The following is a 72,089-nucleotide window of genomic DNA, read 5'->3' as shown; positions in this document are numbered from 1 at the left end:
AAAACCTTGCGGAAAATGATTAGTTTGGAAGTATTGCCTAAGTTTGAATGCAATCAATCAAAATGTCAAATCTGTGTTGAATCTAAGTATGTTAAACATCCTAATAAGTCAGTTGAAAGGAATTCAAGTCCTTTAGACTTAATCCATACAGATATTTGTGACATGAAATCAATCCCACCTCGCAGTGGAAAGAAGTACTTCATAACTTTTATTGACGATAGTACGCGGTATTGCTACGTTTATTTACTTAATAGTAAAGATGAAGCAATTGAAGCATTCAGGCAGTACAAAACTGAAGTTGAGACCCAACTTAACAAAAAGATTAAAATGATAAGGAGTGATAGGGGCGGTGAATATGAATCTCCTTTTGAACAAATATATTTGGAATATGGCATCATTCATCAAACGACTGCCCCTTACTCGCCACAATCAAACGGAATTGCGGAAAGGAAAAATAGAACACTGAAAGAAATGATGAATGCCCTGTTAATAAGTTCTGATTTACCCCAGAACTTGTGGGGGGAAGCTATTCTAACAGCTAGCCGAATACTCAATCGAGTGCCCCATAGCAAAACCAAGTCTATTCCATACGAAAAGTGGAAAGGAAGGAAGCCCAATTTGAAATACTTCAAAATGTGGGGGTGTTTAGCCAAGGTGCAAGTTCCTAAACCCAAAAGGGTAAAAATAGGACCTAAAACCGTTGATTGTGTTTTCATAGGATATGCCACAAATAGTAAGGCATATCGGTTTCTGGTTCACAAATCTGAAAATCCCGACATTCAGGTGAATACGGTAATTGAATCAGATAATGCTTACTTCTTTGAAACCATATATCCGTATAAAAAGGAATGTGAGTTGTCTAGCAAAGAATCTAAACGACCTCGGGAAGAAACAAAGAAAAATATTCCTGATGAGGAAAACCCAAGACGCAGCAAGCGTCAAAGGACGTCTACTTCCTTTGGACCAGAATTTCTAACATTTTTGTTGGAAAATGAGCCTCGAACTTTCAACGAAGCCATGTCTTCATCGGAAGCTCAATTTTGGAAAGAGGCAATCAATAGTGAGATAGAATCCATATTGAACAACCATACTTGGGAATTGGTTGATCTTCCTCTAGGGAATAAACCTTTAGGTTCCAAATGGATTTTCAAGCGGAAAATGAGAGCTGATGGTAGTATTGATAAATATAAGGCAATACTAGTTGTTAAAGGGTTTAGACAACGAGAAGATCTTGATTACTTTGATACATACTCGCCGGTAACGAGGATTACATCTATTCGGGTGTTAGTAGCGTTAGCCGCCGTGTACGGTCTTGAAATCCATCAAATGGATGTGAAAACAGCCTTCCTAAATGGAGAGTTAGAGGAAGAAATTTACATGGAACAACCTGAAGGGTTTGTAGTTCCAGGGAAAGAGAAGAAGGTGTGTCGACTTGTTAAGTCTCTTTACGGACTAAAACAAGCACTCAAACAGTGGCATGCAAATTTGACCATACGATGCTGTCAAATGGATTCAAGATAAATGAGTGTGATAAATGTGTCTACATTAAGAACACTCCGAACCACGTCGTCATTGTTTGTTTGTACGTGGATGATATGTTGATAATGAGTAACGACATTGCTAACATAAATGCTACTAAGCGCATGCTTGCTAGCAAGTTTGATATGAAAGACTTAGGAGTTGCCGATTTAATTTTGGGAATTAAAATCCATAAGAATCCTCAAGGTCTAGCATTATCTCAATCTCATTATATTGAAAAGGTACTTGAAAAGTTCAAATTTGGACTTTAAAGTTGCAAAGACGCCAATTGATATGAACCTTGCTTTTGCAAAGAATAAAGGTGATAGTCACTCTCAATTGGATTATGCCAGAGTGTTGGGAAGTTTGATGTATATCATGAACTGTACGCGACTTGATATTGCGTGTGCTATAAGTAAACTAAGTCGCTACACTAGTAATCCCGACCAAAATCATTGGCTGGCAGTGAAACGAGTTTTGGGGTATTTGAAACATACTCAAAACTTTGCTTTGCATTATAATAGGTATCCTGCAGTTATTGAAGGATACAGTGATGCAAATTGGATCACCGGTTCAACTGAAACTAAATCCACAAGTGGATACGTTTTTACCATAGGTGGAGGAACAGTGTCTTGGAAGTCATCCAAACAGACATGTATCGCCCGCTCTACAATGGAATCTAAGCTCATAGCTTTAGACAAAGCCGGTGAAGAAGCTGAATGGCTCCGGAATTTCTTAGAAGATATTCCATTTTGTCCCAAACCGTTGGCTCCTATATGCATACATTGCGATAGCCAAGCGGCAATAGGAAGAGCCGGGAGCGTTATGTACAACGGAAAGTCTCGTCACATACTACCGTTAGACAACTACTCTCTAGTGGAATTATCACAATTGACTATGTTAAGTCAAGAGATAATGTGTCGGATCCAGTAACTAAAGGCCTAACTAGAGAGGTGGTTGAAAGATCATCGAGGGGAATGTGACTATGGCCGAGAACAAGTCATCGTGGCGGTAACTCTACCTAGAAGACTGGAGATCCCAAGATCTAGGTTCAAAGAGATCAAACAAAGTCATTGATGACGGTTCAACATTGTCGCAATAACTTTTTGGTCCATTCTCGTGATGAGACAATGTTCAGTACCAGGATAAAGCATTACGGCTTTTTAATGGTTTCTAAGTTTGATACGGGGTATATCAAATAGTGTATCTACGGGATGACACATTTAGAAATCACCTATGTAAGTGTGAAGTGTAAGCCGCTTCAAGGAGAATTCTGTAAGGCCAATTCTCTACGCACTTATGAACCAGGCAGTGTTCATGGCTGAAACGAACAAAACAATGAGAACCAAAGATGGTTAAAGGGTTAATTGTGTGACATGTGGTTGTCTAGGTATACACCAATGCTCGACGGTTCAAAGATATCAAATCTACCGATTGATCGAGTATATCCGACATATGTTCACTACGGAAAGTTCAAAGAGAAATCTACTTATCCAGATGCGATTAATCCTTGCTTACGAATCACACAGTTTTTTGTCATGCATGGTTTTCATCATATAGCCATTCCCCATTCATGTGGGGGATTGTTAAAGCTAGTTAATGATTGAAGCTAGCTAAGTTGGTGTGAATGAGAAATGGAGGGAAAAAGACAATGGAAGTAAAATGAAGTTCAAAGCAAAGTTCCTTTGAAAAAGAGCTTTGTATCACATTGGTGGTAGAAAGGGAAAGTTATGTGCTTATATTAGAAAGCACTTCCTCTAGCTCTTAAAGGGTTGAGAAGAGGGACTCCCCTCGCGTCGTCGTCGTCGCTCGGCTCGGCTTCGGATTTGGTCAAATGATTGATTGATAATCTTTTTGGACCAAATTTATTTAAATTCAATCTTCATTTAAAGCAAAGTTCCTTTGAAAAGGAGCTTTGTACCACATTGGTGGTAGAAAGGGAAAGTTACGTGCTTATATTAGAAAGCACTTCCTCTAGCTCTTAAAGGGTTGAGAAGAGGGACTCCCCTCGCGCCGTCGTCGTCGCTCGGCTCGGCTTCGGTCAAATGATTTGATTGATAATTTTTTTGGACCAAATTTATTTAAATTCAATCTTCATTTTCTGAAATTATTTTGTTTATGGATTTGGTCAAATGATCTGATTGATTGATAATCTTTTTGGACCAAATTTATTTAAATTCAATCTTCATTTTCTGAAATTATTTTGTTTATTTCCGCTGTAAAATATTAATTAGTAATTAATTAAATTTTGGCGGAATAAAATTAAAACTTCCACAACGTTCTTATTTTTTTCGGAAAAGGCATGGCCTCTCCGAACAGCCACCAAGCCTATTCTGAACAGGCATGTTCGAGGCTATATAAACAGAGGCAATGCCTCAATTTTCGACTACTGAAAATTTTTCCTTGCATTGCAAATTCTGCATTCTTTTTCCAGAAATAAAACTATCGAGTCTTAGTGTGTTTCGTTGCCAAATTTGAGTTCACCGAAGTCGTAGGCGTTTGAGGTACCGCCACTCCTGCGACAGGTATATCCGTTTTATCCTGGGAGGAAATAATCCGTAACCTCGGGTACAGTGAGGGGATTAAATTCCTTAAGGACACACAGTGAATTCTGTGATCTCGGATATTTCTTAATTTTTGCACACAGTTTCTGTTTTCGTTTTCTACTTACTGATTTTTTTTTTCCAGTTTCTGATTCTGGTTTCCTACAGTTCTGAACACGGGCGTATAACAATAATGACTCAAAGCAAAGCAGTCCACATGGAGCTATCATTCTAATAGTCCAAATTAATTTCCATGTGCAACTGGTTGGACTTGACCAAGTCATAACCGAACTTGAAATATCAACTTTGTTAATAAGGCAATTTCTTTTATCAAAAATCTCTCTCCAGAAAATTGTGTGTTTTCAGACTTAATCATCCACAAGTGCCTAATTTCAACTTAACAGTTTCCACCCGTGAGAAGCAGTAACAGTCTATTTGGACAAGTTCTTAAAAAGTCAGAAGTGCTTCTTTTTTGTTTAATAGTGTTTATTTTAAAAAAAATTGAGTGTTTGGTCGAGCTTTAAGAAAATAAAACTTCAATATCATAGATTTGCCAGATCATTGGGTCAATTTTTAAAGGCCAAATCAATCGGCGGCCCCTTGTGATCGTCAAGATTTTTCACCTAGATACCTCAAATACGTCTTGTTTCATTTAGCTACCTGAACTCGAGTTAAAATGTGTTATTGAACACTTTTTGCTGATATGACATTGTGCGTGTATTTCACCTTTTTGTGGAGCGTGAAACCGAATATTTTTTTAGTGTAAAGAAACCCAGTTAAGAAAACATATAATGTCACCTTTCTAGAAATCAAAATCAACTTAAGGAAACATCAAAAACACTGTTTCGCACTTTGGATTGAAGAAATTGAGATGAAAATCTAAAGACTCCATTAAAGCTCATTTGAAGATTTCTCTAGCTTAGATTTCATAAAATGGAATAGATTGGAAGCTGTGTAAGTAGCAATTATGGTGGATGATTGGAGATTGAAGAAAATGGGAGGTAGGTGGGGACAATGGCCGGCGTTAATGGTGGTTCTGCTAGTCAAGGAGTGGGTGAGGACGGGGCTTAGAAAATAGGTTTTTTTTTTGGTTCTTAATCAACTAAATAGTTTAAAAATAATTTTTCTACTCATGTTTTATTTTTTAATAATTATTTTGGATATATACGCCACATGTACTAAATTAATTTGTCAATTTGCCACGTCATTACCGAGTGTGTTACACACACATTACTATTTGGCTGAATGTTCAAAAAATGTCTAAATGGAACAGTCGGAATCCACCTCAGATGTCTAATTGGAACAAGACGTATTTAAAGTGTCTAAGTGAAAAATCTTGACGATCACTAGCGTCGCCGATGGGTTTGGCCATTTTTAAATACCCAACAAATAAAGGGTTAACTCTTATCCGTATCAAGATTCACTTCGACAATGGCATACAAAATGAACCTAATTGGAGAAAAAAGATATAATAGGCTATAATATAACATACATAATAGACACACACATATAGGATACCTATTGAACACTGACTCCAATAAATGAGGGATGCAGCTCCCCTCCAGTGGACTTTGTGTCCAGTTTGTTCAGTGGAGTTCTAATCTGATTACACATGTACACTACTAAATCTAAGGGTCATAATCTGCTTACCTAAAACACCTGCTAAACCATGGTTAAACTTTGAATCTATGACTACAGTATGACAAGATATAGAAACATCCGAAAATATTGATGTGGGGATTTGTATCCGGAAAAAGATTGTAAAATATTATTCTACCCTTAGTTTTTTTCCTTCAGTAATGTTAGTTTAACAATTGGATTGGATTAATTTTAAATTTTAAAATTAAAATTTATATATTCTTACTATACGAAACTATTATAAGTTGTAATTTTTCTCATATTAATACGATGAAAATATATAAAATTACTTGTTAAAGTTCATATAACTTGACTCTAAAATATAACGTAACAAGTATTTTTGAGACGGAAAGTATTTAATTTGAACGAGCTTGGGATTTGGAGGTGAAAGTTTATCAATTTTCTGGATAATTGACTTGAACAATGACTATAATTGAACAAAAAACTCATGAAAATAATAAAAAGAAAAAAAAAAGGAGAATTGGTCGCAGGGAAAAAGGAAAGAGCTAACTGATGGCTGCAAGATTTTAGCCTTCAAATATGCTGCCAATAAAATTTTAAAATTAAAATACTTTCCGTAATGTTAGTTTAACAATTGGATTGGATTAATTTTAAATTTTAAAATTAAAATTTATATATTCTTACTATACGAAACTATTATAAGTTGTAATTTTTCTCATATTAATACGATGAAAAATTAATTGAACAAAAAACTCATGAAAATAATAAAAAGAAAAAAAAGGAGAATTGGTCGCAGGGAAAAAGGAAAGAGCTAACTGATGGCGGCAAGATTTTAGCCTTCAAATATGCTGCCAATAAAAAAGAAGAAGAATAAAATACAGAATTCTTAGTGTAACCATGGTTTAGGAGGTGTTTTAATTTTAAAATTTAAATACTTTCCGTCTCAAAAATACTTGTTACGTTATGTTTTAGAGTCAAGTTATATGAACTTTAACAAGTAGTTTTATATATTTTCATCGTATTAATATGAGAAAAATTACAACTTATAATAGTTTCGTATAGTAAGAATATATAAATTTTAATTTTAAAATTTAAAATTAATCCAATCCAATTGTTAAACTAACATTACTGAAGGAAAAAAACTAAGGGTAGAATAATATTTTACAATCTTTTTCCGGATACAAATCCCCACATCAATATTTTCGGATGTTTCTATATCTTGTCATAATATAGTCATAGATTCAAAGTTTAACCATGGTTTAGCAGGTGTTTTAGGTAAGCAGATTATGACCCTTAGATTTAGTAGTGTACATGTGTAATCAGATTAGAACTCCACTGAACAAACTGGACACAAAGTCCACTGGAGGGGAGCTGCATCCAATAAATGAGTGCTTACTGAACACAAAAATGACATGGCATATTGTGTGAATTACATCTCTCTTGAGCACGTGATGAAAATTAAAAAATAGATATTTCTTCTTCCTCTCTTCTTCGTCGCCTGAAGTCAACTTCATCGATGGCCGTGTTTTTTCCCCTTCCATTCTTTGTCAAATAATATATTGATAGTACCATCATTTACCATTTAGCTCAACTTCGGTACTACCTAAATATTATGTCTAAATGAGATCAATGATATGTCTAAATATTCGAATTGCTCTTGATTATTTGGTAAAACAAATGAGTCATAAATTGAGTGTCATTTATGATTATTTATTTAACCAATTTGTATCTGAAGTATATCAGCCCGACTAATTTAGATTTGCGTCGCGTAGGATGCATTAAAGAAATAAAACTCTCCTTACCATAATTTTCTCTATTTTAAAAGCTCAAATTTGAAACTCTAGCTAATTAAGAATGAAGTGATCTCATTCATCTCATCACACCTTTCAATAGTAATGTTTGATAATAAAACGATAACACCTAGTTAAAAGGTATATAATCCTTTGTACATCTTGTTACTGCAAGATTCAGAAAAAGTCACATATTTCTATCTCATCAAACATAAAATAACATGAACATCTATGCTATTAATTTATCTTATTCTAACATTATTCCATGCAATCGAACATGACCTTTAGTTATATCGGTAGTAGGAAAGTGAGTGCATACAAAATTCTTACTTCCACATTGCCGATTACTTTGCTTGGTCAATATTCATCAACATCAAAGACTTTGTAAGGTATTGTTTGGGGCTTAGTCAAGATGTCGACATTCAGAAAAATTCAGAGAACACGACGTTTGGCTATACTTAGTCAAGATTTCGACATTGAAAGATTACAGCGAGAAGACAAATTATATCCTTATCCTCTCACCCACCCACCCACCAACCACCCAATAACCAAAAGACAACCACCGCCCAAAAAAAATTAGAATTGAAAAAATATTTATCGATGTTCGTATGTAACTAGACAAGTTAACCTTAAGGGACAACTTGGTTTGGGTTAGAGGCGATTAAATCTCTGCATAAATTCCAGCATTACTCTATACTCCCTCTGTCCCCATTTTACTTGTCCTGTGTTGATCTGGTATACCCCTTAAGAGGCCATAAATTAAATGACAATTTTACTATATCATCCTAATTATCACAAATCAATAAAACATACTTTAAAAGTTGTGCAACCATTAAGAATTCCTTAAACTTTTCAACTCAATACACACATATAAAAGCAGTACAAGGGTCCGCTGACGTGGCACTCTCCTAAGCCATGATTTCCATTTATCTTTATTCTCAATTTTTTACCCTTTTTCCCTATTACTCTGCCTCTTTCCCCTTAGTTTTCAAATCTGAAAAGTGTGCTTTTTCGGTTATAGAATCAAAAGATACGCCCCTTCAGTGCTTCCGTTAAAATTTCAAAAATTACACCGATTCATTACTCCTTTTACCGGCAAGACCCCATTCTTTGTACTAATTATCTTATTCATTACTCCTCTTTTATTCTTCTTCCTTGCTTTCTTTTTAAAACAAAACTTTACCATGAAAGATCCTATGCAAAGCCAGGGATTTATTTCTTTTACTTACAAAGTATCCTCTGTGAACAATCTGCTTAGGCATCAAGATAAGCATGTTTAAATCTTAAAATTATGTTTAGATATTTTAGTTTCTTTGTTTACTGCACCTAGAAGATGAGGGGAATTTCTTGATTTATTTATTTCTTTTTATTAAGAATAAGATTCTCTCTTCGAAGTTCTAATACATGTTTAATTCTATTTTTATCTGCTGCACATGGACCAAATGAATGACACTCATGCGAGACTTGCCCATACCCGAGTATGGAGTAATGACACCGTCTTGGGCTATATTGTGCAAAGAGAAAAAAAAAAGTGAAACTCGCTTGGGCTCGCCTATGATTGACTTTTTTCTTTTATGTAGCATTCGTTCGGTTTGTCTTTCTTTTCTCTTAAGATTGTTCCTACTTTTGTGACTTTGGTTTTCAACTCGATCGGTTTGGACCTATGTTTAAACATGAGATTGTTAACTAGGTCTTAACTTAATCACTTAGAATGACTACTCTTGTAAAGAAATAGATCATGAGCCTAACTCAACCCCAAAAGTTAGCTTATGAGGGGAGGATTATCCAGGTCCATATAAGGAGACCATCCATCTCCTCCAATACCCCACCTCACGTCCAGGACTGGACATCTGGTGCGTGGACAATTTAATTTGGGGGCCCACATCGGGTGAAATGTGTCCTGCTCTGATACCATGTAAAGAAATGGATCATGGGCGTAACTCAACCCCAAAAGCTAGCTTATGAGGGGAGGATTGTCCAGGTCCATATAAGGAGATCATCCATCTCATTAACCACCGATGAGGGACTTTTTTTCATTCTCCAATAACTCTAATTTTGTCGTAAAAACGTTTCATCACATAGTTATGTGTTGATTGAGGACTTTAAAAATAATAGATCCAACTTTTTAACGTACAATATTTGTTCGAGAATCAAAGAAGAATTGTTATTCTCTTATAATATGCGACTCTTGAATCGCAACTTGGCAGATTCTACGTTACTATTAAAAAAAATTAAGACGCCACTCTCTTCCTTAATCTAATTTTCATTTGCCAAATATAAGACTTCTTTTGGGATTAATGATTGTGTTAATGTATTCTTCGTAGTTATATTTCTTCTTAAGATAGTATAGTATGTTATTATTGTTTAATCATTTCTTGATAATTTGTTGCCGTTTGTAAATGAAAATATTGAGATTAGAGTATTTTTCTTTCACTCTTTCCTCTTGAGCCATTTTTATTGCATTTCTGTGTCCTTATTATATCAACTAATTAATAAAAGAAATTAATTAAATTGTGTCATTCATAACCGCGCTTTGTATGTTATTATTGTTTAATCTTTTCTTTTCTTTTCTTGATTTGTTGCCGTTTGTAAATGGAAATATTGAGATTAGAATATTTTTCTTTCACTCTTTCCTCTTGAGTCATTTTTATTGCATTTCTGTGTCCTTATTATATCAACTAATTAATAAAAGAAATTAATTTAATTGTGTCATTTATAACCGCTCGAAGCACGGGTGAATTTACTAGTTAACGATAAGGGTAAAATAGTATGAAATGGTAAATTATCTTTTAATTTTCCAAACTGAACAAGTAAAAACGGACAAATATTTTTAGTATACAAGACAAGTAAATATGGACGGATCATATTTGATTTGAGTTTGAGGAAATTTAGTCGCCAAAATAAGCAGAATTTGAATGTTTGGCCAAACAGACTATTAGTATGGTATAAGCATGTACTAGTATTTTTTCATTTAGATACTTTAACTAAACCTTATACCTATTAAACCCTTAAACTTAGTTAAAGAAGTGTCAATTAGAAACAAAGTGCTGACATGATTGTAATTCACCTCCCTTGAGAGCGTGAAGTGCCATTACTTTTCTACTCTTTCCATCATCTCTTCACTGTCACTGTAGAAACTATACAATCTTGACTTGTCCATTTATTCACCAAGAGAGAATATATATATATATATATAGGATACAATCTTGAACCTAGTGAAACAAGGAAACTAAGATCCTAGTGAAACAAGGAAACTTACCAATATATGGTAATTAGTGAAACAAGGAAACTAACCAATATATGATAATTAGTGAAACAAGAAAACTAATTAATATATGGTAATTATCTCCCTACAAATATGCTACCAAATAATATCAAATAATATCAAGATATTATACCGCAATACCCCCCTCAAGTTGGAGCATGGGAATCAAAAATGCCCAACTTGGAAAGCAAGAAGTCAAACTGAGTTTTGCCGAGAGCTTTGGTAAAAATGTTGCCAATTGTGAAGATGTTGAAACGTGTGACGGAGCAACAAGTACAAGAAATCAGGGGCTCATGATGATCCAATTCTTGCCATAGAGCATGTAATTTTCCGTAATATACGGACACTGACATGGTTTTGGTCTGTTCACATTTAGCCAGGGAAGACCGAAGCTGTTGAACTCGTGGTCCATTAGTCTGCGCGAACCTCCTTTTAAGGTGATCCCAAAAGGGTTTTACCTCCCTAAATTTTGACAAGGAAGATTTGACATCAGCATCAATGGTATTTGTGATCCAAGAGATTAACATTGCGTTAATTGCAGTCCAATCGGACTTTGTACAAGGAGGCTGCGGTTCAGTGATAGTGTCGTCCAAGAACTCAAATTTACGTCGTGCCTCCAACGCCGTTTGTATGTCGGCTGCCCATTCATCAAAATTGTCGCCCTTGAAACGAGTAGGCGTGATATAGTCCCCGGGTCGGTCTTGAGGACCGAGAAAATAGGGAGAATTAGACTCAATTTTGGGTGGTGGTGGAGGAGGTACGGCGTCACCGGCCATGGAAATTTACGATGAAGAGAAGAAAAAAAACGTGTGGCCTGATACCATGTAGAAACTATACAATCTTGACTTGTCCATTTATTCAGCAAGAGAGAATATATATATAGGATACAATCTTGAACCTAGTGAAACAAGGAAACTAAGATCCTAGTGAAACAAGGAAACTAACCAATATATGATAAGTAGTGAAACAAGAAAACTAACCAATATATGATAAGTAGTGAAACAAGAAAACTAACCAATATATGGTCATTAGTGAAACAAGAAAACTAAGTGAAATAAGGAAACTAACCAATATATGATAATTATCTCCCTACAAATATATTACCAAATAATATCAAGATATTATACCGCAATAGTCACACACCATCTCCTTGCCTACAGCCACTGTCTCCATTATTTTCCATAAACAATGTATTCATTTTCTACAATACAAGGTAACCAAATAATGGAAAATTGTTTTCGTTGATGAAACGATTTTCCAGCAAAACATATTTTGCTATAAAAAACACACCACGACGCTAAAGCCGCATGAACAAAGACAATGTCCGGCTCATATTTATTTTCCTACAAATGAAAAATTCAGACAAAGAAACAGCAGCCTTGAAAAGCTAAGGATTTTGCCTTTGGCGTCTACTAAGAACAGAACTATCCCTCAACAAAAATAATGACCGCCCAACTCCACCATCACCATTTTTTATTGAGCATGTATCAGAAAGATAAAAATAGAAACAAAAGTTATGAGCCAAAAGTAGTGAAATTTAATTCGCAAATGCATACGACTGGGAAATCCATAATATGGGTCCTGTTTCAACATATGTTTGCACTCCAACCGAATTAAAACTTGAACGGAACCCAAGTTAAATACACTAAAAGTTTAATTTTATAGGAAGATCAAACACTCAATTGGAGAACTAAAAAAAAACTTATTTTGATAATTGGGTCTTCTGAATGGAAAAAATAGGACGAGTTTAAGGGGCTACACATGTATTCAGCCTAAATAATCTAAATAATAGTAATATCTATCCAGACATCATTAAAATCAAACTCCTGTTAATGTAATTTCCATCTTTCTCCGACTCGATGAGTGAAAGTGTGAAACTAGATAATTTGGATTCTAGCAACACTATGCAATTTAGGGGTGGGCATGGTACGGTACGGTAATTTCGGTTTTCGGTTTCTAAAAATACTATACCATTATCGTACCAAATTAGTTCGGTTTTCGATTTCTAAAAATACTATACCATTACCGTACCAAATTAGTTCGGTATGGTTCAGTATTTTAAAGTTCGGTTTCGGTATTTTACGGTACGGTAAATCGGTACCATAGTTTGTCCGACTTCGACTTATATATACTCATATCGTGGAGAATTATGACTTCCGCTACTTAAGACAAATCTCAATTATTATGTACTAAATGTTAGGATTGGAAAAGTCTTCTATTCATAACCGGAACAGAATTACAATAGGAGGAGGGACTCTCACACTCAACTATTACAAAAAACCAATCCTAAACTTAATACTTATATCTCACTCAAGTGTTTTCCTTACTGTTTTTCTCTCTTGCTCTTGGTGATGCTACAAATGATAGAAGGCTTCCCTATTTATAGGGATGAAATGAACCTATTGATGTCATTTGTGACTCAAGCAAGCACTTGACAATTTGCCAAATACAAGGAAGATGTTTTCTTCCTTAAAACAAGGAATATGTTTTCTTCCTCAAAACAAGGGAAATGTTTTCTTCCTTGTTTTCTTCCTTAAAATGAGGGAGATGTTTCCTTCCTCAAATTATGAGATGGACCCAACAAATCTCCCCCTCCAGTCCCATACACCTGAAGGAGGGTACACTGGCTTTTAGCTTGAGTGTATACCGACAAGTTCTTTGCACAATTCGAACTTGTCTCTCGGTACCACCTTGGTCAGCATGTCTGCAGGATTGTCGTTTGTGTTGATCTTGGAGAGCTTCAGTTCATGTTGCTCGACTGCTTCTCTGAGCCAGTGATATCGAATGTCAATATGTTTTGTGCGTGAGTGGTACCTCGAGTTTTTGCTGAGATCCATAGCGCTTTTACTATCACAATGAACTGTGTATTCTTCTTGTCGGAAACCCAGTTCTTGAAGGAAACGTTTCAGCCACATAAGCTCTTTCCCAGCTTCAACTGCGGCAATGTATTCGGCTTCTGTGGTTGATAGTGCGACACACTTGTGTAACTTGGATTTCCATGACACAACTCCCCCTGCAAATGTGAATATATAACTTGAAGTTGATTTCCTGCTATCATAATCTCCTGCCATGTCAGCATCAGTGTAACCTTCCAAAATCGGCTTAGCTCCCCCATAGCACAAACATAGTCTGGATGTACCCTTCAGGTACCGTAGTATCCACTTGACAGCTTCCCAATGTATTCTTCCTGGATTTGATAAGTATCTGTTCACAACACCGACAGCATGAGCAATGTCTGGCCTTGTGCACACCATTGCATACATCAAACTTCCAACTGCTGAAGAGTAGGGCACTGCTTTTATCTTCTTCTTTTCTTCTTCGGAAGAAGGACAACTTTCCTTGCTCAACTTGAAGTGATTTGCTAGTGGAGTACCAACAGGCTTGGTATTTTTCATGTTGAACCTTTTGATCACGCGTTCAACGTATTCCTCTTGTGACAAGAACAACTTCTTTGCCTTTCGATCACGAATGATTTTCATGCCCAAGATATGTTGTGCAGGGCCTAAGTCTTTCATATCAAAGAACATAGACAAATATTTCTTCAAGTTGTTGATCATAGTTGCATCCTGGCCTACTATCAGCATATCATCCACATAGAGCAGAAGGATGATAAATTTTCCATCGGGGAACTTCTTCAAGTACACACAATGATCTGCAGTTGTTCTTTTGTATTGATGTTTCAGCATGAGTGAGTCGAACTTTTTGTACCATTGCCTTGGGGCTTGTTTGAGACCGTAGAGACTCTTCCTTAACTTGCAAACGAAATGCTCTTTCTTTGGGATTCGGAAACCATCGGGCTGCTCCATGTATATTTCTTCCTCCAAATCACCATGCAGAAAAGTTGTTTTCACGTCCATCTGCTCAAGTTCAAGATCCATACTTGCCACCAACCCGAGAACCACTCGGATAGACATCATCTTCACAACCGGCGAAAAAATCTCATTAAAGTCGATTCCTTCCTTCTGTTGGAAACCTTTGACTACAAGCCTTGCCTTGTACTTCACGATATTTTCGCTAGCATCTTTCTTGAGCTTGAAAACCCATTTGTTCTTCAAGGCCTTCTTTCCCGGAGGAAGTTTCACCAACTCATATGTTTGATTCTTTTGTAAAGAATTCATTTCTTCCTCCATGGCCTGTCGCCAATTAGATTTTTCACGATGAGATTGAGCTTCTTGAAAACTCTCTGGCTCCCCCTCGCTGGTAAGAAGGATCCATTCTGTTGGCGAGTATGACCTTTGAGGGATTAACCCTCGTGCAGAACGTCGAACTTGATTATTTCCAGCTGCGTCTTGGGGTGAAGGCTCCCCCTACTCAAGAATTTCTTCGTTTTGATCATCATCAATATCTGCCGGATCAATGTTTTCTTATTCATCATGGACATTATCATGAAGTTTCTCGTTGTTGAGAGGAATGTGTGGTGATTCAGAGACATCATCTGGAGCATGATAACTTCGTTTCTTGTTGACTGTTGGAGCACACTCATGAAACTGGTTTTCATGGAACACGACATCTCTACTTCGAATCACTTTCTTCATTTCGGGATCCCACAGCCTGTATCCGAACTCTTGATCTCCATAGCCGATAAAGATACACGGAGTTGATCTGAGATCAAGCTTCTGCCTCAACTCCTTGGATACATGCACAAATGCCTTGCACCCGAACACTTTCAAGTGAGAATATGAAATATCTTTCCCAGACCATATCTTTTCTGGAACTTCAAAGTTCAATGGGACTGAAGGTGACCTGTTTATAAGATAACAAGCTGTCAGAACAACTTCGCCCCAGAATGGCTTTGGCAGTTTAGCCATACTGAGCATGCATCGGACTTTCTCAACAATAATGCGGTTCATTCTTTCAGCTACACTGTTATGTTGTGGTGGTCGTGGCACCGTTTTCTCATGTCTGATCCCATGTTTAGCACAATATGCCAAAAACTCCCGGGAAGTGTACTCGCCTCCATTGTCGGATCGGAGGCATTTCAGCTTCTTTCCAGTCTCCCTTTCTACCATAGCATGGAATGTCTTGAAACGATCGAATACTTGATCCTTCGATTTGAGACAATAAGCCCAAACCTTCTGTGATGCGTCGTCGATGAATGTCACGAAGTATTTGCTACCACCAAGAGATTCTTCTTCAATGGGTCGACACACGTCAGAGTGGACAAGGCTCAGCAACTCGGAACGATTCTTTCTGGTGGAACTGAAAGAAACTCTATGTTGTTTCCCGAATAAACAGTGATCACACGGATCCAAAGTTACATCTTTATCTATTGAGATGGCTTCTTTCTTTGCAAGAGTTGTCAATCCTTTCAGACTCATGTGGCCCAATCGTCTATGCCACAAGTTTGGCGATGTCTCTTCTTCAACTGCATTGAGACTCGGTCGATACAACTTTACATTGGTTTTGTAAAGAGTACCACAAATATGTCCTCTAGCAATAACCATAGAGCCTTTGGACAGCTTCCACGTACCATCCTTGAATAGATTTCCATACCCCTGTCGATCCAGAGCTACTCCTGAGATCAGATTCAATCTCAGATCCGAAACATGACGAACCTCTTTCAACACAAGTGAGCTTCCATTGCTGGTTTTTATGTGCACATCACCAATGCCAACAATGCTCGAGAAATTGGTGTTGCCCATCTTCACAACGTCGTGGTCTCCAGATTTATAAGTACTGAACAAATCCCAGTGTGGAGTGGCATGGAATGATGCAGCAGTATCAATCACCCACTCAATATAATTTGTGCCCACGTGTAGGCATGCTTCCTCTCCGCATGTAACAAGTGCAATGTCTGGTGACACGGTGACCATGGTCTCACCATCTTCTTTGCTCGAACTCTGGTTAGTTTGAGGCTGCTCCCGTTTAAGCTTTCGACACTCCACCTTCTTGTGGCCATAGTTGCCACAATAGTTACAATAGCCCTCGAACCAAGTGTTGGTATCGACGGACTTTCCCCGCTCTCGTGATCTCCCTCGAACTTGAGATCTTCCTCTACTTTGACCTCGACCTCTACCTTTGCCTCGGCCTCTTCCTCTACCTCCGTTTCTACCTCCGTTGCGTTCACTATTTTCAGAAACAAGGGCATATGATTGATCTACCCCGGCTTCTTTTCTTCGCGATTCCTCGTTTATTAAGGCGTCCGTGACCATCTGCATGGTCACCTTACCATTGGGGGCGGAATTACTGAGAGTGACGACAAGAGTCTCCCAGCTATCAGGTAGAGAACTTAGGAGCAAGATTGCTTGCTCCTCATCTTTGAGAACCCATTCAGCTGCACTTAGCTGGTTCACGAGATCTTAGAACTGACTTGTGTGTTCTGTGACAGAGGTACCGCTACGTAGCTTGTGATTTACCAATCGCCTCATCAACAATGTTTTATTTCAAGCCGTTTTTGCTTGGTACATGCTCCCAAGCTTTTCCCAAAGTTTGTAAGCACTCGTTTCCTGCGCGACATGATGGAATACACTATGGTCAATCCACTGTCGAATTTGTGCGACCGTTTTCCTATTCATTCTTGCCCATTCTTCGTCTGTCTTCTTGTCGGGTTTGGCACCTTTATTTTCGAGCGGCTCGGCTAAATCCTTCAAATTTAACTAGTCCTCCATACGAGGTTTCCACATGTTATAATTTGAGGATGTTAGCGGAATCATGGTATCCGATGATGATTTCTCCATGATAAAGTGCACCTAATCTGCTTGTGCTGGACTGTGGAAGCAGAATCAGGCAAAACGGGACTCACGGTTGAATCCGGAATGGTCGAAAACCTAAGGAACCGGTCTGACCAATCTGAAAACCGGACAAAAACAGAGTGAACCGGGCTGCACTAATTCAAACCGAATCGGGCCGATTTAACCACTGGCTGGTTGAAAGAGTCAACAAAAGGATGATGTGGCAATTGGACTTTGACCAGATCTGGTTCTAGTCAAACGGGTTGGTCGGATTGGGTTTCTCCGGTCGTCTTCTCCGGCGAGCTGGTGGCCGGAAGGTGGCGGAGCGGCGGCGGCGATGGTGGATAGAGAAACTTTGACTGGACTTTTGGAGGTCTTCCGGTGGTCGAAAAATTCCGAAAAATATATATTCGGAATCCTCGGAATGAGATCTTTTTAATGGTATACTCAGAGCACAATTTTGGGACAAAAAAATTTTGACTGAAAATTTTACGAAACTTTAAAAGATTGGTCTGGAAGATTAACCAAGCTCTGATATCACTTGTTAGGATTGGAAAAGTCTTCTATTCATAACCGGAACAGAATTACAATAGGAGGAGCAACTCTCACACTCAACTATTACAAAAAATCAATCCTAAACTTAATACCTATATCTCACTCAAGTGTTTTCCTTACTGTTTTTTTCTCTTGCTCTTGGTGATGCTACAAATGATAGAAGGCTTCCCTATTTATAGCGATGAAATGAACCTATTGATGTCATTTGTGACTCAAGCAAGCACTTGACAATTTGCCAAATACAAGGAAGATGTTTTCTTCCTTAAAACAAGGAATATGTTTTCTTCCTCAAAACAAGGGAAATGTTTTCTTCCTTAAAATGAGGGAGATATTTCCTTTCTCAAATTATGGGATGGACCCAACACTAAACACCTTACACATGTAAAAATATTCAAAAGAAAGTACAACCAATCCCCTTCGTAAATCAATTACACAAAAAAAAAACATTTAAATCAAGATAGAGTAGTCAAAGTTCCAACGTTTAAACAATTAGTTTTCTAATGATACAGGTTTATATATTTGTTAGTATTATAATACTAAGATATATGAATTGTATATGTAATTATATACTTCGGTATGATATTCGGTATTTCGGTATTTTCTTTATGAATACTGAATACTGGACTTTTTTAAAATGCATACCAAATATCGTACCAAATATCATAATACCGGAACTGCGATATAAAAAATTTCGATTTCGATATGGTAATCGGTATCTACCATACCATGCCCACCTCTACTGTGCAAAATCAAGTTGGTAGGTTCCCACCGTCCAAATCAACTTAATACAGTGTCAGCAAGCCTCGTTGTCAAGTTCTACCAACGCTGCAAGCCTGCAACTAACAAATTAATTTAAAGAAAATGACATCATATCTAGAAAAATGGACAGAAATTTCAACAATGAACTGCTTTAAATGTTGAAATTAAAATTAAAGCTAAGGTTGATGATGACGTGAACTCTAAAATCCTAACCAGAAATTTTCGTCGGTTGTTCTCTTATGGAATAATTATTTAATAAATGATTATTTTTTATTTTTCCTGTAATTTATATATTTTAGATTATGATCTGAAGATTTCTTTCGAGCAAACTTAAAATCATATGAGAAAACGTTAGACTACAAACGGTCTAAAATCTTGTATACATTAGACTAGGGGTGTATAAAGTAAATCGACAAACCGCACCAAACTGATAAGCCGAGTCAAACAGAGAAAACAACCAGACTAGTGGTTTGGTTTGACTTAGTTTGGTGTTGAGAAAAAAACCAGATCATAATTGGTTTGGTTTGGTTTTAACTAAAAAAAGTCAAACCGTACCAAACCAACCCGATATTACATGTATTCAATTTTTAAAATATTTATACATAAAAATATTTATTTGTAATGGAATTTATAAATATTTCTTTTATTTTTTCGTAGTTTTTTTTATCTATTATCATATTATTCAAGCTTGAACTTAGAATCTTGAATGTCAATAAGTTTTATATCCTATGGATATTTGTAACTCAAATAAAGTTCAAACCAAAACCAGCTCAACACTAACGCTAACAAAAGAAATTCAATTTACCACTAGGAATGACAATAATGTTGGATATTTATTCTTTAGTTTTGCATAATTAGTTTAGAGAGTGAAAATACATAACTTAATTTTTTTTTCTTTGTCATGTAATTAATACTTATTAGTCGTGCTTATTTTAGCATGACTTAGTGTTTTTAGATTATGGTCATTTTCTTTATGGCTTGTTAATTAGTAATATTTATTTTAACCGATTTTATTAGTTTTTGTTGAATATTTTAATATAATGTCATCACTCTTCTCACATTTTGTGTTATTTTCTTAAGAAACACCTTAATTATATAGTTGTATCTTACTCGGACAGAAATATTTGAAGTAAAAGTTATATGTATTGTATCAAGACTATTCCGAAAAAAAAAACCCGAGAAAACCCAAGGTTGAAAAACCCGAATTTTATTGGTTTGGTTTGGTGTATAAATTTAAAAACCCGACGCAATTGATTTGGTTTGGTGTTTAAAAAATCCGAGTCAACCCGGTCCATGTACACCCCTACATTAGACTAGTATAATTTTTGTCTGTCGTCCAAAGGGTTGTATTTACACAAACTTTAAGACATAGACAAAATTCAAATCATATAACCTACAAAGGAGACATTTGTGTAAGTTATAGTCATATCTCACTCCATTTTATCCCTATAAATACCATCCATAGCTTCTATTATATCTCACACCTCAAAGCATTGTATTCATCTTAATATCCTCTTTTTTATTGCTTCTTTCTTCAAGGGAAATTAATTTGACATTATGGGTGTCAATACCTATACTCATGAGGCCACAGCCGCAATTGCCCCTATTAGGCTATTCAAAGCTTTGGTTGTTGATGCTGATAATATTATCCCTAAATTGATGTCAGATGTTAAGAACGTTGAGACTGTTGAGGGAGATGGTGGTGTAGGAAGCATCAAGAAGATGAACTTTGTTGAAGGTAATTATTATTTTTACGGTTTTGACATAGTTTTCGTTTTCGCATTTGTCTTAGTTAAATTATATATAAGTTGAAAATTAGAATAAGTTGACTTGTTACTATAATTAGACAGAAAAGTAAAGTCTTAACTACACAAAAAAATAAATGTTAGAAAGTTTAAAATTTATGGAAAATGCGGATCTACATTTTTTGAATGAGGAAAGATAGGATATTCACGCTACATTGGCTTGTTTGGTTAAGTTCATTTAAATTATTTTTCTAATTTGAGAAAAAAATCTGGAATATCTATTTTTTTTTAAAAAGGTACACAGTCAAGTTACTAAAAAGTAATTGCACGTAACTCTTTTGAAAAAACATTACAATTATTAACGAGAGCGGAGCTAGAGGGGTTTTGCCGGAAAATCACGCTCTATTTAAGTAAACAAATATTTGGTATGAATAAATAATAGATGTTGAATCCTCATGATTTTTAAAAATCATGTCTTCGCCAGTGATTAGTAATCTCGTAAAAAAGGTAAAGTAACTTTTTAGATATTTAAATTGCACTGATAATATAAATTTATTTACCCTATCTAGCTTTAATGCTTTCTTAAAAACACTTGGAATTTTTCAAGAACCGTAACTACTAACTGGCCAAACATTTTTAAAAAAACTTTCCTTAATTTTGAAAATGGCAGGTGGACCGATAAAGTATTTGAAGCACAAGATTCATGTGACTGATGACAAGAACTTGGTAAGTAAATATTCACTTATCGAAGGTGATGTTCTTGGAGACAAATTGGAATCAGTTACCTATGAGAACAAATTTGAGGCTTCTGGAAATGGAGGCTGTGTTTGCAAGACCACAACTGAATATCACACAAAAGGTGATTATGTTTTAACAGAAGAAGAACACAATGCAGGCAAAGAGAAAGCTATGGACCTTTTTAAGGCTGTTGAAGCATACCTTCTTGCCAATCCTACAGTTTATGCCTAAATGGTTATGGAGTTTTAACTTATCAAACTCTTTTGAGAGTTTAATTCTAAGGTGTTCTCTCATATTGGCTTGAAGTACCTGAGTTTTCACTATATATATATATATATATATCATACTGTTTTGAGTGTGTGTTCTTTCCACTTGTATGTCATGGAAAGAACTTTCAATAAAGAATATTGCAAGCTTTACTTTTCAAATGCTTGTACTAAACCTCAAATGTCTTGTTCAATATATGTACTCCGTGATACTCGACAATTCCTCAGTTTTCATAACTATGGTGTTCAAGCCAACTTTTAAGCACCTCGACTAATTTTACATGATATACATGCTATCTCCCACCGGCACATGTATCAAGTAATTCTATCCATCACGTCCTGGATAGATGGGAAAGAAATTACTTGGAGTTTATCCTTTTGCTTAAACTCACTTCATTAACAACTAGTCCACACTCTTGATGAGTGTGCATATATATATATATATAACGTAGTTTATTTGAATTGGTATAGCTAATTTTACATGGTCTACTAATCTACCGCAATTGGGGATGCACTAAAATTTCAATATGCAATTGCAAAAGAGTTAAGTTTATACACTAATTAATTAAAGAATTTTACCCCGTCAGGTTACTTAAGAGCCAGCCATATGTTTTCTCCGTTGTTGTTCCCATTTGACGTTCGGTGTTCGTATTAAGATTTGATTAAATCTAGTTCGCAATTGAAAATTTTAGATTAAGGATAAAATGTGAGAACAAAGACGATTTCATATTCAAGGCTCTAATCTAATTGCTTTTTAAATTTATATCAAGGATGAAAAAGTACTATGCTCCTCCACAATCCTCGTCGGCGAGCCAATTATACGTGCGTAGCCATGGATTTGTGTTTTCTAGGAGTCGTTTGATACGCGGACTAAATTATTTTGAGATTATAATTTCGAGACTAATTTATCTCATCTGGGAGATGGGATAAAATAATCCCAAGGTTAATAGGATAGGTGGATATCTCATCCTTAAGATTGTGCTTCATTTTATACTCTGTTTGGTAGAAGGTACAAATATTTATACCTTCTACCAAACATGATATAAAATTAAGTGAAACTTACATAAATAACTATCTTTTATTTGTTTCTAACTAGATATAACTATAAAATGCAAAATTACCAAGCATAGCTACTTTTCTTTAAAAACGCGTGTATTTCTATTTTTTTGAAATATAGAGAAATACAGTGAACAGTAAACACGCTCTAGTGAAATTAGGAGCTATTTATGGAACAGATTTTTTGAAATACAATGAAATACACGGAAATACGAAATCGGGTTGAGTAAAAATAGGCTATATTTTTGGAACAGAATCTTCTTTTTCTTTTTAAATGGTAAGTTAAATTAAATCAACCATATTTCACGCATTTCATAACAACTCACAAATCTCTCTAAACTTTTATCACAATCAAAACTCTTTGAATTCAAAAACCACTAAAGATCTGAAAACTTCCAAATATAGAAAAACATACGCTGAAATACAATGAAATATGGTTGATTGTTTAAGAAAATATAAAGTTGTAGTATGCGTATATACAATGGAATACAATGAAATATATCAGAAACTATTTCATAAATTAGAAATACAAAATACAGAAATATATTGAAATATAGCGAAATACAAAAATCGTGAAAATAAAATGGAGTAAAAATAGGCTCTACACCAAAAAAAAAAAAAAGATAAATACACTTAAATACAGCGAAATAATACACTGAAATATACTAAAAAATTAGATATATTTTTTGTTGATAACAAAAGTATATTGAAACATTTTATCAAACACTTAGTGGGCATGAAGCTCCACAACTCTTATCAATGGTGTTTTTATAACAACAACCTATTCTCTTGCTCCTAGATGATGCTATAATATCATATTGCTATAATCAATACTATTCTTCATCACTCATAAGATAAACAACACCACATGATTAGCAAACATAAGAAGGATTTTTCTCTTATTTCGGCCTATCCATGGAGATTTAGCAAACGAATTGTTATGGCTGAGCTTCGGCCATTGGCTGGAGATCCTCACTGCTTTTTTTGTTGCCACTGGTGTATTTTTGCTTGGAGTATCAATATCCGCCATTAAAATGGAGAGTTAGAGCTCGTTGAAGATACTCTACCAATGGCTGAAAATATTTTTTTTTAAAATTGAATCAAAAGTGAAGATAAAGACGATGAAATTTATGAACAATTGAAGAGAAATACAACAAATAACATAACGAAAATTAGCTACTTGTAGAGATTGGATAATTGATAAGGAAGAATAAGAAGAAGAAATCGTGCTAATTATGGTGAAGAATAATGGGAGTAAAATACGGTTGTGAAGTGAAAATGTGAGAGAAAAATATTTGAAGGGAAAAAAAGAGATTGTGGGTAAGTGCGAGAGATGTACCTTATTTTTAGGGAAATACACTGCAGTTACAAAAACAAGTTATAGATGGTAATTTGATAAATAATTAAGCTACCAAAAATAATTTAAAAAAAGGTAATTAATACTAATAAATAAGTCTTAGAGATGGTTATGGTCTGTAAATTTTTTTAAAATTAATACTGGAATATCTCAGCTTATACCATGTACCAAACGACCCATTAGTTGATACTAGCAGTGTTTTAAAAGGCGTTTTCAGGGCGAGCCTCGAGGCGAGGCGTAACAAAAATGCCCCGGGGCGATGGTTCGAGGCGAAAGTCTCAAAAGGCGTATGCCTAGCAATTCGGGGAGTACGTCTGGGCGTTTGGGGCGAGTTTTTTTTTGTTGGGGCGTGTTGGGGCGTAAGCCCAGAAAACTTCTTCAAATTAAAACAAAATTTGTTAAATAAGTCCTCAATATAATGCCCAAATTCTCAAAAGTCAACTAATAATTACTCAAATATTTTAAAAAGGAACCAAAACATTAAATTTAAAAGTCACAACCTTTTTTATTGCTAGAATGCCTAATATATGTTCTTTCCAATTATTTATCTTGTCTTCTACTATCTCAAAAAAGTAATGAGCAGTCACTTGTGCTTGTAAGTAGCGTATAATAGATTGTTCTGATTAGTTTTTTTGTGGGGATGGAGCATATATTTATAGTTTTCTTTAATTTTTTACGCTATTTTATCTATTTAAAAGTATTTATTATAATTATATCCTTTTATGAAATACTAAAAATGAAAGTCCCATGAGACTTATGCTTCGCTGAGACAGACGTAAAACACCTTGCCTTACGCCCCCGTCTTTTAAAACACTGGTTGATAGGATAAGTTCCATCGGTTGACATGTAAAAACTATTGACGTTGCAATTGCATACTTTGACGTTGTCAAAGCTCAATATTAATTTAAAATAGGTCTCGAGTTTGGAGAAAAAAATACTGGACGTAATCACAAGAAGAGTTAGTAAAGATAGAATAGACCAGAGAGCAACTTGAGAGTGGGGTCGTTTGGTTGTTATTATAGTGGCGGAGCCAGGATTTCATTTAGGGATTCAAAAATTTTAAAAGGTAACTACACGATGAAGTCAGGGGGTTCAACATCTATTATATATACATAACAAAATAATTTTAACTTTAAAAATACACTGTAATTTTTCGCCGAGATGAACCCCCTGAAGCCAATGTGGCTCCGCCCTTGGTTTATTATACTGAGGAGATTTTACCTCCACATAAAATTTTGTATTAGAATCATGCCTGGTTCCTACTTTCCTTTTTTTTTTTTTTTCAGAAATAATACTGATATAAATTATGAAAAACCCATATATTATTTCATGTGAGATAAATCATGTGCAATAAGAACGAACAAATTAGCAATTTACATAGAACAAAATAATTAAATGACAGAACTAATTAACTCTCGTAACTCATATAGAGCCTGTTTGGATGGGCTTATGCCTATAAGCTGTTTGCAGCTTATAAGCTACAAAAAATAAGTTGGGGTAGTCTAACTTATTTTTTTTGGCTTATAAGTAACTTACAGCTTATAAGCTGCTTTAGATAAGCTAAGTCAAATGGGCCCAATTATTTTTTTGTGCTTATTTTAAGCACAAAATGACTTTAAGCTGGTCAGCCAAACACTCAAAAAAATTGAAAATAACTTATAAGTAACTTATAAGCAACTTATAAGCCAATCCAAACCGGCTCATAGTCGACAAACATTTATTTGTTTAAAAGTTAAACAAATATTTTCAGATGATACACTATATATATGCTACGTCAAACCAAACATATACTATTAAAGCTGATTCTATCCGCATTACCAAAATCTAAAGCAGTCAAATGTTCTTACGTAGTTCAGTACTAATGGTTCAAACAGTATATTGCAAGATTACAAAGAGTTGTAGCCAAAATGACTTAACATTTCATCAAAGTAGGTAGCCTTATTTTTCATTTAATTCTTCTTAATTTGACCGGCCAAGTTTGTCTATTTACGATGATGACACCTCTTTGAACTCCATCTTCTTACGTCATTTTGCAAGGGATGTTTGGCTTAACTTCGATCAACAATTCAACATAAATAAAAGATTTCAGACATATAAAAAATAAAAATAAAAACAAAGAGAAAACTTATCCTGGGGCAAACCATTTAGACTCCCTTTTTTATAAATCAGTTAATCTTAGCATCCACATTTTATCATTAATAACATGATTTATTGGGACTCATTAATTATACAAACTCATTATTTATAAGAATAACTAAAAATAAAACATATGTGGAACTCTCACTATCACAAAGGATAGTTTAATACTTTGTATACATTTGGCTTACATGTAAAAAAAAATCTTAAATTTTATAAATTATGTACTCGGCTAAACAGATGCACATAAAACTAGATGACGGGAGTGATATAAGGAGAAAAATAGAATGCCCCCTTAAACTCTTGTCTATGGGAAACTACTAAGAGTTGAGTAAAATAAGTCTTCAAATAATAAAATCGACCCTTTCGTGTTTGAGACAAAAATCTTTGAGAAGAAGCCAATAAACTACCTAAAATTAATCATTAAACCACACAAACAATCAATGGATACTTACCGTCCCACCACAACCTTTGGCGATTTCTGTCATCATTTTCTTTTGACTCGTTATTTGCATTTGTAGGATTTCATCTTGAATTGATTTTGGAATAACTTGTGATCCTTCAGGCCTGAAGGTAGATAAAGCATGACTCACAGAAGTCAATAAAGGAAAACCTCAGTGTGTCCTAAATTCTCATTTCACATTACAGATTTTTGTCTTAACTTAGTCACGAATTCAACATTCAGTTAAAAAAAAAAAAAAAAGTTATAGAAGAAAAACATGTGCAGGGTCAAATCTATACAGCAGAAGTGACATGTGGATAGTAGTTTTAATTAAACCATATGCATATCCTTCATCTCTAAGAGAAAACACCTAAGGAGCTCAGCAAGAAAAAAGTTTCATTACATTTGGTAAAAAGTCCACAAAAAAATAAAATCCCTACGTGTTTGAGACTCAAATCTTTTTGAAGAAACCAATGACCTTAAATCATTAAGATAAAGCAAACCTTAATTAATGAACTAAGTTAACATGTTAGAAGGAAAATTACTTTGTAGGTTTGAAACAAAGAACATAAGCAAGCCTCATTGTTAGACCATTTACCATAAAGTTATCCAAAAAACTAAATTAAAGAGAAGTTACAGAAGAACATCTTGAAAAATTCTAAAATGGAGTACTTTGAATGTTGAAATTGAGAGAGGCATTGCTGATTTAACTCTGAGATCGTCACTTGTTTTTTCCTATAAACAACATCTAAGATTTCGTTATCACATAGCTCAAAACATTCTCAAACTAAACATTCTTACACATTGATTTTATAAATCCTTTTTGGTTCAATATCTCAAAAAAACAAACATTAATATGGGTGTCACTACTTATACACATGAGACAACAACACCAGTTGCCCCTACTAGGCTAATCAAAGCTTTGGTTCTTGATTCTGACAACCCACGTTGATGCCACAAGTTGTTAAAAATATTGAGATTGTTGAGGGTGATGATGGTGCTGGAACCATCAAGAAGATGAACTTTGTTGAAGGTTGGTTTTATGAAATTATTTTATATGCACCGTCAGTGTAACGAAGTTTATACATACTATTAGAGTTGTCAATATGGGCTTGGCCGGCGAGGCCAGCCCAACCCAACCCTTTATTTTAGTAGAGTTGGGCTAAGATTTCTTTAGCCCATATAGAAGTGAGGCTCAAAAGCCCAGCCTCTTTTGGCCCGCCGGCCTCAAGGGTTGGGCTGAGACCAGCCCTTGAGGCCAGAAAAGAATAATAAATTAATTAATTTTAAAAAAAATATAAGTAAATTAAATGAAAAGATAAAAAGTAATGAGAAAAAAGAATGTACTTACTACTAAGTAGTAATTAGAAACTGGAGTAATACTTTTTAGTCTTAGAATTTATATTATGTTTAATTTTTTTTAACGTGATCCGAATTAGTGATTTAAAATAATAATTTATATTTGTTCTCTTGAATTTTTTCTTCTATGATATGGTTTGGCGAAGAATGGGTAGTAGAAGATTCCATTTTATATTGCAAAAGTTTCTTCTATTTTAAATTGCAAAAGTTTCATGTTCAAATTGTACCAAAAATCACTTAAAAAATGTTGTTTCGGAAGACGAAAAAACTTAAAGGGCTGGCCCGTCCTAGCCCGCGGCCCGCTTAGGACTGGGTTGGGCTGCCATTTTGCAGGCCCTTCAACTAAAAGGGTCAGTCCGTCCTAGCCAATTTAATTCTTTGACCCTTTAGGGCTGGGTTGGGTTGGGGTGGGCCAGCCCATTTTGACACCTCTACGTACTATCTTTATAATTTTGCTCGTTATTGTACCATCATTTTCAAGATAACTAAAGTAAATTTATAAATGGTCACTTAAAATCTTAAATTCACTTTAGTGCACTTATAAAGTCACTAAACTATTTTTTGTAATAAAAAAATTACTCAACTTTAGCTTAATTATCATGAAACTTATTGTGGGTGAAAAATTACTCACTAAATACTGTTTTTTGTACTGAAAAATTACTCAAGTTTGCCTAGATATCACATAAAGTCATTAGAGGAAACAAAAGTGACATTTTATACGATACCGTTACTACTTAGCAAAGTTAAATGAGTTTTTGGTACGAAGAAATTGTTTAATGATTTTCTGTGATACTTAGCATAGTTTAATGATTCTTTTGTTACACGAAATAGTTTAGTAATTTTCTATGATACTTAGACAAAGATGAGTGATCGTTTTGTTACAAAATAATATCAATTTAGCGACTTCGTTGCAATAAAATAGAAGTTAGAGCGACCATTCGGTGAAACTTGAGTTTATGGGCAGTTGCGTTATCTTTTCAGTAACTTCATAGTGTAAAAATTCTTTTTCGTTGATTGAAATGATGACTTTCAGATCATCCAAGAAAATAATTACAATATTTTGAGAATGGCAGGTTCTCCAATCAAGTACTTGAAGCACAAGATCCATATTGTTGATGACAAGAACTTGGTGACCAATTATTCAATAATCGAAGGAGATGTTCTTGGAGACAAATTGGAATCCATTTCGTATGATATCAAATTTGAAGCTGCTGGAAATGGAGGGTGTATTTGCAAGAGCATAAATGAATACCACACAAAGGTCTTGAGTTTTCATTGTTATAGCGTCTTTTTGTTGTGTGTGTGTGTGTGTGTTCTTTTCCAAGTTTGTCATGGGAAGAACTCTTAATAATGTAGAAAGCTTTAATTTACCTATCAAATGCTTGTACCAAACAGCAAATAATTTATTTATTTTCAATATAATGATTTCCAAGCATAACTTGAGTTAAGCATAATGCACTGACGACGAAAATATATTTATACAATCTAACGTACTCATAAGGTAATTTACAAATAAATCACTATGATAACCATTAATTGATAATTTCACACTTTTTCTTGAAACCGGTACTATTAATAATTTCACACTTTCTCCACGGAGAAAAAACAAACTCTAAAAAATGTCCAATTGTCAATTTTAATTATGTGGCATTTCTTTCTTGGCTGGGCCACCCACATCACCCCTATCTTTATAGTTATATCAGACAGGATAAGTTGCATCTGTAAAAATGACTTGTTATATTGATATATTCTATAACTTAATGACTTGTTATATTGATATATTCTATAACTTAATATTGCATTTGCCTTGTAAAGGTACAACAAACATAACATCAAGGACAAGACTCAATAAACTATCTGTCGAACTAACAGTACCAATTGATAAATGAGCCATGAAGGCATGAAAGTTCAGCTACTCGTATTGATGCTCAAGTTAGAAGGATATAAAATAACTTTTTCACAGGGAAACTAAGAGATAATTGGATGACAACACTGTTAATTTGAAATTAAGCATTTGTCGCTTCACTACGGTGTAGTCACGATTAAACATAAGAGGCAAACATCAAGAGTCTGATAATGCAGAATTTTCTGCACAGAGGATTAATCTTTTCATAAAAGGAATCATAAGAAGGTTTCTCTACGAAGAGTTTCAAGTTCAGTTATAACTTGGTCAAGGGACAGTTTCCCTGAAAAACTTCCAGAATTGTATGCAAACAAGAATGAGTTTGACTACTTAGCCAATATGGAGTACTCAGTTCTTTACTTTGAACAGACAGAATCTTGATCTGCTTTCCAAAGGTGTGTTCTTTGACTTGGATCGGCTTTCACTAGCCTAGCTCTTGCTCGAGAATCAAGTTTCCCATAAACAGTCTTGTTTGAGCCCTTGTGTCCACTTGTAAGATTTTCAGCTTGAATTGATTTTGGAAAAGCGTTGCACTTGATGTGATGTCTATTTTGACATGCATTGTGATTCTTCAAGCCTGAAATTACTTCTGCTTTCGTCTTTCTCCTCGTGCTTATCATTTGATCATTATCTGTAAGCAAATTTCCAATAATTTCAGCAAGAACTACACCGTCTATAATGTGTTTTATCATTGTAAACTGCATCACAGTTCTAAATTTACAAGAGGCTCAAGAATAACATTTGAAAATGTATCAGCAACATCCCTATTTCTCGTCTAAGCAAATATGTCAGATGAGTTGGTAAGTCCATTTCTGATGCGAGAATAATTTACTGATCACTGACAACCAGTATGTATATGTTGATTATGCGCATAAAGCTTATTAATGTATACTATCGCATGCACCAGCGAACTACACGAGGGTATGATTTGTTTGTAGAATCACCAGGACTTCCTGCCCCTTATTTACTCAGCTTTATCCATTACTCTACTCATAAATCATAATGAAGAAGAAGCAATTCAACCTACCTATTATGGGTTTCTCTCTCTTATACACAGTCACACTTTACTGTCCCCAAAGTAACAGGGTTAAAGTATCACAAAAAAGCAGTTCTAATCCATAAGGACGGGCCATGCAAGATATACATGATAATGTCAAAAAAAAAAAAAAAAAAAACAAGTAAAATGTAAATGTTATGCTATTAAATCATTTGTTCCTCAAGTGCGTTTTCAGGTTTCTTCCATCACACTTTTGTCATAAACAAATATGGTTGTGCTACACCTTTCAGTATCCAGAAGTTCAAGTTTGTGCTACAACTGTGAAAGAGTTAATTCAACAAAGCAAAAGTTCATCATGGATTACCCGGGCTTGATAAGACTGCACGTGGTCGTGGGACTGAAGTGGCCCTTGGATTTGTTTTGCTTCCTCCAAAAATATTTTGGCTATTGTCCTTGGTTCTCCCTGCCAATCAACAGAATGAATGTCAATCAGACTTTCAAAGTAAGAGCCTAAGAGGTAACAAAAAGTTGTTAACGAAGTATGTAACCTGTTGATAATGGAAGTCCATGTCTGTCTGGACTTAAAATACATGCTCGGGGTATCCTCACAACTGATGTAGGAGAATCGTCTTTATACACCATCAGAAAGAAGCAAAAGATACGAACTAGTCAAACACTATCAAAGGTGAGAACAAATAAAAAGAAGCAAGCAATTGATTAGACACTATTAAAGCTGAGAGTGACTAAATTAATGGATACGGAGAGGCAACAATGTATTGATAGAATCCCTTAAATATTACAACAGTATGGTCAAAGTTATTGTTGGATGCTTACATGCAAACTCCCATTTTTGCTTAAATCCAACTATCTAAACCGTGTGTCATGGTTATGAAAATGGCGTACTGAATAAAACCAACAAAATCAAAGCCTTCAACAAGCACTACGCAAGAAAACAAAATGTGAGAAGAAAGGACTACAAGGATTTGGAGACTTTAAGAAAACGTAGTCTCATAGTCACTAGTTAGAAAATGGATATGCATCCGCTAAAGCTAACCTAGCTTATCAACTATAGAAAGCTGTACTATTAGTGGTAAGCCTAAAGCTTTAAATAGGATCATCAAACACTAGAGAGTACTTGAAGGATTTCCAGTCCAGCACATTGGGATTTCATCAAAATAGATGAGGTCCAGGAACAGCATACACAAAATGGAAATGATCAAATTTCAGGATTATTTACAGGTAGCAAAACATTGGGAGGTTAGAATATGATGTCCTGCATTATTCCTTTTGGTTGCATCAGGACATTACAATAAAATCCATGTATAAAATGTGTCCTGCTTAAGCAGGAGGATAAGCAAAAGAGAGATGTCAATATAACTTAAGTGAACTACGATTAGATCAATGAGTTGTACTGAACGATCTTTACATCATTTAAATAAATAAATAGCGAGTCACACTTGGTGATTTTTTCCCATCTGTCCAAGTTATGGTGGACAGAGTTACCTGGCACCTGTGCTGGTGGGAGGTAGCAAGTACCCGTCGAATTAGTCGAGGTGCCCACAAGCTCTCGGAAATCCCGGTTATCCCAAAAAAAAATATACATAGCAAGTCAAAACAACGCCACCATGTCATAATCCATTTACATGGAAAAATTTAAAGCTTGATATAATCCACTACATTCATATCAACTCGAGAATACCTAAATCCTAAACTAGATGAGGTTGACTATATAATCATCTACGTTTCACTTATTCCATTCTGATATTGGCAAACAATTTGTCTTTTAAGGCAAAGTAGAATTTATCTACCGCTAGATGTTCTCTAAATATCGTCCCTATACTGAGATACAAGTCCAACTAGCAAAAAAAGGGGTTATCCAGAAGGCTTGTTATTGGGCTAAAGCCATAGAAAGATATGACACTGATCCAGATCCTCATCTACACATAGAATTTTGCAATTCCCAAATTCCCATGATAAAGAGCAAACCAAAAATAGTTAAATCACAAAAAGGAAAAAGAAAAGCACAATAGGATAATAAGGAAATAACCAAAAGACCAAGTTATATTAGCAAAAAACAAAGATCATATAGATAAAGTTGTACCTGAAGAAGAGAAGTCGCTTATGGAAAGGGATTCAAAAGCCTTCAAAGATGGCAAAGACTCATAAGCATACTCATCATCTTCTTCTTTCTGTACCCTCACCTTGACCCTTGGGTACACTTATAAAATTCCAACAAAAAAATAAAATAAAAAAACCCCATTTCAGCAAAATCAGAATCCAATATGAACAGAATATTAAAGAAAACATAACAAACTAAAATTGGAACTCACTTGACTTTTAACTTGCAGAAGCTTCAAGAATTTGCAAGAAAAATGAATACCAAGAGTCAACCAGCTATCTCTGTTCCTGAAAAGTGAAAAGCCATATCAGCAAATAAGATCAAAACAGCAAAAATCAGGATCATATTCATAAAAGATCAAGAATCATAACAAACCAAAACCCGCTTGACTTTTAACTTGTATATGCTTCAGAACTTAGACAAAATAATGACTTTTTGGGTTTAAATATGTGACAAAAGACATGAGAAGCATGTGGTAAAAGTTGAGAATATTCAACGAAGCACTATGAATGATTCTTGGAAATGGAAACAAATCCTTAAAAAGGTCAAAATCAAGTTATTTTTTTAAAAGATTTTGTGTGGGGTTTATACTTGTATTATGCTTGTTTGTATGAGAGGTCAAAGGGGCAATAGCACTTTCGGCAAGTTTGACAAGAATGTGATGCGTTTCATAAGCACGTACGGTAGGTAATGGAAAGAAAGATGGTCAACTAATTAATGGTTGCCTTCAAGTTTCAAATTTCAGTTTCCTTTTTGTATGTGTCTCTATTTTTGGGTTCTTTACGCAAGTGTAACGTGCCATGTAGAGATGTCGATAAAGTAGGATGGAGAGAGTAAAATATCTTCTACTAGACTAGTTTTGTCCGGAATAATGACTCAGCCTGATTTATTTTTACTAGTTTAATATTAAGATACAGATTTATAATACTAAATTAATACATTATTATATTAGTAAAATATTTTTTAAAAATTATGTGGGTGCTGATTGGGAATAATGTTGGCTAATGGTGGGCTGTGGTATAATAGCTAGAGATGATGGTGGCTGACAGTAATGGTTGATAGTGATAGTTGGTGGCGGCGACTAGTATTTGTGGACTTGTGGTGAGTGATAATAATAATTAATGGCGGTGGTGAATGATGACGTAGGTTGTCGATATATAGTGATGATTGTTGGTAGTGTTTCGTAGTTGTTGTGGTAACGGTGGTTGATGATGAGATTGTAAATAGTGGTTAATGGTGGTGACAATTGATTGTAGTGATTGGCATCGATGGTGACTGTCAGGGGCGGATCTCGTAGAAGGGTGGGGTGGCACGGCACCCGGATGCCTCGGTTGAAACTCTAATATTTAATCCTTTTGATTAATTCTTCTCTGCTTATTTTGGCTTGTTATTTTGCTTGCAGGAAAGTACACGCCCAGCTCTATTCATCGTTATTTTTTATCTTTTGTTTTTAAATTCTATTTTTTACTTGTATTCTTTATTAAACCAAATTGACTCTTTTTTGCTTTAATTAATTCTTGACTCTTTTTACTTCTTTCTTTCTTTACGTATTAACCTCTTGATATGCGTGTTGTGTGTGTATCTCATGCTAATGAGTATTAAATTTTAAAACATCACATAAATATTTAAAATACACTTAAATAGTATTAATTCTTTTAAAAAAGGTTTAAGTTCTTAAAAATAATGAATATTATTATGTTAGAGTTTTTAAAATTTGAAGGTTTTTTTATCTTTCACCGACGTTCACGTTAAGTGAAAATGACTGGGCTGAAGTTACAATGCCTGATTCTTTCTCAATTATATATGTGCAACAACACGCATAGACATTGGAGTATGAATACATGAGGTAAAGGTATTAGATGGTTTATATAGGTTCAGTTTTTAACGTGAAAAATCTCTTTCTTCCCAAATTTTTAGAGAATAACGTCTTAGGTATCTTCCATCTCATCAGAATATCTAAAAGAGAACATAACCAAAAAAAAATGTGCATATTTGGTCAATTTGTCTATATAAATTGAAAAAGATAATTATCCGAACCGTAGCCCAAAATTGAACAAATCGACCGGTTTACTATTTTGGATGATGTGGCACCCGGAACCTCCAAATTCTGGATCCGCCTCTGGTGGTTGTGGCTGTGGTTATGGCTGAAGATGATGGTAGTTGATAATGGTGGGTCGCGACAGTAACAGTTAATAATGATGGATGATAGTTGTATTTGTGAATAAATATTTTTTTAGAAATTGTTAATAAACATATTCATGATACTTTATTACATTAATCATTCAAATTTATTCACACTCATTAAGAAAAAACAAACATGCTTAATGGTTAAGATTTGAATAACTAAGATTCAAACTTTAAAAAAATTAGAATTAATGTAAGTAACAAATATTTTAATAGATTGACTCAGTGACAAATAATAGTCTCTTTTTGTCAGAATTATTTTTTTTAGAAAAAAAAAAACTTTTAGAGAGTAGCGATTTATGTTTGAGTGGTTAATTTTAAGATCACATTGTCAGTAAGGGTGCTTATCGGGCGGTTCGGTTGGATAATTGTACTTAACGGTTCGGCTTATCGGATATTGATTTTTAAATATCTCAATCCGCTAACCAACCAATAAGATATCGGTTGGTTCAGTGTGGATTTAGCGGTTAACAGTCAGTTAGCGGTCGGTTTATCGGTTAATTAATAAAGTATATGAGATTTTTTTTCCTCTCTTTGCTCGGACTATTGCATCAATACCAAACTATCGAAATACAAAAGGCGCAATATTGATAGTGTATAGGTTGCAAACTCACATTTGACCCTATTTGCTTCACATCACAAGATTTAAATGGATGTATTACTCATGGTGGGTATTCTTGGGACACATGATTTTAAATTATTGGAAATACGAATTAAATTTTCACTAAAGTACCATTATTAAATAAACTGTGCAGATTAAGTATCATATTTTCATACTAAAGCATGTCAATGTCCATAAGAAAACTTATTTTTCTCAAACAACCACTAGTAATTCTATCTTGTTCTCATCTTCACCATAGAAAAGGAAAGAACATCCAAGGTAGTAAAAATGTTTTGAATGATTCTAGTTGGTAACATGAGATAATAAGAAATAAACATCAGGCAGAAGCAATAAGGAAAATGAGAAACTGCTACCATGTTGCGAGAAGAAAAATGAATTTTAGGCTCAAAGATTAGTATTTCTAATCTTTAGTACTTTATATACATAGGGATTTATTTATAATTTAATTATTCTTAACGGGTTAGCGGCTAAATCGATAAGGAAAATGAGGAAACCGCCCCCCGCGCCGTTAATCCGTTAACTATAACATTTCAAACCATTCCCCATCCGTTAATCTAATTACCCGATACCAATAAACTTATTTTGCGGTTGGGTTATCGGTTGCGGTTCAGTTTTGAACACCATAATTGTCAGTTTTGAAACAACAATTTTTATTTCGCAAGGGTTCAAAACATACTTTTCAGAAAAGCTACATTTTTAACTTTTAAAATTAATTAATTAATTATTTATTTTTATAAAACAATTATATTTGTCTAAAGCGGTTAATTTCAGTCCAAATTATTAAGAAAAGAAAGTCTAAGTAAATCAATTAAGGGCAACTTACATAAATAACTACCTTTTAGGAGCAATTAACCATTCCTAACTACCTTTTTCATATTTACAAGGCGTAGCTACCATTAGATATTTTCACTATATTTGATTATATCTGAATATATTGTTAAGTTGTATCCAACTTTATCTGATGTCACATGTATTTGACTGTATTTGAATGTATTCGAGCTGCCGTGAAATTGAATGTGTTCACTCTATTTGAATGTATTTGAACAAAATTTCAAAATATAGCATGTACATTCAAAATACATATGAAGCCAAATACATTCAGATACAAGACAAGAAGCCAAATACATATGAGACACAAGACATATGAGCCAAATGTATTTCAACAAAATTTCAAAATACACTGTGTACATTCGAAATACATATGAAGCCAAATAAATTCAAATACAAGACAAGAAGCAAATATACATTCAGATACAAGACAAGAAGTCAAATACATTCAAATACAAGACGAGAAGTCAAATACATATGAGATACAAGCCATATGAGCCAAATACACATGAGATACACATGACGAAATACACTCAGATACACTCATACCAAGGAGAGCTGTGAAAAATAAAGTGGTCGGCTGGGTTCGAATCTGCGGGGACAGAGCACACACCCAATAACCACTCCAACATGTCCTCTTGATATTGTATCATGTAGCTACGAAATGTAATTGTTGCAAATAGGAGCTATTATCCATAGATAACTCTTACAAGTAGCTATGCCAAGTAATTATTCCATCAATTAATAGGGGAGAAGAAAGGCCATGTTAGTTAGGCTATCATTTGAGCCAATTCTATTTAGGGATAATGACGGCCCGATGACTCTCGGAGAACGACTTTACGAAATTGAGCCCAACCACCTAATTAGTATCCATGTAACCATTATCTTCGAGCCCCGTCTCGTATAATTCATTTTCTAACGAAAAGGTGCCTGACCCAAGCCTTATCGCGTACACACAAAATTCAACAACAACAACATCAACATACATAGTGTAATTCCATAAGTGGGGTTTCAGGGACACACGAAATTCAAACACTTTAAATAAACTTGTCATAAAAGTTGAAATTGCTCATCTCCGTCAATACGGAAGTTACACGCACAACAATAATTCTCTAGTAGCCTACGTCATTTTGATTTGTTTATGGAAGTATTCCAATTCCTAATTAGCGAGGACAATTACCATGACAGATGAATCTTCAAGAATTGAACTCTTTTATCTAAATGTTCTTATTTCGATGAAGAAGCAGTTTCATTAAAAAGGCATCAAGCAGATGAAAAAAATTACAAAGGAAGTTGAACAACTTAGAAATAGCTATACAGAACAAATATATTATCTATACACTGTAATTTAAGTTGGTTTCGTGTGTTTATACATGATTATATAAAACATATACATTATATATACAGAGTATATGTAATGTTTATATAGAATATGTAATGTTTATATAGCTACACATAACAAATATATTATCTATACAGCGATGATATAATGGGCTACATCGGCTGCAAACTAGATGTGTGGGCTGTATATATGTGTTATTTCCCCGTCTATTTAGCACTAAACATTCAGCCCACTAGGCCAATTAATTTGGGGCAATTAGCACGAATGTCCCTATCTTAGGGTGGTCTTTAATTATTGCCCTTCGGCAATTTAAGTAATAAAAAAGTGGCTGAAAATATTTTGAAATAACAAAAGAAATTCAGATCTATGACCTAATTTCACAAGGTAAGGTTTCACAGAAACTATGCCTATTCGGAAAAAGTTACATAGAAACTATGCCTTGTCCGGCATAGTTTCGTAGGATAACTTGATTTTTACAGATCTATGTCGGACAAGGCATAGTTTCTTATGTAACTTTGATCGAATAAGTATAGTTTCTATAAACTTATGCCGAGCGAATTAGTTATTACACAACTTATGCCGGATAACTTAATTTCTACAGAACTATACCGGGCAAGGGATAATTTCTATGTAACTTTATCCAAATAGGCATAGTTCCTATGAAACCTTGCCTTGCGATTTTTTTTTTTTTTTTTTTTACTCTGCTTGGTTCGAACCCAGAATCTCTGATTTCGTAGACTAGCGAATAAGGGTACTTTGGCCCATAAATTTTCACTAAATGGGAAGCAGGAACAAAAGTTAAAGACCAATGATTTGAGGGCTAAATTTGAAGATCAATCCACATGAAGTGATGTACGTGCAAAAAAAAAAAAAAGAACTTTGGGCCCCAAACCAGCAAATGAACCCCAAATATTCAGCCCACTGGGCCAATTAATTTGGCCCAAAGAACCAGTCCAAATGAGCCAGCCCAACTTCAAACCCCTTGTGCTCTCAAGCTAACGGCTGCCTCTCTCCCCTGAGCAAATTTAACTCTTTTTCCCTCCTTACAACAAAAGATTGACACCCCATTTTCGTGCAATGACTCATACTCTTATCTCTATTTGCTTGTATCGACGCCCAAGAGACGATCATTCATGACGCACCAAATCCCCTACGTATCACTTCAAATCTCACCATTTCGGGAAACCTCTGAATCATATCACCTGAAATGCGAATAAGGGTACTTTGGCCCATAAATTTTCACTAAATGGGAAGCAGGAACAAAAGTTAAAGACCAATGATTTGAGGGCTAGTCATTGCTGGTCTTTTATTACTATTAATAAGCTTCTCATAATTATAAACTTTTATGGTAAATGTATCAACAATTTTGAGTATAGTATATATAAAAACTATATTGGATGAAGCCCGATCATGATGAATGGAGCCAAAAGTAGCAATTTTATGTGAATAATTGTTGGTAGTAAAAACTAAAAGGAAAAGGTTCAAGAATGCCCTTTATCATATTGGAAATGGGCTAAAAATGCCCTTCCACCTATTGAATTATAATTGCTCTTAATGTTAAATTTTAGTCTAAAATTGCCCCTTTTTAAACAAAAGTTGATGTGGAATTTATGAACTTTTTAATTTAAATATATCGCATTAATTTATTGGTCCATATGTAATTGACCAAAGGGAAAAGGACACTGTGTGTCCACTCAGCCAAACTAATTCCACATTTAATCACTGTTTGGGCTTAATTCCATTAGGTGTCCGGTCGGCCCAAAATAATGTCAAGGCTGGCCGGCCCAACAGCCCAGGTGCTAAAAAAAAAAAAAAACTTTTTGTGGCGACTAAGTCGCCACAAAAACATTGCCACTAAAGGGCTGCTACAGCATATATACATATGTTGGAATTATATATACACTTTATATACAGGAATTATATAGTTTATATACATATGCTGCAATTAATCATACATTTATTATACACATATTATACAATAATATGTGTATATTATTATTGTATAATATGTGTATAATAAATTATACGTTAATTATACATTTATTATACACATATTATACAATAATGATATGATGTTTATTTTTAACATATACAATAGTGATACATATTATAAACCACAATGATGCAGTTTTTATAATACATTTTTTATACGTATGGTGCACTTTCTATACAAAACTGATACAGTTTATATAGACATGTTGGAATTATATATACACTTTCTATACAAAAAATGATACATATTATATACAAAAAATGATACATATTATATACAAAAATGATACAATTTTATATTATATACAGGGCAGTTGCACTGTGCTGATACACATTATATACACAAATGATACATATTATATACAAAAATGATACATACATACCTTAATGATTCAAATTTTATACAGTTTCTATACATTACAAATAGGTACTGATACATATTTTATACACAAATGACACATATTATATATAAAAATGACCTCAAACATTTTTATGTTTGGGTTTTTATTTGAAAATTGTCTTATTTAAGTTTTAGCTAATGGATGATATTAGTTTAGTGGGTATAATTTGAGTTTAGAAGAATTGTGGCCATCGGGTGGAATTAGTTTCACCCGACCGACCAATTATGTTCTTTCCCCTTGACCAAGTCCACTAATAACCCGACCCATTAACCCAAACTCATTCTTAAAAAAGACTTCAATTCATCCTCTCCATTAATCATTGTCGATCAGCTCTTGGGCTTCTTCTGTTGTGAGTTTTCTCTAGAAAAATACACCGTTCGAACTCTATTAGTGGCTAAACCTTCTTTATATTTGGCTAAACTAAATGGAGAACTAAGTTGTGCAAACTGGGACAAAAGGAAAAAATACAATCACAACAACTAACTATGATATCTAAAGAGGAAAAAAGAATATAATTAGGATAAAATATGCAATATATGTTAAGAAGAAGCAATATACAATTTAAACAAATAAATCATTGTATTTGATTATGTGAGAATTAATAGTTAGTAAATAACCCACTCGGAAGCTGATTTTTCAATTTTTATACCCTCTCACACAAATGAGAGTGTATTCACGATCTTTGACACATAATGTCCAAGGGGTCAAGAGTAATTACGGGTGTACATGGACCGGTTTGATTCAGATTTTTCAAATACCAAACCAAACCAATTGCGTCAGGTTTTTAAATTTATAAACCAAACCAAACCAATAAAATTCAGGTTTTTCAACTTCAGATTTTCTCGGGTTATTCAGTTTTTTCTGGTTGTTTGGGTTTTTTCTCGAAAAAGTCTTCATACAAAACATATGACTTTTACTTCAAATATTTCTTTAGTCCTAGTAAGATACAACTATATAACTATGGTGTTTCTTAAGAAAATAACATAAATGTGAGATGAGTGATGACATCGTATTAAAATATTCAACAAAAAAGATAATAAAATCGGATGGAAAATCATTCATAAATCACATTATTAAATCTAATACTCCGTATTCTTTATGTATATGTACAAATAAACCATTCATTGAATAGTAAAAATAAAATAAAAATCGACATCCATCAAATACATTGGATTTATTACAGTTTCCAATAATTTAGGTCGATATCTTTTTTTTTTTTTTTTTTTTTTTGTGTTTAAACAAATTTAAACACACGTGTCAAAAATAGAACACACTTAACATAATTATGATTGGTTGTGCTGATTATTTAGGTACTATCTGTCATATAGGGTTCTATCACAGTCTCTTTTCACTGTCTCATCCGTGGCAGATCTCCCATTTATCCAACCTCAAAAAAAAAAAGGTCAGTTTCTATTCTAAATTTATCTTAATTTAATATTTGTCATTTGTTTCTCTGCTGTTGTAATCCGATTCTTGAAAAAAAAAAAAAAAAAACTTGAGTATGCTTTTCCATGTGTGTTAATATTGGTGTTAAGATTCTTGAATACCCTCTCAAAAGGCACGTTTTTTTATGTCTTTGTTAAAAGGTGGAATAAGTGAATCTTAACTTTTTGTGGGTTGGGGTTGCTTGAGAACTCGACTGATCGATTGGGAGGAGTATTATTGTATCTTAACTTCTAATTTCGAAATTCAGTTTAGGTAATTTATGGGTTAATTTCGTATATAGTCACTGAATTTCACCCAGAAATTTGACTTTTTGATGAGTTTATTTTCTGATAAAAGATTAAAAAAAAAAAAGGCAGCCCGGTGCACTAAGCTCCAGCTATGCGTGGGGTTTGGGAAAGGGTCGGACCACAAGGGTCTATTGTACGCAGTCTTACCCTGCATTTCTGCAAGAGACTGTTTCCACGGGTTGAACCCGTGACCTCCTGGTCACATGACATCAACTTTACTAGTTACTCCAAGAATCCTAGTACGGTGATTTTAATGAAACAAAAGAATAGTTTTGTGGCTTTACTAATACAACGTGTGAAGTTTAGTGACGATGTGTTGAAAACCCACGAGAAGCGACTAGGAGTACCACCAGAGGCGGATCCAAAATTTCAACAGGATGGATTCACCATTAGCCATGGGTTTTTTTTATTTTTTTGCCTTTAGGGACTTGGGTAATTAGAAACACGGGGAAAAAAAATGTAACACAAAAGAGAAACACTATAAATCCTCCTAAATGTGGGGGTGGGGGGGGGGGGGGGGGAATAAAAAAAAAAAAAAAAGAGAAACACTTTTTTTTACTTTTGGGTAGTTAGAATTATAGAAGAAAAAGGATTTAGAATAATACAAAAAGGAAGTTTAAAAGGGTGCTTTAGAAAATAAAAGCATAAAACGTGCAGGAGCTCGGGTTTGATCCCGAGACCTTAAGGAAATAAATACAACCTCTAACCAGTGTTCCACTTGACCTGGTTTGACTATGTGTTCCTTCAGTTAATATTAGATATATTTTTAAAATTATACACATAATAAGATATATTTTATATGTAAATTCGCCTCTGCGTACCATGTATTATATATGCCAATTGCCATTTAGCTAATAAGCCTGTGGAGATTGAATTTCCCTCTATATTTTTTAATGCTAGATACGCCCCACAATTTGTATTTGACACTGGATATCGTGGGGACTTACATATGATGGCTGTATTCTTTTGTTTTTCTGATTGGTTGGGGAACCGGATTTGTGCATGCTAATAGATACTTTTAAATGGAACATGCAACAATTGGTGAATTTACAACTCCATTAATCTCTGTGTCTCTCCCTTTCTCTTGTTGGCTTATTGCATTGTTTTTGTAAGTGAAAGCATAAAATTATATAATTTTCTTAAACTTTAGGAAACTGAGAAGCAGTATAACTTAGAGGCATTACAATCCCTCTTCCCCATCCCATCTTTGCCTTTTTCCCACTTTTGGGGTCATGTTGATTTAATTTCCTCAGTTTATTCATTTGGATGCTTGTAGTTGGAATTCGGGGGCCCTGATGCTAATGATTCGTGGGCGTACCAGAATGGCACTTTCTGCTGGTGCGATGTTATATCGTTCCTCACTTTCAGGTCCCGTGCGTCTGATGACGACAGATACACAAAGTCTTGTTGGTAAGCTGAACGGCTCTGGATTGTTGCGGAGTCAAGCTCTTATAAGAGGGAAATGGGTTGATTCATATGATGGGAAGACTATAAAGGTCCACAATCCTGCAACAGGGGAGGTAATAACGGATGTTCCATGCATGGGTCGGAAGGAGACGAATGATGCAATTTCTTCTGCCCATGATGCATTTAGTTCTTGGAGCAAACTTACTGCTGCTGAAAGGAGCAAATTATTAAGGAAGTGGTATGATTTGCTAATGGTCCACAAGGAAGAACTCGGACAACTTATGACACTAGAGCAAGGGAAACCTCTAAAAGAGGCCATTGGTGAAGTTAGTTATGGGGCTGGTTTTATTGAGTTCTCTGCTGAAGAGGGTAAACGTATATATGGTGACATTATTCCATCACCATTAGCAGATAGGCGATTATTTGTTTTAAAGCAACCAGTTGGTGTTGTTGGTGCAATTACACCGTGGAATTTTCCCTTGGCTATGATTACCCGGAAGGTGGGCCCTGCTCTTGCTTGTGGTTGTACAGTGGTGATAAAACCTTCCGAACTGACGCCCTTGACTGCTTTAGCAGCAGCTGAACTCTCCCTTCAAGCGGGTATACCACCGGGTGTGCTGAATGTTGTTATGGGAAATGCACCTGATATTGGAGACGCACTGCTTGCGAGCCCACAGGTAAGAAAAATTACATTCACAGGTTCGACCAAGGTTGGGAAAAAATTGATGGAAGGTGCTGCTGCCACTGTTAAAAAGGTATCTCTTGAGCTAGGCGGCAATGCACCTTGCATCATTTTTGATGACGCAGATCTTGAAGTAGCTATTAAAGGAGCTCTTGCAACAAAGTTCCGTAACACTGGACAAACATGTGTATGTGCCAATAGAATACTTGTGCAAGAAGGGATATATGACAAATTCGCAAATGCTTTTGCAAAAGCTGTCCAAAGCATGAAAGTTGGCGATGGTTTCACTGAAGGTGTGGAGCAAGGCCCTCTAATTAATGACGCAGCAGTACAGAAGGTTGAATCTTTTGTAGAAGATGCCACTTCGAAGGGAGCCAAAGTCCTCGTTGGGGGAAAGAGACATAGCCTTGGCATGACCTTTTACGAGCCTACAGTAGTTACTGGAGTTAATAATGAGATGCTCTTGGCGAGGGAGGAAGTATTTGGACCTGTTGCCCCTCTTTTGAAGTTCAAAACAGATGAAGAAGCAATCCATATGGCTAATGACACTAATGCAGGTTTAGCTGCTTATATATTCTCAACAAATATTAAAAGAGCTTGGCGTGTCACTGAAGCTCTTGAATATGGAATCGTTGGAGTTAATGAAGGACTAGTTTCAACTGAGGTAGCTCCATTTGGAGGCGTGAAACAATCAGGTCTTGGCCGTGAAGGTTCTAAATACGGGATGGATGAATATTTAGAGATGAAATATGTCTGCTTGGGAAGTATGAGCTAAATCACCAATGTAAATTCTCACTAATAAGGGACACCATGGTGTCAGTCTCAATTGGGGTTAATACAGTTTTCATGTCTTTATTTCCTTTTGGTATGAATACATTTTGAGCGACTTTATTTCCTACCTAGGAAAGACACGCGAGGTACCGTTGTTGTCTTGTTCTTTTCAATTGCTCTGCTCTTTCCTGTTGTCAATCCCTTTCTGTTTCTGTCTTCTTGGGCAACTTTTATGTATTGTAGCTGAAGAAAGATGAGTGAAGAAACTTCATAGAAGGCAATCATTTTGTTAATCTTATAGTATAGCTGATCAATCCTTCAAAGTTAAAGGTGAGACTCTGATAGTAAAGAGTGCTGGAGGTGAAAGAAACATTTATTATCAGCCTGGTAATTCTGAGTCACTTTGTTTTGACACAAATATTTAAACGCAAGAAGATTTTCATGGCCAAACGGCCATAGTTCGACAATAACATTAAGAGTTTGAATTTCAATTGTCCATTTACCACTAGTGCCCTTTAAATCTTTTGTCAACAATTTGAAGGACAATAGGTTTTTTTGCAAAGGGAAAAGTATTCAAAACACACTCAAACTATAGCCAAAATTGTCATAACACACCTCAACTTTGCGGGGGTCCTATGACCCCCCATGGACTTATTTTTTGTGTATTATTTACGCTTTCAACCGGACAAAGTCACTCAAACGACATCGAGTGTATGCACGCGCTCATAAAGTTAAAACCAGACGGGTAATTTTCATTATTTTGCTCTCCAAAATTTGAAATCCAGAATTCTCACTCACCTTCCACTCGATTTCTACCATTTTAATCACTCAAATACCATTTTATTCTGCAAATCAGTGTGAATCATAGTTAAACTAAGTTTAGGTGGTAACATCACGGTGGATTTTGACCCGAAATCGTCGATTTATCTTGAAGGTAGTGGCAAGCTTTTAGTGAACTGAAAAAATATCAGGTTAGTCGTGTTCTTTGTCAGTATTGTACGCGTAAAGTTTATTTTTTTCTATATTATATAGAATTTGTGACATTGTCGTATGAATTTCTAAGGTTTGTTAAAAAATTATGGGTTTTTCTTAGTTTAAATTGGGGTTATTTGGGGTTAAGAGATCTGTAAGCTTATGTCGTGTAGTATTACTGTTGTAAGTGCGTCCAATTTATTTTCACCCCAAAATGTGATTTTGGGGTCTGTTTGGCCTTGTATTGTCAGAAGTCTGAATTTAATTGTTGTTATTTGCTGTGTGTGTGGGGTTGTGATTGTTGTTGACCATATATTGTTATTGTATATGTGTGGTACTGATTGTTTGTACTGTTGCACCCTATTTTAACCGAAGGCTAAACAAAGCACAACTTATGGGACTCTAAAATAATTAATTATGTACAGAGTCGCCACCTAGCATTTAAGGTATACTAGGGTACCTATAAATTATTAATATATGCAGCTTAACATGGTCTACGAAAATAAGTGAGATTCTAGGTAAGGGTTCAAATTATTCCGAAGGGAAGGTGTTAGGCATCCTTCAGAATCCACAAATGTGGTTCCCGGCTGGACCAATTTAACTATTCGAGGGATGTGTAAAAAGGCTTGATTATTACTTACAAAAATTAATAGAATTTAGACTAAAGAATAATTAATATGACTATTCACATAAATAATCGTGCAATATGTATTTTTTACATATGTGATATAATAATTACTTTTTTTAAAAAAGGTTATGTGCAACTTAGAAACTTGGGTATGTGACAAAGGTATAAAAAGAAAATGGACATGAAATTATTTTGCACTCGAAGTGAGTTAACTAATTTAACTAGTTAAGTATGTACGCCTAATCAATTAATTATGAGAGTACATTCTAAAGCCTAAATATTGAGGCAAATCACCCTATTTATTCACTTAAGTGTGCTAAGCTATTGAATTAAAACTCTAGCGAAACATGATAACTATAAGAATATTAGCTACAAAAATAATAACTGCCTAAAATTAATTTGTCTAAAACACATAAAATTTAAATCACCTAAGCAGATCATAAATAAATACAACCAACCTACACCCTAAAAAGTAAAGTTTCACTATATTTTATGCTTGCATAATTTAAGAATGTAAAAGAAAAGAAAATATAAACAAAGAATTTAAGAAGCTATTTGAACTTCTTTTGAGTGCCATCTTCAAAAAGTAACTCCGGATACCTGCGTGAGACTTAATAAAAATGTTAGTAAGAAAATAAATAATTATCGGATGAATTAAAGAAATAATGAATAAACTTAAAATAAAAACCCGTCTTTGTACATGGAAGGCCTTGGAAATCGACGGAAATTTCTTCATCGGCCATTTGAGTTTAGTATTCGCCCAAATGATTTTTTTTTTTTTTAAAGCCATATAAATCATCAGTCATCACTGACCATGTTGCTGCTCTGTTTAAGCAATAACAACCCAAATGTATTCACTTGGGTCTCTACAAAAAAACATACTAAAATCAACAAAAAAAAAATACTACCTGTTAGTATCGAAATCCATGGGTAGATCAGGCATCTCAATTAACCTCTCAACTTAAAAATAGATGAAAAAGAAAAAGAGTAAATAAAGGGTAAAAATGTTGGGAATGATGGGTGCTATGCTATATGGAAAAAAGTGCCAACAAGTGACTGACTGGTCTGTCTGATAACCACAAAATAATGCTTTTCTCCGTTCCCCTCGGTGTACTGCGTACAGTTTTTTTTTTGAGTGGGTGTAACTATTTATTTTAGATTTATTTAGTAAAAAAAAAAAATGTAAAATCAGTCTGAATGCAACATAACAGGGATGAATGTAGTACAAAATCAATAGCAAATTAGCCATATCTATATTACAACAGCAGCAAAAACAATAAAATAAAAAAAAATAAAAAATAAAAAAAATGAACTATAAACAAAGAAGTAGACCCCTACTATAAAAAGGCCTCATAGCCCATGATCTTTTCCTGCTATTTTTCAGCATTTCAAGCCCCAATAAGATACCCCACCAATTAATGCAAAAAATACCCCATCATTGTGTCGTCCTTTTTATTTGTACTTTTATAGAAAAACATGGCCCCTATTACCCTATTGCAGTAGTAGTGCCTTTAAATTAATTACTTGAAGCAAACATTTCAGTTTCTTAAAACAGTAATAAATTTAGCAGTGGTTTAATGTAACAACATCAGTGATGGAAAATGTAGTAAAAAAAAAGGGACAATCATTTCTCAAACGGAAACAAGACAGTATATCAATCCAAATAGCAACAATGGTCATTAAGATGCAGCAACTAAAACAGATCTAGATCAACACATAAGCATGTGGCTCACTTGATAAAATTAAAATAGCAAATAACCCAACAAAAACTTAAAATAATAGTTCATAACAAATGGTCATCTCTATTACGCCAAATCATGCAGCAAACCAACATAAGGATTTATAAAAAAAATAAAAAAATTAAAGAATCAGTCCAACACAGCAAGCAAACATATCCCAACATGCTTGTATGGAAATTTAAAAGAAAACACAGAACATGGTGGAGCAGTTGGAGAAGACAACACAGTCACCGATTTTAATGGAAGTTTTCGGCCAGTGGGGTGGTGCTCGTGGTGGTTTTTTTTTTCTGCCGGAGCTCCGACGGTGGGAGTTCGTGGAGGGCTGGCGGCGGCGGTTGAAGAGGAGGAGAGGGAAAAAATATTTAGGGTTAAGAAAAAAAAAATCTGATGTTGTGATGTGTGTGTGTGTGTAAATATATGTAGAAGATGAATACCCCCTCCCTTTTCTTATAATGCAAAATGGCCCATATTTTGTCCAAAGAATAGAAGATTGCACCCTTTTGTCTCCTCAATGCTTACCTTAATCCTTTTTTAAAAAAATGATGAAACCTTGACTTGATCGGATTTTACTCTGCGTTAAAAAATTAATTACTCCGATTTTCGCTGCACTGTCAGACTGTACTAAAATATAGTTAATTAATACATGTATAAATAATAACGCAAGTATAAAATATAAACATTAATGTCTATGATATGAAAATGTATTGCTATAAAATTAAGAAACAATTATTAATTGCACAAAAAATGGTAGTATTACGCTGTACATGTGCAAAATAATGATTCTTGAAAAAATGACAATAAATTGAGAAACTTCCTAAAATAAGGATAATCATCAATAAATTGTTGAAAAATGTAAAAAATGTGTAAAAATGTATTTCGTGCTCTTTAACGAATCAGGGCCCCCCAAAACGTTAATTTTAAGCACGTCGAGCCAAAATTAGGTGTCAACATGTACTATTATTGAATTGTAATTTCAGGTATGAGTGGGTTTGTATTAGTAACATTGAGATGGTATCATGATATCCCTTTTAATGAAGAAAGGGATGGGGGTATCCAAGAAGGGGATGGGTTTGCTTTAATAAAGAACCAGCAGCTACTGAAACTGCAGCACCTGCTGAACCAGTAGCTGCTGAAACTGCTGCTTCTGAAAATCCATTAAGTAGTGAATTTTCTATTCTTGAATCTGACCAGTCCACTGTTGATAGTTCTGAGTCTGACCAAGCTGAACTATTTAATGAACATGATGCTGAACATGAAAGTGATGATGTTCATGAAGAGTGCATAAATTTGAGGGCTGAAAGGAGGTCATATCAGAGGAGGAAAAGAAGAGAAAGGATACCAAATGACCCTGGAGAAATTCCTGTTGGTGAAGTTGGTCCAGATCTGGGCTTTGATGAAACTGCTACTCCTAACACAAGCTTGAAAGGTAAGGTTGCTGGGGATGAGCCAGTGTGTGTCAGTTCTGATGCATATAGTGTTGAATCAGATACAGATGATGAGTCAGAGTCTACAAGGGCTAGGAGAAGGATGATTTTTGACAAAACTGTAGAAAAAGTGATGTGGGAGTTGGGGATGGTTTTTGAGGATGTAAATGAGTTTAGGAATGCTGTTACAAAATATGCACTTCAAAGGGGTGTGCAGTTAGAGAAATTTGTCAATGAGCCCAAAAAGGTTAGGGTGAGGTGTAGGGATGGCTGCCCATGGTTGCTATATGCAAGTCTTGACAAGAAGACTAATGATTTCATGATCAAAACCTACAATCCTAAACATAGGTGTGTCAAGACTACTAGAAATTACATGTGCAATGCTAAGTTCTTGTTTAAGCATTACAAGAATAGAATTACAGAACAGCCAAACATTAGGATTTTCAAGTTTCAACAGTTAATTAGGGAAGAACTTAACATACATGTTGGAAAAACCACTGCCAGGAGAGCTAGAGCTAAAGTACTCTAAGAAATCATGGGTGATCATGTGTTAGAGTTTGGAAGAATATTTGACTATAGGGATGAAATGTTGAGGACTAATCCTGGGAGTACTTGTGTTGTTAAGGTTGATGACTCTGGTGAAAGTAGTAGGTTGGTGTTTGAAAGTTTTTATATTTGCTTTGATGCTTTGAAAAAATGCTTTTTAGGTGGTTGTAGGAAATGTATTGGTTTGAATGGTTGTTTCTTAAAGAGAATAACCAAAGGACAGCTATTGGCTGCTGTTGCTAAAGATGCTAATAATCAAATGTTGCCTATTGCTTGGGCTATAGTGGAATATGAGAATAAGAACACTTGGACAAGATTTTTGAAATTGTTGATAGCTGATTTGGGAATGGGAGATGGCAGAAACTACACAGTGATATCAGACATGCAAAAGGTATGACAATCACTTTTTTTTTCTTTATTTAGTTTCTGTCCATTCATATATAGCTGTTTCTCAAAATTGTAGGGGCTTCAATCAGCTATGCAAGAATTGTTACCACTGGTGGAGCACAGGATGTGTGCAAGACACATCCTAGCCAACTGGGCAAAAAGATTGAGAGGTCTTCAAAGAAGGAACTAATTCTGGAAGTGTGCAAAAAGCACCTTTGAAGGAGAGATGAAGATAAATCTGGACAAAATGAAACAGCTTGGTACTGCCAAGGATGGTAAGGATATTGTTGCAGATTTACTGTACTACCCACCTGAAACTTGGTGTAAACTGTACTTTAGAACTGACAGTAAGTGTGATAATGTGGACAATAATATGTCTGAGAGCTTCAATGCCTGGATTTTAGGACCAAGGCATAAAACCATTATCACTATGCTTGAAGAGATTAGAGTGAAGGTAATGACTAAAATAGGTCAGTTGAGTCAATTTCCAAAAACATGGTTAACCAATATATCTCCAATGGCACTGAGGGTACTAGAAATCAACATAAAGAAGTCAATGGAATGTAATATTGATTTCAATGGTGAGAGAGGGTTTGAAATTAGTGATGGGCCATATCAACATACTGTTGATTTGAGAAATAGAACTTGCAGTTGTAGGGCCTGGATGCTCAAGGGAATACCATGTCAACATGCCCTTGCTGCCATATTATATAAGAAGTATGAACCCATTGAGTTTGTTGATAGCTGCTACAGTAAGGAGGCCTACTTGAGGACTTATTGTCATTTTTTTCAACCAGTCACCAATATGAAAATGTGGCATGAGTCCAATAACCCCTATGTTGCACCACCAGTTGTAAAGCCTATGCCAGGCAGACCAAAGAAGGTGAGGAGAAGAGAAGCAACTGAGTCAAAAAGATATGGTAAGTTGTCAAGAAAAGGAGTTGACATGACTTGCAGCATTTGTCATGGTAAAAAACATAATAAAAGAGGCTGTCCTTTGAAGGTAACCTCTGTTTTTTATACTCTTTGTAGTAATTGTTTTGATTTGACACTACTATTTTTGGTAGGATTCTGGTAGAACAAGCTATGGTAATGGACTAGATATTGCTGCAGCATCTGAGGCAAGCTTTGCTGAATCAAGTGTTACACCTGCAAGAGCTAGGGGAAGGCCAAGAAAGACTTCTCAAGCACCAGCAAAAGCTAGGGGAAGGCTAAGGAAAAATCCATTAACTTCTGATGCACCAGCAAGAGCAAGTGCAAGGCCAAGGAGTACTTCTGAAACACCACCAACAGCAAGTGCAAGGCCCAGAGGTACTTCTCAAGCACTAACAACAGCAAATGCAGGGCCCAGAAGTACTTCTGAAGCACCAACAACAGCAAGTGCAAGGCCCAGAAGTACTTCTCAAGCACCAATAACAGCAAGTGCAGGACCCAGAAGTACTTCTCAAGCACCAACAACAGCAAGTGCAAGGCCCAGAAGTACTTCTCAAGCACCAACAAGAGGTAGGGGAACAAGGAGGACAACCATTACTGCTAAATGGTTTGAAAATGCAACAAGTTATGCTGCACCTGTTGCAGCCAATGCATCTGTCCAACCTGTTGCTTCTCAGTCTAATGTGAGTAGGGGAAGACCAAGAAAAACCTCTCAAGCTTTTAGTGTTGCACCTGTTGCAACCAATGCACCTGATCAACCTGCTGCTTCTCAGTCTAATGTGAGGAGGGGAAGACCAAGAAATACCTCTCAAACTACCCCTTACAAAAGGCCTATGACTGTTGGAATAGGTGTATTTGTGGCAGAATATGGATTTACAACATACAATGTAAGAGCTGAAATATTTGTTGGAATGGGTATATTTGTTGCAACTGAGTTTACTAACTATAAACAATTATTTTGCTTTGTCTATAGCATGGCTTGCCAAGTAGTAGGATAATTGATGCTGCTCCAACAAAGCATATAAGGTCAGCTGATGTTACTGGGGACCTTGGTCACAAAGCAAAGAATGGAGTGAGGTGGAAGGGCAAAGCATCAATGACATCAAGCCAGCTTGAAAATATGAGGGTAAAGAAAAGGAAAAAAGTGACAGCAACCCAGAACTCGCAGACAAAGGATCCATGAAAGTAGTGTTAATATGTTGGTAGTTGGCAGTTTTTGCAGTTCATAAACAAACTAAAGTAGCTATGGTTTAGATGTTTGTTTTGTGACATTATGCTATTGCACTACTTTTGTACAAACTTATATTGGTGCAATTGTTTATATATAGCAAGGTATGTTTCTATTATTAAGTCATGTCTCTTTCAGCAGTTGATTCAGCAGTTAATGTCCAGAATGTCTGTTTCTATTTGACATTGTTGGTGCACATTTTTATTGTCCAGAATGTGGAACCTATGTTCCAACAGATCTGGTCTTTTTAAAAGTGCAGTTTATGGACCAAGTGAAATCTGGTCATGCATTTGAACTACATTAATGTTGCTTACCAAATCTGGTCAAGCTTTTTGAACGAAATTAATGTTGCTCACTAATTGTGGTCAAGATTTTGACCGGATTTAAAGGTGGTCAACAACAGCTAAGGTGGTTAGGGGTTAAGTAGTGGGGAATTTATTGCAATACACATTATAATTATAGGCTTTCACTCACACTCTAATACCATGAAATAGCATTCTACATAACCTTTAACATGAGCCTTAATTCGAAAATAGTAGCTTATTTTGAGAAAAAATTGACCAAATCATACGTCGACAAGGATGATTTCGTAAGTGTTCATCTAATTTATTTGTTATTTTCAATTGTTATTTTAGTTTTAGTAATCACATGTTTTTCCGCAGATCCTTCCAAGTAGCATTCTTGAATTTCTCCCAGACAATGACCGTGAAGCTGTTGTAATTTCTGAAAGAGGTGCATACTTAATGAAATACAAAGTTGGTGCTCATACGCGGCTCTATCAAGGATGGAAAGAATTTATAGATGCTAACGGATTCAGGACAGGGGATGTATTGTGTTTCAAGGCCTATGACGCTGCTAGGGACCGGATACACTTCCTTGTTGAAAAAAAATAGGAGATCATAGAAATAGATTAGACTGGTCTCCGTGTTTTCAATTTAAGCAAGGTTTATGTTGGAGCACATGTAACACCTTTGCTTTCTAAATTAAAGGGATTTCATTCATCAATTTCGAACTTACATTAAACACAAAACAAAAGAAAACTAGAAAGGATTTCCTAACATACATTAACCAGAAGACAAGAGAAAAGGGAAAAGTAGTTCCTAACTAGCATTAACCACAACACAAAAGACATTTTCCCAAGCACTGCCTACCTAAAATCAAGCACAAAACTAAACCCAGAACTTCAAAAATACAAGAAACACCATGACAAGTTGAACCATTTCCTCGCATTAACCAACTGATCCAACCAGCAAAACAAAACAAGATACAAAATGTGAAAATCAAATTAGAGCTAAAGTTGTTGATCCCCTTCTTTTTTGATTTTATCTCTTTTGCATTTTCAATTTCGCCCAGATTAATCACACTTGGTTGTTCTTCCATCTCCTTCATTTTCGTATGACTTGAGACAGATTGTTCTTCCATTTCAATCTCTTTCAACATCTCGGCAATTTCGGAACTTCCACATCCTTCTTCCATCTCCTTAATTTTCTTCTCTTTTGAAGCTAATTCTCCATGCATCTCCTTCATTTTGTTCACCAACTTTGGAATAATGTATTTCGATCTTTCATCAACTTTGGAAAGATCCCTCCATCGAAAAAATTTACACTTCTTCGAACCATAGCAGGGGCAAGACCAATATCTTCTTTCGGGATTGTTGTCGGACCAGGAAGTCTTCAATGGGAGCAACACACCATAACTGCATCGCACCTCCGCATTCAACATTGGATCTTCATTGTCCATACAAAGCTTATTCAAATCCAATCTTGTTTCTTCCATAGCTAACCCGAATTTTTAATCAGAAATTTGGGGAAAGAAATTGTAAGAATCCAATCTTGGGTAAGAATTGAAACATAAAGAGAAGAAATTTACCATAAAATTTGGGGAAGAAATCAATGTGGAAGAAGAGAAGATCTAGCCGTTTGAGGGGCTTTGATATTGGATTTGGGGAATTAAAATCGTTATTTGGACGGCCATGTGGCAAATATACACTGGTCCATATCGTTTTTATCATCTCTTACGCGCTGAACGAGAGTAGCTTCACTTGCTAGTCCAGGTCACCGGTTGAAAGCGTAAATAATACACAAAAAATAAGTCCAGGGGGGTCATAGGACCCCCGCAAAGTTGAGGTGTGTTATGACAATTTTGGCAAACAAATAACCAGACTCGTCCAAGGAGATATTTCATGGCCATGAGGCCGTAATAGATCATAGTAATTATTCATAGTTACATGATATTATACACTAATATTATTGATCTGGCATAAACGTGAATATATGTTAAAAAAGTAAATAATAATAATAGTAATTTACTCTCAGGGACATCCTAAAGAAACAGAATAAATTATGCAAGAAAGATGTTAAATATATATATATATATATATCTATATTAAAAATACTCAGAAGCGAGATTTCATTAGTGGACAAGCAAGGTTTTTAAATAAAGCACTTGACCTGCTCTCAACTAGTTGAAGAGCAACTTTGCTAATAGTTGTGTGATGATCGAGACAAACAATGAGTTAGTTTATCAAGCTCTCGAAAGAAACATCTCAAATATTTTCTTATTTTGATTCTCTTGTTTTTTTATTGTAAGACACTAATTGAAAGATTTTCAATTAGTTTCTGTTTGTCTAAGAATCAAATTGCTCATGCTTTAACTAGGGCGGCTATTTCTATATTATTTCTCACATGCTTAGTTGTATTTACCCTCGAACCTAAAGAATAAAATTAATACATTTTCTAGCCATAGTAAGATAAATTTGAACAATTTATCTGACCCTTTAAAAAGAAGCCGAAATTTCGGTGGAAGGGTTTAGAAAGGGTTTTAGGGAAAATGTTGAATTTAAGGAAACGCATTTGGCAATTGCAGCTGAGGCGTTTATCAACAGCAATACGAGAAAGTATAGAAGATGAAGGCGACTGGTTTTATTCATCTGAATGGTGGAACTCTTCCTCCGATGGACACACTGTTTTCCGATCACTTTCCGATAAGGGAAACGGCCTCGTTTCTGTTGTAGCTTTCCCTTCTTCCCGACCAGTACACTTCTTTCTCTCCCTTTATACACTTTGTACATATAAGATGGCCCAATGTTATTTGGCTGTAATTTTTTCTCAATCCTCTTGACTCTTGTATAGTATTTCAACAACTTCAAAGTTCTAACTAAGATAAATAGTTAAATATGTTCCTTTTTAGCTAAAGAGAGCTTCTAAGTTATAGTTCTAAGGCTTTGATTCCTATAATAAAGGTAGTACAATGCTGCATGTGCTGTAAGTAGTGTGTAAAGAATGGATCTTGGGCCTAACTCAATCCCAAAAGTTAGCTCATAGGGTGAGGATAATCCAAGTCGATATACAACAACAACAACATACCCAGTGAATCCCACAACGTGGGGTCTGGGGAGGGTAGAGTGTACGCAGACCTTATGTTTCCGGAAGACTCTCGGCTCAAGAAAAGGTCAGATACGGTCAAACAAATCAAAGCAATTATGAAAATGAAAACAATGAAAGTAAATAAGCCATTATAAACCAACAGATACTCGTAGAAATCAAGAGACAAGAAACTATAGAGCAATATAACTACTCGTAAGAAAGGATAAACGCGACTACCTACTAGCCTTCTACCCTAATATGAGTCCTCCATACCCTCTTATCTAAGGTCATGTCCTCGGTAAGCAGGAAATGCGCCATGTCCTGTCTAATCACCTCTCCCCAATACTTCTTCGGCCTAACTCTACCTCTTCTGAAACTGTCACTAGCCAGCCTCTCGCACCTCCGCACTGGGGCATTTGCATCTCTCGACATCACATGCCCAAACCATCTCAGCCTCGCTTCCCGTATCTTGTCTTCCACTGAGGCTACTCCAACCCTGTCTCGGATGACTTCATTCCTAATCCTATCGCTCCTAGTGTGCCCACACATCCATCGCAGCATTCTCATTTCCGCCACTTTCTTCTTCTGAAACATGGAGACAATTACCCATCCCGTATCTGATGTGGGACTCTTAACTCTGTGTGTGTGTGTGTATACACACTCGTAAAATTCTCTGGAATGCAAAATTATGGGAATGGAGTTCACATGGAGGGAAATGGGGATATTGAGGATTCATCTAGCTGATTCTAACTAGTTTGGGATTGAGATGTTGTTGTTTTTGTTATGGGATGTGATATTTCCTCTAAAAATGGATTTTTATTACAATCATTAGTAGAAATAAGAAAATGACTTATTTTGTCAGGAAAATTGTTATTGGGCAAGAACAGAGAATTGGCTTCAGAAGAGGTATGAAAAGATATATCCAGGGCATGAACACAAAGGGAATTTCAGGATTCTTGGTTACCAATGGCGTAATCTTCACTTTAACGACGAGACTCGCCAAAGCACAGTTAAAATTATGGCTGCTTACAGGGAATCAGATCCTGGTTCTATATGCTTGATGCAACAGGCAGAGTGCCTCGCCGTTCCATGTAAATATTGCAATCTTATTTTTGTTCTGCAGCTCCTTTGCAATGTATGATCATATAAATTGTATGTATGATTTCTCTAGGAGTATAATGCATGACCTGTATATTTACTTTTCCCAAAAAATATAGTGGCTTTAAATTTTGGTCCATCATTTGCACATCAGCTATTCAGGGTTCGCATGTAGAACATTTTCAGGATGCATATGCCTTTTCTCTGTTTGTGGTAGTAAGCTTTTAGTGTCTTAATTTCCTACATAGAGAGACAGACAAGGCATGCTCTAATAATAAAACTAACGGATAAATGGTACTATCTTTTCAATAGCTGGTTGATCCCCCTAAATAAGTAAGTCTTTTTCTTAGTTTTGCATTTGGTTCTTGAGCTGGTCTGGTCTTTGTTATCGAGAATTAATTTTGCTGCTTTACTATGAGAAAGGGCATAGAGGAATATACAAGTTACTCAGCTTACAGCTACCTTTTCTCTTTCCTACACCAATTCCTTTGCATGATTTCTCTCTTCTTGTGCAATGAATCTCAATTTTTGTTAAACCGAGTGTAAAGATGGTAGTGATATTGAAAATAAAACTGAGATGAATTAAGAATGTCAGGGCACTTTTCTCATGTCAGATCCCTTTACTTTAAGTACTGAGGGGGAGGAGGGGGGGGGGGGGGGGGGGGGGGGGGGTTCAATAGGGTAAAGTATGCCTTATCCTGTACTAAAACTTATTCAATGTGTCATACTTGTCCAGTTCTCCTCAAAGATAATCATGCTTTCACATTGGTTGCATCTTTTTGATATCATCTCCTCCACAGATGTGAAGAGCATGGTCTCTGCTGGCTTGGCTACCATAGCATCTTGCAAATTTGATCTTGAAAGTGCAGTTTGTGGGAGAAAACCAATGAATATTTTATGTATTGGGCATGGTGGAGGAAGCATACCTTTGTTTTTGGCGAGTAAAATCCAAGGTTTGGAGTGCTTTATCCTGCTTCTTCTCCCTTTTAAGTCTCTGAATTTGAGCATTCTTCTGGTGGCTTTGTGTCTTTTGACATTGTCTGAATGAGAAACCATTATCCAATCCTTCTTATCACTGGTTCTGATATTAAAGACACATATTGCTCCTTCTTTTGATGTAAAATCTCATCTTGAAGGCAAGTATTGAGGCATATAATCTGACATGACATGATGCAGGAAAAGATGATATAGGAAACTTTAGATTATGTGTTTCTTGTATTATAGTTGGTCCCTCTGATAACTCAAATATAATACTGACTGAATTCTTCCAACTTATAGGGGAACTTGATTTTTCTCTACAAGATGTATAGGATGCAAGGTCTGGTGGAAGAATAAATGACAGAATGAGTGCCTTTTAACTTGAATATGCTTGTGATTTTGGTCTGTAGGTTTTGTTTGGATCACATGGACAGGGAGCTAAATAATGAAGTATTTGTTCTGTGTCAGAGAAAATTCATCCCGGTAGTTTTTGTTTGGTTCACATAGATGTGGGTAAATGATGAAGTACAAACTTTGTTCCTAATAGTAGAACCTGGAGCACTGTAGTAATACAAATATTACAAAGTTCTATAGTGGTCTCTATGGTTTTTTAAAATATGCTTGTAAAATGAACACCTTGGATTGTTTGTATTATTGGTGAATAGATATGAATATCAGATTACCTAGAAGAGAAACTATGTGTTCTCTGCTTTTAAATCCTATTCTCATGTTTACTTCTTAGGACTTCAGTTTCTCTCCGTTGTTATTGAAAACTTTGCGTGCACTTGTTCCTAAACTAGCTTTTGCTTGTTTTGATGTACTGGTATTTTCCCAACTACAATGTATCAGGTGCTGAAGTGCACACAGCTGAAATTGACCCTGTGGTTATCTCAGCCTCAGTCCAAGCAATGGGGTTCCCATCTTACTCAGTTATGACCCCATCTGGTAGTCGTGCACAGTCAATTCCTGATCCTATTGAAGAAGTACAATGGAAAGGCATTCATGAGAGGCTTCAATTACACGAATCAGATGCTGAGAAGTTTCTCCTTGAGAACAAAAATCTTTATGATCTAGTTTTCATCGATGCCTATGACGGGGAAGATATCTTTCCTCACGCCCTGTGGGATCCACACTCTCCTTTCCTCAATGCTCTCGCAGACCAACTTCACCCCGAGCATGGAACCGTTGTCATAAACCTTCACTCAGATGTAGACTTCAGGGATGCTGATTTCAGTCCACCTGGTTCTCACCTTTTGCCGATGGGAAAGTATGTTTCTAAAGTGTGCCGAGCATACAAAGAAGTTTTGTTAGGGAGTAAGAGTTCCAACAATGGTCTGGCTTATGTAGTGTCTGTGCCTTGGGTATGTAATACATCTCTTGTTGTGAGCAGAGGTTTAGGAAAATCTAGTAGGGATATGGTTATGAAGACTATCATGTCTAGAGCTCTAGTTGTTGAGAATATTCTTGACTTGCCATTTTCTTGTTTGCAATATCTGAAACGAGGTTTTACTTTGGTGAATTAATATGAAATTAAAGTGTTTTGCCTTCTCTTCAGAGACGTCACTATTAACTTTCATCAAGAATGGCGTTGTCCGAAGTTATATATTAAGACATAAAAACATTAGGTGTTCTTTTCATGTCTAAAATTTAATGGACAAAGTTACTCGGTATGTGTTGGTAATAGGTAGCAAGTATTAGATAGATTAGTCGAAGTACACGCAAGTTTATCTGAATGTTAATAAAAAAAGAAGGGAATGGAGCTTGTGACATGGAACCAGTATCTTAACTTGTACATTCGCCCCGACAGATTAGCATGTTTCAAAACCAAGATTTATTTACAGAAAGTATTATCAAGGAAGATATATTCCCACATCAAGAGAAGATTATAAGTAACACATTTTGACATAAATCGAATTGCAATGTAGAGAATATAGCAATCACACAATCATTTAAACCCCTAGATTTATGGCATTGCTAGGTTATTATAGTGGATGCCCTAAAACACTGGGACAATGTCATGATGGATGAACGAGAAGTATCAAGTCATCCAAAAGATATCTATGGGTAAGTCTCTTAAAATATTGGATTTGTAATCTTGAAAATAAGACATTATCTGCTACAACTGATTAAGGTGACCTGATGGTAAAAAAGTTCCTTATACCGACGGTATATATAACTTAAAATTTCTTCGACGGTATATATTTAACTTAAAATTTCTTTAAAAAGTAATGTGCATGCATATGTCTAAAGTTGGACTAGGATCCAATGAAGGGAAAGCAAGGAGATCAGGATCACACTCAAAAACAGCCATAAGATGTTCTTCAAGGCTTACCCACAGCTTCAATCCTATCTAATGTATTTGTATCCATCAAAGCTATAATTATATTTTAAATGGTGCCATGGTGGTTAAATTAAATACTAAGTGGTTCGCAAACTGGCATCTGAGTTAATTTTTACGAGCAGCGTATACCACTTTGACTCACAGTTTTAGGACACTATTAGTATATAGTTTATAGCATCCATCAAATTAAAAACAGGAAACTGCACACCAAAATGTGTCAATCTGTCTAACTGAAACTATATGAAATATGTGTGCTGCAACTTTTTAACAAGATAACCGACTTTCTCAGAGTCCTTTTTTGACTCTTTATCTCTCCCCTAAACTTCACCAGTATATAAACAGTCACTTTGTAGTAATTCCTTAAACCATCAAAAAGAAAAACAAACACATAAAGCAAAGTGCAGAAAAATGTCTGGTATTATAGATATCTGGACAACTGAATTCGCAAAGTTGCAGAAAAAAGTGGAAGAAAAGAATCCAAAAACTGAATTAATTAGTGAAAAGCATGAGATTAAGGAAGGAAATTGGAGTTTCCACTCTGTCCTAATTAAGAGATTTGAGTCACTTAAGAAGTTGACAGTTTTGGAGAATTACTACTCTGAAGCTTCAATTTCCATGATTCTTGATTGCGTTAGCCCTTGAAGCAAACTGGATTCTGCTTTATTACACCTTTTTCTTTCCTTTGCTGTTTTTTTTTTTTTTTTTTTTTTTTTTTTTTTTTTTTTTTTTTTTTTTTTATAATTTTAATTTCTCTGTTTGATTTTACTCTCCATGTATAGGTTTAATTTGCTTTCTGAATAAGTTTTTGTATAAATGTAATTTTCCTCAACAACTATTTCCTCTCGTCCTTTTATCTGTCACTTTAATGGAAACAAACATTAGTCCAAAATATTTTTAAAAAATCAGAAGTATATTAGTTTTTTTGCAACAGTGAAATTAGCAGATCTTATATCAAACAAGTTTGATTGACACCATATTCGACATCCGCTGTCGTGTCAAAAAAGGTTATTTTACACCATATTGAATTTTTTGCCTCATAGAAATAAAAGCAAATCATCATTCATTGATAAAGAACTTAGCTGCTACATTTTTCTTTATTAGAAGAAGACGACAAAGAGATGGTAAAGGAGGTTGCAAATTAAAAGAAGGTGGTTATCCACCCGGATGACCCGGGATTGATCCCCCTCAATGCCTTCTGAGTCGAGCTTGTCGCATAGGGCTTGCCTAGTACGGTTTACATCCCTTGTGTGGTTTGTAGGCTATTACACAATGGGGGATTTACCCAATGCGCATACAGTGCTCACCCGAAGGGCAGAGGCTGTGACAGGGAATGTAGCGACTGCGGGTTATGCTGGAGTTCCAAAAAAATTAAAAGAAGGATTATTTGAAGTTTTGGACATAGTACTTCTTTGACAACATAAATCTTGATTACAATTGATTCATCAAGATAGTAATATATTTTTCTAGTTTACTTTTAGTAAACAAGTAGCATAATTGTACATGCCTTTCTAGCTAGGTGCAATCTTTTGTTGAACATTCATCCAAGCAGCTGCTCATTAACTCCGCATCTAGTAAAAATTTGTTAAAAAAGTAAGTCATAAACTTGTCTTATTGGGACAAACATAGATAAGATGATAAAATTAGCATATGAAAACATGACCCATCAAATCACCTTAAATTTTAGTGGGTCGTTAACCCATATATTAATTAACTCATTCTATTTTGACCCACCAAATTCAGTCCATCTAAAAATTGCGCTCATATATAATTCAAATTGACCAATGAGAAACTTTGTTAGGATATTTTCTAAAATATGTTTTTTTGTTTAATATGTTATATATAGTCATAATAAAAAAAATTATTAGGTACTTAAATAAGTTATAAATACAAAAAAAAAAAAAAAAATCAAACAAACTAAAGCTAGCAAGAATTGGATGGGTTGACCCGTTTTTAGCCTTTTCTACCCAACTCATTTTAAATTAATGATTCATCCACTTAGTAATTCAGTCCATTTTAATCCATCAAAATTCAACCCAACTGACCCTCCTATACTTAACTTAGGAGGGAATCATTGAATAAAAAAATATATGAAAAGTATACCTTCCATAAACTTGGAGCAATGTTCATTTGAACAAGCAAGCTTACAGTTCAATGCTTTATGAGAAATAAAATGAGGACAAACATTCAAGCACATTGCTATGCAAATAGGATTGCCCAAACATTCTAATCTACATTTTATTTCGCAAGGCACTTTAAACGCAGCATTACAATTTGCTACAAAAATCATGATAAGGAAAAGTGCCACAGTTAGAACCTTTGTGAAATTCATATTTTGTAATATGTGTTTTACACTTTTGTATCTGGCATGCTAGATTTTAGAGTAACGCTATTTATAATCAAAGATTTCAGTTGAATTTAAGACAAGTTACAAAAAATATGATATAAAGTTACATTAAACCTAAATGATATAGGACAATTGTATTTACCGTTGTTACCAAAAAATAAATATGGTAAAATTTGATAATCAAAATTAGACTACAAAAATAAATATAGTACAATCTACAAATTGGGTAGAGTTATCATGATTTCAATGCATTATCAGTTTTGATTTTAGCTTTGGTTTGGCCATGGATGGTAGAGAAGGAACTGCAGAGAAAGAGGAAAGAGGGATGCCAAGAGGACAAAGAGAACTGGGTTTTATTTATCTAGCAGAAAGACATAAAAGTCCCTTTCATTATTCTTGCTTAATGTATTGACAGGGGTAATTTAGGAAATTAAAAGATGGGGTATATAGACACACACTAGTGGCATTTGGCCCGTACTAAGTCCGGGCGCAAACTACTTTAAAATTTATATTTGCAGCTTTTTTATGTGTTTTTTTTTTCGCTACTCTAGTTTTTGTAATATTTTATCATTTGTAAAGGTGGTTCAATAATTTCCCGATATTGCTAGAATATTAAATCAAACAAAAAAAATTGTAAGTTAAAAAACAACATTTTTCTTAGAGTATATTTATACCACCTTTTTATTTTCAAACAAATTTACGCGCCAAACTCTTTTGCTTTTTTATTTAACTGAATTTTCTTTAGATTAAAGTTCTTAATGATTCAAATTGAGTTTTACCTTATGTCAGATTAACTTAATTTCTTTTTTCTCAAGTAAACTGATATTGGCTAACCCATTTTTGAAAGAAACAAATAACTACGGTATTCAAGTAATATCAAAAATACTTATTGTTACAAATTGTTGTATGATAACGTCAATGATGTTAATTTATAAATAAAGAAAACTTTTAAATTGAAATGACAAAATACTTTTTAGATGTTCCTCCAAATTAAATCATACAAAAGAAATTGGAAAGTAAATGAAATTATTTGTTTTCTTACTTTAGTCTTTCACCGTCCTTAAGAAATAATGTATTTTCTAATTGTTCTTAATTTAATTTAAATTTTTAAGAAATCTATATTGTGATTTCTTAAACAATGTAGTTTAGTATATGTTTAACTAACCATCTGTCGTAAATTATACAAAATGTTGATTATCTCATTTTTTATAAAACATTCCAATATCCAAAAATGTGAAAAAAATCACTCTCGTTTGAAATTATAAGTATTATTATTATTCAGAGAGCTTACCTATATTTTTAAATTACTTTGTCAAAATATTTTTAGTTATATATGAAAAATAATTTAAATTAAATAATTAAGAACAACTCCTAGAATTAGAAATATCATGTACCAACTGAAATTCTAGTGGCCTAGCTTTGTACTACATAGGTCTGTTGCGTCTGCATAGTTTCAATTTGGATAGCAGAGTGAGTCACCTGCTGCTATGGCTTTGTACAGGATTCAATTGGTAATTAATACAAAAGTTCAGTTACAAAAAAAAAAAAAAAAAAAAAAAAGTTGGTTGAATAAATAGATTTTTTGTGGTGTCAATATCACTTTTCCACATCATCACTCCTTGTAGCATAAGAACCCATATAGTTACTCAAATTTACCTAAATGGATAAGAACTTGCCAGGTAATTAAAGCATCAGATAAGGGTAAAATGGACAAAAAAAATCATGTAAGGACTAAAAAACTTTGAGATTCTCTTATATATATATATATATTGGCCATGTAGTTTTATTTAAGTTTCTGTTTTTCTCCCCCCTTTTTTTTAATAATAATCTGGATTCTGTCCAGTCATGAATTACACTGTTCATCTCTTTATCTTAATCTTTGTTCTTAATAACTCTCTTCTTTAACCACACCCTGGACATGGCCAACATTTCGTCCTTTATCATCTTTGGACATTTTAATCGCCTCTCAACACTTAGGAATTTACAGGTTAATCCATTGAGTTTATTAAGAAATTAAGAGAATAACCATATACTAAGAGTAACAGATCCATAATAACAAGAAATTACTTAAACATAGATCTATATAACATAGATTTTTACAATAACACAAGTTAATAATATACATAACTGGGAGAGTAATACAGAAGGAGTAATACAACATCCTAATGCAAGAGGTCAACAGGACATAAAATACAACATATAATGGAAATATTACAAGAAAAGTGTACGCATATACAAATATCAAAACAGTTAAAACAAAATGAAATGAGTTTTTATAAAAGTTGTATACACTACTCAAAGTTACGATAAGGATAATGTTGGTGATAATACAATGAAATTACAATTACAATTGAAAAATAAAATGAAGAAATAAAAATATTTTCGGCTGAGGCGCGGATATCTCGCTCTCTTTAAGGAGATTCAAGCCCACTACAGCAAATCTACTGATCCAGCAGTAATCTTTCTGACTTGTCCCCTCCAGGATACAACAGTCCGATCACGTCGTACAACTCAATAAACTCTAGACAAGATGTTGAGTCCAAAGCTCCACCAAAAAGAAGAACACCTTCCTTCAACTAATAAACTCTTTTTTTTACTTTCCTCACTTTTTAAGAACTCTCCAAAGTATATATTTTCCTCTACCCTCTACAAGTTACGGATGACTAACTATTTATAGCTAGGAAAATCATCCTTGAATTAATTTGATATGAATAGGGTAGTAAAGTAGGTAGATAAATAGAAGGATTATCATTTAGAGGTTACATAAGTTACAAGAAGAATATGGGTAAGTTAATGTGATAATGGAGAAATGAGTTACAAATAAACTTATGGCCTCAGTTTTCCACCAGAACGTGAGGGTAAGAAACAGACCATTCATTGCTTCTTAATGGCCACAAACGAAAAAGAATTAGAATGTGAATGCAGCAACAGAACGTACCATTCAATGCCTCTTAATGCTACCAACGTGAATGACATGGTCAAAGGAAGAAAATGGGACACTTTAACATGTCAATTAAATAATATTAAAATGCTCAAAAGACCTATCAGATAATTATAAGAGGAAGAAATATAGGAAGCATAAACCACAATACAATAGAAGCTATAATAAAAAGAAATATTATCTTAGAAAGTCAGCAGCTAGAAAGCCTTATTTAGATAGAAATAGACATGTGAGAAAATATAGAACAGAAAGAAAATGTTTTACGTGCGCAAGTATAGAACATTTAGCAAATACATGTCCAAAAAGAATAAATAATAAGACAGAAAAAATTAAAACAGACTCATCAGATTCAGAAGAAGAAGAACTAATAAATGAAATAGGATTAGAAAAATTAGCTCTGATACCAAATGGAAAAGATTCACAAGATCCAAAAGACGTCGACTCGGGGATGAGTTTTGATTCTACTGCACTACACAATCTTGACACGTAAAAAGGACTGATAGACATATAATCATGACAACCAAGACAAAGAAAAAAGCAGATTCGTTGAAAAAAGAATAAAGATGGATGAAAACAACTTTGATAAAAGTAGCTTTAATAAAGCAGCTACAGGACTAGCAAGGACAATAATGCAAAGGCTCTTCTGAAAATTTCACGTGACAATAGAGCCCGAAGCGCACCCAGCTGAAATCAGAAAGATTCTTCAAACAATTTGAAGTCGACTGGGAAAAAACTCTTCGTGTTTAAGTCATATAAGTTTTCATAGCTAAGTGAATAAAAAAATGGGTAGGATGCTATCCTACAACCTTCATGTTGTAGGTTAGCAAAACCCATATATATATTACAACCCGATGTAGACAAAGTGATATGGCATATCTCTTTGATAAAGGATTCTATTTATCTTTTTTGACTTCTTTTCTCATTCTTCACAATTTTTTTTTTTTTAAATCATCTCCATTACTCATACCTTCTCATCTTCATAAATTCTACTTTTAATTGGTATTGGTAATATCCATAACTCCTAATTATCTAATTATTATGCATTAGAAAGCTCAATGTCAACCGTTTCTTTCAAGAATTATTGTTTTAGCAGTGCAAAGGACTTCAAAAAGAGTGAGAAAGAGAGTTTAATAAGTTTTTTTGCATAAATATGATTTTCCTTAAATTATTTCTTCTCGTCCTTGTATTCGTCACTTTAGTGGAAACAAAAAATAGTCCAAAATATTAAAAAAAAAAAAATGCAACAGTGAAATTAGCAGATTGTATATCCAACACACCATATTCGACATCCGCTGTTGTACATCAAAAAAGTTTATTTTACCCGATATTAAATATTTGCCTAATAGAAATAAAATCAAATCATTCATTGGTACAAAACTTAGCTACTTCATTTCTCTTTATTAGAAGATGAAAAGAGATAGTAAAGGAGGTTGCAAATCAAAAGAAGGATTATTAAAATATAGTACTTCATTGACATCATAACTTGATTAAAATTGATTCACCAAGATAGTAATATCTTTCTCTAGTTTTCTTTTAGTAAACAAGTAGCATAATAGTACATGCCTTTATAACTAGGTGCAATCTTTTGTTGAACATTCATCCAAGCAGCTGCTCATCAGCTCCTCATCTAGCAAAAAATTGTTTAAAAGTAAGTCTTAAACTTGACTTATTGGGACAAACATAAATAGGCGTGGCATTAGACTATAAAAATATGACCCGCCAAATCACCGTAAATTTAGATGGGTTATTAACTCGCATATTTATTATTAATTCATTCTATTTTGATCCGTCCAATTCAGTCTATCCAAAAATTGCGCTATATATACAGTAGTTCAAATTGATTAATGAGAAACCTTATCAAGATATTGTTCAAAATACATTATTATTTTTAATACTATGTTATATATAGTCAAAAAAAGATTAGGTACTTCAACAAATTCTAAAAAAAACAAACAAAGAAACAAAAGCTAGCAAGAATTAGACGGTTGGGTTATGACAGGTTTTTAGCTTTTTCAACCGAATTCATTTCAGATTAGTGATCCGTTTATTTATTAACTCAGCCTATTTTGATTCCATTTAACGATACTAACTTAATTTATTGGGAGGGAATTATGAATTTAAAATATATATGAAAAGAAGTATACCTTCTTTGAACTTGGAGCAATGTTCATTTGAACAAGTAAGCTTACATTTCAATGCCTTAGAAGAAATAGAATGAGGACAATTTTTAATGCAAATTGCTATGCAAACAGGATTGCCCAAACATGCTAATCTACATTTTATATCGCAGGACATTTTAAACGTAGTAATAGCATTACTATTTGCTAAAAAAATCATAATAAGGAGAAATGCCACTGTTAGAACCTTTGTGAAATTCATAATTTGTAATATATGTATTTTATACCTTTGTATCTGGGATGCTAGATTTTAGAGTAACGCTATTTATGTTGGGTTTTTTGATATTGGTGAATGTGAAATGATGGGATGAAAAGTGAAGGGAATATAAAAGGTCTCTTTTTGCTTTGGGAAATGTAAAAGGTTCCTTGTGCTTTGGTTAAAGCATCTGTCCCACATAGGAAAAAGAGAGAAAAAGAGAGGTGTACATATTACATTACACCTTCTCTAGTTGCTAAAAGGGTTGAGGGGGAAAGGACCCCACGCGCCGTCGTCGTCGCTCGCTCGGCTTCGGCTTCGGATTTGGATTTGGATTTGGATTTGGTCAAATGATCTGATTGATTGATTTAATTATTTATTAAATAATTAATTATTTCCAGATTCTGACCCGTTAGTAACCCGGATCCGCTAAATTTCCAGATTTTTAAAACGTACATTTTCTGAAAGGTTGCAAACCTTTTCCCAACCAGTGCGTTAATGGCTATAAATTCCAGTTAATATTCAGATTATTACTTACGAATTTTCTGAAATCCTCTATTCTTCTACTCTACTTAAAAGTTTTCTTTTCTGTGTGATATACTGTCATTGAGTGGTTCGCCGCTACCAGAATTTGGAGTACTACTATTTTGGTAAGATAATCGTTCTATCCTGGGAGGGGATATTCCATCAACCTCGAGTACTGTGAGGGGAATAATTTCCTTAAGGACACACTTTGAACTAAGTGGGCTCGATTATGCTCTGAATATATTTTTTCTAACACTGTTTCTGTTCATTTGTCCATTTTCTGTAATTTACTGGTTTTAAGTTTTTACAGATTGTGTAATCTGCTTTTACTAAGTGTTTTATAGATTCAGAAACTTTATTTAGACTTATACAGATTATTTTTAAACAACAATCTTAAGGAAATTACTATATAATATTATAATATGTATTCTGTTTAAGGAGATTAAAACTTCTGTAGTTTTCTACTCCATATGAATATTAGTATTCTGACTTGAAGATATAAAAACTTCGTTGGAATACCAAAGTTCATAAGTATACTGCGATTTGAAGAAATAAAATCTTCATCGTTTAAGTTTGTGATTTAATTGCTATTCTAGTTTTATTAACTAAAACAGTTTGTCGATTTGGCAGTGACAAAGAAAGAATGGCAATTGAGACTGGAACTCCCTCTGCGACTGGAACTCCCTCTGCGACTGGAACTCCTTCTGCGAACATTGCACCAGCGGTCACGCCTACAACCCGTGCCGCTGTGCCACCGGCTGAGAAACCTGCGAAGTTCACCGGTGCCAACTTTAAAGGATGGCAGCAGAGAATGTTCTTTTGGCTTACCACCCTTGGTATGCAAAAGTTCACCAGTGAGGACCCTCCCGTGCCTGCCGCCGACATGCCTGACAATCAGAAGTTCATGGTTACTGAGGCTTGGAAACAGGCTGATTTTTTGTGCAAAGGCTACATTTTGAGTGCCTTAGAAGATGATTTGTACAACGTCTACAGTGCAGTAGAGACCTCCAAAGAATTATGGAGTGCACTGGAAAAGAAGTACAAAACTGAAGATGCTTGCTTGAAGAAGTTTGTGGTTGCCAAATTCCTAGACTACAAAATGGTGGATGGAAAAACTGTTGGAACCCAAGTTCAAGAGCTTCAACTTATCTTCCATGACCTTATTGCTGAAGGTATGGTAGTGAATGAAGCATTCCAAGTGGCTGCAATGATTGAGAAGTTGCCACCCTCATGGAAAGATTTCAAGAATTATCTTAAGCACAAGAGAAAGGAAATGAAATTGGAGGATCTGTGATTCTTCTCAAGATCGAGGAAGATAACAAAACCGCTGATAAGAGGTACCGTAAGAGTTCACCAATTGAAGGGGCAAGTGTCGTTGAAGATGCTGCTCCGAAAAAAGAACAATAAAAGGAAGAGGCGTTCTGGAAAGGAGAAGTATCCTAACAAGAAAAAGTTCAAGGGCAATTGTTAAAATTGTGGTAAAGCAGGCCATAAAGCTCCCGACTGTCGTGCCCCCAAGAAGGACAAAGAGAAAAACAAGGATCAGGCAAACATGGTGGAAGATGTTGATGACCTATGTGCAATGCTGTCCGAGTGCAACCTGGTTGGCAACCCAAAGGAGTGGTGGCTTGATTCTGGCGCCACTCGACATGTGTGTGCCGTTAAGGACGCATTTACAACTTACACTCCCGCTGGACCTGACGAGGAGCTATACATGGGAAATACTGCAACAGCCAAAGTTGAAGGATATGGAAAGGTTCTGTTGAAGATGACATCCGGCAAAGTGCTGACTCTCAACAACGTTATGCATGTTCCATCAATTAGGAAGAACCTAGTTTCAGCCGCACTACTCGTGAAAAATGGGTTTAAGTGCGTGCTGGTTAGTGATAAATTTGTACTTAGTAAGAATGATATGTTTGTAGGAAAGGGCTACCTCACCGAGGGCCTTTTCAAACTTAATGTAATGGTTGTTGCCAGTATTAATGGAAAATCTACTTCTTCTTACTTATTGGAGTCAAATAATTTATGGCATGTTCGTTTAGGACATGTCAATTACAAAACCTTGCGGAAAATGATTAATCTTGAAATATTGCCTAAATTTGAGTGTAATATATCTAAATGTCAAATATGTGTTGAATCAAAGTTTGTTAAGCATTCGTATAAGTCTGTTCAAAAGATTTCAAATCCTTTAGACTTAATACACACTGACATTTGTGATATGAAGTCAATACCATCTCGCGGTGGGAAAAAGTATTTCATAACTTTTATTGACGATTGCACTCGATATTGTTATGTTTACTTGCCAAACAGTAAGGATGAAGCAATAGAAGCATTTAAGCAATATAAGAATGAAGTCGAAAATCAACTAAATAAAAAGATAAAAATGATTAGAAGTGATAGGGGTGGAGAATACGAATCTCCTTTTGCAGAGATATGTTTAGAATATAGAATTATTCATCAAACCACTGCCCCCTACACACCACAATCCAATGGAGTTGCGGAAAGGAAAAATCGGACATTGAAAGAAATGATGAATGCTTTACTAATAAGTTTCGGTTTACCGTTGAGCTTGTGGGGGGAAGCTATCCTTACAGCTAACCGAATACTCAACAGAGTGCCCCACAGCAAAACACAATCCATTCCATATGAACTATGGAAAGGAAGAAAACCTAACTTGAAATATTTCAAAATGTGGGGGTGTTTAGCAAAAGTACAAGTTCCTTTACCTAAAAGGGTAAAAATCGGACCAAAAACTGTGGATTGTGTTTTTATTGGATATGCTACAAACAGCAAAGCTTGTCGGTTTTTGGGTCACAAATCCAACAATCCCGAAATTCATGTTAATACGGTAATTGAATCAGATAATGTTGAATTCTTTGAAAATATTTATCCGTATAAAATTGAATGTGAGTCGTCAAGTGAAAGATCTAAACGACCGCGGGAAGAACCAAAGGAAAGTACACCAAGTGAAAAGGATCCAAGGCGTAGCAAACGTCAAAGGACATCTACTTCCTTTGGACCAGATTTTGTGACATTCTTGCTTGAAAATGAGCCTCAAACATTTAAAGCAGCGATGTCTTCTTCTGATTCAGCATTTTGGAAAGAGGCAGTCAATAGTGAGATTCAATCAATCTTAGATAACCACACATGGGAAGTGGTTGATCTTCCTCCTGGAAACAAGCCTTTAGGTTCTAAATGGATTTTTAAAAGGAAAATGAAAGCTGATGGCACTATTGACAAATATAAGGTAAGACTTGTAGTCAAAGGTTATAGACAAAAAGAAGGCCTTGATTATTTTGACACATACTCGCCTGTAACAAGAATAACGTCCATTCGGGTGTTAGTGGCTCTGGCAGCCGTGTATGGTCTTGAAATTCACCAAATGGATGTTAAAACAGCTTTCTTAAATGGTGATTTGGAGGAAGAAATTTACATGGAACAACCCGAGGGTTTTGTGGTTTTTGGTAAAGAAAAGAAAGTGTGCAAA

General features: G+C 34.9%; 4 protein-coding genes, 1 long non-coding RNA gene and 1 pseudogene across 10 annotated transcripts; 4 read left to right on the top strand and 2 right to left on the bottom strand.

Annotated features, from left to right (window-relative positions):
- Positions 1–20,168: 20,168 nt before the first annotated feature.
- LOC132610534 (pathogenesis-related protein STH-2-like) lies at positions 20,169–21,686 on the top strand. Its single transcript, XM_060324853.1, has 2 exons — positions 20,169–20,438; positions 21,116–21,686. The coding sequence occupies exons 1-2, from the start codon at positions 20,258–20,260 to the stop codon at positions 21,412–21,414; spliced, it is 480 nt and encodes a 159-aa protein (XP_060180836.1). The 5' UTR covers positions 20,169–20,257; the 3' UTR covers positions 21,415–21,686.
- Positions 21,687–27,134: 5,448 nt separating this feature from the next.
- Positions 27,135–29,629, top strand: LOC132611619 (pathogenesis-related protein STH-2-like; annotated as a pseudogene).
- A 149-nt stretch (positions 29,630–29,778) lies between these two features.
- LOC132610672 (uncharacterized) lies at positions 29,779–33,617 on the bottom strand. 4 transcript variants are annotated; one of them, XM_060325006.1, is made up of 6 exons: positions 33,501–33,617; positions 33,030–33,105; positions 32,801–32,917; positions 31,248–31,364; positions 31,064–31,162; positions 29,779–30,333 (listed from the first exon to the last, which is right to left on the bottom strand). In XM_060325006.1, coding segments are annotated over exons 2-6 (609 nt in total). In that variant the 5' UTR covers positions 33,031–33,105; positions 33,501–33,617; the 3' UTR covers positions 29,779–30,058. The 4 variants fall into 4 exon arrangements, with proteins under 4 accessions (XP_060180989.1, XP_060180987.1, XP_060180988.1 ...); XM_060325004.1 differs by having other exon boundaries at positions 33,194–33,609; XM_060325005.1 differs by having other exon boundaries at positions 33,410–33,609.
- A 7,840-nt stretch (positions 33,618–41,457) lies between these two features.
- Positions 41,458–45,061, top strand: LOC132608906 (succinate-semialdehyde dehydrogenase, mitochondrial). Of its 2 annotated transcripts, none has more exons than XM_060322695.1 (2): positions 41,458–41,589; positions 43,174–45,061. In XM_060322695.1, the coding sequence occupies exons 1-2, from the start codon at positions 41,473–41,475 to the stop codon at positions 44,782–44,784; spliced, it is 1,728 nt and encodes a 575-aa protein (XP_060178678.1). In that variant the 5' UTR covers positions 41,458–41,472; the 3' UTR covers positions 44,785–45,061. The 2 variants fall into 2 exon arrangements, with proteins under 2 accessions (XP_060178678.1, XP_060178679.1); XM_060322696.1 differs by having other exon boundaries at positions 41,493–41,589; positions 43,197–45,061.
- A 10,005-nt stretch (positions 45,062–55,066) lies between these two features.
- On the top strand, positions 55,067–59,632 carry LOC132610834 (uncharacterized). 2 transcript variants are annotated; one of them, XM_060325245.1, is made up of 4 exons: positions 55,067–55,151; positions 56,865–57,093; positions 57,901–58,053; positions 58,928–59,632. In XM_060325245.1, exons 2-4 carry the CDS (start codon positions 57,021–57,023, stop codon positions 59,599–59,601), a joined length of 900 nt encoding a protein of 299 aa, XP_060181228.1. In that variant the 5' UTR covers positions 55,067–55,151; positions 56,865–57,020; the 3' UTR covers positions 59,602–59,632. The 2 variants fall into 2 exon arrangements, with proteins under 2 accessions (XP_060181228.1, XP_060181227.1); XM_060325244.1 differs by lacking the exon at positions 55,067–55,151 and adding an exon at positions 55,215–55,670.
- Positions 59,633–61,824: 2,192 nt separating this feature from the next.
- LOC132610306 (uncharacterized) lies at positions 61,825–62,770 on the bottom strand. The gene is made up of 2 exons (XR_009571109.1): positions 62,520–62,770; positions 61,825–61,987 (listed from the first exon to the last, which is right to left on the bottom strand). It is a non-coding gene; the product is annotated as an uncharacterized LOC132610306 (long non-coding RNA).
- Positions 62,771–72,089: the final 9,319 nt, after the last annotated feature.

The sequence above is a fragment of the Lycium barbarum genome, chromosome 9, assembly GCF_019175385.1.
Source record: "Lycium barbarum isolate Lr01 chromosome 9, ASM1917538v2, whole genome shotgun sequence".
Classification (NCBI taxonomy): Eukaryota; Viridiplantae; Streptophyta; class Magnoliopsida; order Solanales; family Solanaceae; genus Lycium; species Lycium barbarum.
This window is presented reverse-complemented; position numbering and strand designations above follow the sequence as displayed.

Excerpts from the sequence above, each read along its gene's own strand:
- LOC132610534 (XM_060324853.1), top strand. The coding sequence starts at position 20,258 with ATGGGTGTCAATACCTATACTCATGAGGCCACAGCCGCAATTGCCCCT. Across the intron at positions 20,439-21,115 it reads GAAGATGAACTTTGTTGAAG|GTGGACCGATAAAGTATTTG; the intron begins GTAATTATTATT and ends TGAAAATGGCAG.
- LOC132610672 (XM_060325006.1), bottom strand. Across the intron at positions 31,365-32,800 it reads AAGCGACTTCTCTTCTTCAG|TTCGTATCTTTTGCTTCTTT; the intron begins GTACAACTTTAT and ends GTGTTTGACTAG. Across the intron at positions 30,334-31,063 it reads TGCAGTCTTATCAAGCCCGG|ATAATGATCAAATGATAAGC; the intron begins GTAATCCATGAT and ends ATTTGCTTACAG.
- LOC132608906 (XM_060322695.1), top strand. The coding sequence starts at position 41,473 with ATGATTGGTTGTGCTGATTATTTAGGTACTATCTGTCATATAGGGTTC. Across the intron at positions 41,590-43,173 it reads CCAACCTCAAAAAAAAAAAG|TTTATTCATTTGGATGCTTG; the intron begins GTCAGTTTCTAT and ends TAATTTCCTCAG.
- LOC132610834 (XM_060325244.1), top strand. The coding sequence starts at position 55,467 with ATGTTGAATTTAAGGAAACGCATTTGGCAATTGCAGCTGAGGCGTTTA. Across the intron at positions 55,671-56,864 it reads CTTTCCCTTCTTCCCGACCA|GAAAATTGTTATTGGGCAAG; the intron begins GTACACTTCTTT and ends TTATTTTGTCAG. Across the intron at positions 57,094-57,900 it reads AGAGTGCCTCGCCGTTCCAT|ATGTGAAGAGCATGGTCTCT; the intron begins GTAAATATTGCA and ends TCTCCTCCACAG.